This window comes from Ammospiza caudacuta, chromosome 12 (genome assembly GCF_027887145.1).
Source record: "Ammospiza caudacuta isolate bAmmCau1 chromosome 12, bAmmCau1.pri, whole genome shotgun sequence".
NCBI lineage: Eukaryota > Metazoa > Chordata > Aves > Passeriformes > Passerellidae > Ammospiza > Ammospiza caudacuta.
The window spans coordinates 682,753-740,382 of NC_080604.1; the positions used below are offsets into that span (position 1 = coordinate 682,753).

A 57,630-nucleotide genomic window follows, 5' to 3' on the forward strand; every position below is an offset into this window, starting at 1 on the left:
GCATAGCAGTGGCTCCAGTAAAGTATGCTACCTTCTGAATCATCTTTTCTTTGAACTGGTGGTCCCTAGAGAGCTGATGCAGAGACCAACAGATGTTTTAAGTAACTCAGCGATGTGCCTTCTACATGCACATCTTTGTCCTAAGAGAAAAATGTTCCATCTGAAGTATCACAGAGATTTGAAAAAAGTTATTGCTCAAGCAAGATGGTTCTTGTTGATATTTTGTGGAGATATCTAAACATGAAAAACCTCCTTCTATAAATGTTGTGTGATGGTGTATAGTTTAATTGCAGCAACATAAGAGACAAGAAAGGGATGTCACAGGTGGTAGCAAATACGATGATACAAAATCAGAGCAAGATTGCAATAAGTGACAGACTTTATCCCCAACACTTTTTTAAACCTCAACATTTTTTCTTCAATTTCTTTTATTTTCGCAACTTTTTTCGACTAAGTGACCAGCATGCCTAGAACTGTGAGTGCTGAAGTAGCAATGCAGAAAAGCACTTGCCCACAGGGTGAGCCCACGGCCACTTGTAGACCTGGCAGCGAGGTGAAGGCTGGGAGCTCTTCTACAGCAGCAAGAACAGGGAACTTCTGGGGCAGCATGTCCACAGCAAGATACATCAGGCTGAGAAAAGAGAAGAAATATTAAGGGAAATTACACTGAACAAGTGTTTCCCACGGATAACGTATGCATTTATTCCCCCCAGGCAGACGTACCTTTCAGGTCCCGCTGGCCAGTCTGTTCCACAGGCTGTGTCCATGTTCATCTTGCTGTGGGACTGACCTTCCTTAACAGAAGAACCACGACTAAACTGATAACATTCATCTCTGCTCTTGCTCTGACATGGTTATTCGTTAGTTCTTCCTAATTACTGTTCAGTTCCTTCCTTTGAGGGAGGCACTCCTAATTCACCTCTGTTCAGGTTGGATAATGAGTCACTGACTTTAATACCAACTGTTATTAACCCTTCCCTTACACAACCAACATCTGGGAACTGTGGAACACGTGTCTCAGTGCTGAAGTAGAAGATTGATGAATCCTGCAGGCTTTCTGCTGCTGGTTGATGAAAAAACCACTTTGTTTGCCTTGTGTCTTTGATTAATTGCTCTTTAAGTCTAGCTTAATCTACCTGCTTTCCAGAGTAATTTTGTTTTTCCATAAATTTAACTTACTTTCCATTGTCTTCTTGTCTGGCCAAACTTTTAGTTTATATTAAATAAGTTCTGGAAGCACCTTGTTCCCCTTATGCTTTTCCTCTCTCTTCTCATTGGGGAGAGAGGGCTGTGTGTGTGGCTGGGCACAAGCTGGCAGTGCTCAGTTCTGCTGTGCTGCCCTGACTCCAAGGATGCTGACAGCCAGGCTCCTGGTGGCACATGCTCTGGACTAGTTTCCTTCCTAAATAACAAAACAGAAAAAGACACAAGCAAATTTATAATTTATTTATAGATTATTTGCCATTCCTAAGACTATAGAAATTAAAGACCCTGTGAGACAATTCATGACAAGAAGTGAATTCTTCTTGACTCAGTTATTGCTCACAAGGCTATTTAGAGAATGGCTTGTTTGTGATCAAGTTTTGCACTGCTGGAGCATTGGATACATGCAGGGCTCTCTGAAAGTCTGATTTTTAGGTACCTCATGTATGGCAGTACTTGTTATTTTGACCAAATTTTGGTGATTTTTTAGGATGTTTGAAATTCTGAAGTTCTTTCTTGTTGATCCACTTTCCTTCTATTAGCACTACTAGCCTCCTACCATGTTTTGTGTGTTCCTCAAAGTTCCTTCCAAATGCTTTCATTATTTCAATGTTACTAGAGCATACCTATTCTTATAGGGTAATCTAAGAGTTCTAAGGGGAAAGTAGTTCAGAAAGAGATCAGAATATTTACTTAGGAAACCACACTCTCAGATTACTGCAAAAAGAGATTTCCGAGAAGAAACATGCACTTGTCATTGATTACTTCCGTAGCTTTTCCAGGATTCTTTATTCTATCATGCTGATGCTGCACCAGTTGGGCTCAGACACACATCCATGGCACTCACTGCCTGGGAGTGAGCTGGCCCACCCCAGCTGCAACAGCTATTCCCTGCTGGCAGTATTTACTGTGGGTGTCAATCCAGCATGACTGAAATCTCATTACCAATATGCTTTTCCTCATTAATAAAATATTAATGTGAACATACAGCATCAGCAGTTTGACACTTTCTGTAGTTTTCCAACACCTAAACAACAAAGAACTGCTCAGGTGCTGTGGTATTATTGCAATGATAAACTTGCAAGCAACCTCTGGAGCTTGGGCACTTTGGCCATTTAAAAATAATTTCTTCTGGTACAACCGGAGACAGTTAATTCCTCACTGCCTGTGCAGTGAAGAGCAGGTTTCTTCCAGTAATTGATAGTAATGCTCATTTATGGGTTTCTTCCCTGGTAGTTGATACTTATACTTGTTTACCAGTTATGGCAACAGTTTGGCTGCCCTGTGGATGGCAGATCTCAAGATGCAAGCAGTTGCCACTTTATGCATGTCTAAGGTGAAAAGGCTGCCAAAATCATTGAGGGAGGTGATTGCATATCCCTATTCTGCACTGCTGCGGCCTCACCTCAAGTCTTGTGTGCAGTTTCAGGTGCTACGATACAAGAAAGATCTTAAGCAATTACAGAATGTCCAAAGGAGGGCTAAGAAGATGGCAAACAGGCCACAGGGGCCCTCCAAAGAGTGTCTGAGGGCACTTGGTTTGCTCAGCTGGAGAAGGGAAGATTGAGGTCACAGCTCCAGGGGCTGCAGCCCCTCCTGAGGGGCAGCTCCAATCTCTGCTCTGGGACAGGGACAGCACCCAGGGAACAGCTGGAGCTGGGCCAGGGCAGCGTCAGGGTGGACATCAGGGAAAGGTTCTTCCCCCAGAGGCCGCTGGGGCCCTGAACAGACTCCCCTGGGTTTGGTCATGTCCCCAAGGCTGCCAGAGTTCCAGGAGCATTGGGACAACACTCTGAGGGACAGCCGGGGTGGGATTGTTGGGGTGTCTGTGCAGGGCCAGGGGCTGCACTCGATGGCCCTTGCAGATGCCTTCGAGCTCCGGGTATTCTACGATCTGGAAGCTTTACCAGCAGCAGCAAACGCTCAGCCGGGAGAGGCCAGGCCAGCCGGTCACCTTCACCGGAGGCGCTGTGGCCAGGCCGGGCGCGGCACCGGCCCGGGAGACCCCCGGCTCCCCGGGCGGAACCGAAGCGCTGTGGGACCTCTTCTGCCGCCCTTGCACGGCCCAACACCCCGAGCAACAGGTGCCCGGAGCGCCGCTCTCCCGAGCGGGGTCAGCCACGGCGGCCGCGGGGCTGATGGAGCGCCGCTGGCCAGCAGCGCGGGGCCAGGACCGGGCCGGGCCGATCCGGGAGACCCCTGCCCCGGTTCCCCCGCCGCTCCCCGCCTCCGGCCCCCTCCTCTTCCCCGCCACTCGCTTCCGCCGCGCTCCCGCGCATGCCCGGGTTATGCAACGGCCGCGGCGGGCGGGCCGGGCCGGGCCGGGCCAGAGCCGCAGGGCAGGGCAGGGGGCCGTGAGGGGCTCCGGGCTACGAGCACGGGCGGCGCCGAGGGCGCTCCGCTCTCCCCGCGCTCCCGCCGCGGCCCCGCGCGGTGTGTGAGTGGCAGCGGCGCCGCCGCCAAGTCCCGCCCGTTCCGCTCTCGCTGCCGCAGGCGGCGGCGGCGGCGGGTTGGTTTCCTGCGCGCCCGGCCGCTCCCCCGCCCCCCGGCAGTCGGAGCCGCAGCCGCCCGGATCCCCGAGCCATGGCTCTGTGAGCGCAGCACATGGCGGCCGCGGCAGCCATGAGCCCCCCACTAATCCATACAACTCCCCCCTGATCGGCCACTGACGGCAGCCAGCGCTCCCACCCGGCTCCACCGCTCCCACCGCCCGCCCGCCGCCGCCGCCGCGCCGCCCGGCCCGAGCCCAGACCCCGCTGCTGCCGCCGCCGCTGCCGGGCCCCCGCTCGCCCGCCCGCCCGCCGCCCGGTCCTCACCATGGGAGTGCAGGGATTCCAGGACTACATCGAGAAGCACTGCCCCAGCGCCGTAGTGCCCGTCGAGCTGCAGAAGCTGGCGCGGGGCAGCCTCGTGGGTGGGGGCCGCCAGCGGCCCCCCCAGACCCCGCTGCGCCTCCTCATCGACGCCGACAACTGCCTGCACCGGCTCTACGGCGGCTTCTACACGGACTGGGTGAGCGGCGGGCAGTGGAACCACATGCTGGGCTACCTGGCGGCCCTGGCCAAGGCCTGCTTCAACGGGAACATCGAGCTCTTCGTCTTCTTCAACGGCGCCCTGGAGAAGGCCCGGCTGCACGAGTGGGTGAAGCGCCAGGGCAACGAGCGCCAGACGGCGCAGCAGATCGTCAGCCACGTCCAGAACAAGGGCACCCCGCCGCCCAAGGTCTGGTTCCTGCCGCCCGTCTGCATGGCGCACTGCATCCGCCTGGCCCTCATCCGCTTCCACATCAAGGTGAGGAGGAGCCCGGAGTCCCCCCCGCCCGGGGGTCCCGGCGCCCCCTCCCCGCCGCTCCCTCCTGGCTCCAAGATGGCAGCGGGGGCTGCCCGCGGGGGGAGGGAGGGCACCCTCAGCCGCTACCCTCAGCGCCTCAAAATGTCGCCCAGACCCGCGGGGGCGGCACAACTTTCGGCGGCCTCAATCCCCGGGGGATTTTGGCTTATTTACATGGCGTTGCCCGCCGCCCCCCCAAGGCCGGAGGCCGGGAGGCCTTGGCGGGGCGACTGGCAGCGCCCATGGCCCGGCCCGGCAGCAGGGCGGCTTCTGCCTCCATGTTCTTTCGCTCCGTTGACTCAAAATGTCCCTTCTTGCCTTGTGGGCTGTGGTACCGCAGGGGAGAGCGGGTGGGCGAAAAGCATCTCTGTAATTAATTACTGAGGGAGGAAAAAAAAAATTAATCAGTTCTCGCACAGGATGGATCTGCAACAAGTTCCCGGCTGAGGCGAGGTGTTTTAAACTTGGGCTGAAGGGGAAATGGCTCGCTGCAAAAAACGCAGGGGTGCCACTTTTGGCTTTATGGAGGTTCTCGTGTTTGCTCAGCGTTTTCTCAATATCAACAAGCTTTTAAAAACAGTTGTAGACTAACTGGCTCCTTACTCCATAACAGCGTCACTTATAGTTTTGGGCAATCAGCAGTGCCAAGCTGGCAGTTCTTGTTTTAAACTCCTTATTTTAAGGGGCAACCTCAGTTTTCCAGCCCCACAAACAGCCCTTCATGTCGGAGCTGGGCTTCATGGCCGTCTTGCGCTCAAAGGCTACGATTTCAAAGGTTGCAGGATATGACCACGTCGCATCTCTCCACATGGCGTTCCTGATTTACGATGGTTTCTGTTCAGCTGAGTGATTGTGTATATTGAAACACAAGACGCTGGAATAGCAAGCCCGGGGATGAAGCTGCAGTTTTAGGAGTTGCCTACTCACCTTCCTGCTGGGGAGGGAAGAGCAGCAGGAGGGAAGCACATATTCATGCTTTATTATCTTAAATTACTTTTGTCGGTAGAAAAATATTATGTTATCTTGGGAATTGCTCGATCACTAGCAGCACCTTAATGTAATTTGGCCTTTCAGCGGATGAGAAACATTCTGGCTGGGCTGCAGGCCTGGGGTGCAGAGGCCTCTCTCCAAGGAGCTCACCCCACAGGTGGCTTTGGGTGAAGTTTCTCCTAGTTCTGCCAACAGGGCGGGAATGGTGCTGCTCCCTCGTAGTGCCCTGCTCGCTGGGCCAGGCCCATGTGTGGAGGAGCTCTGAGCTGGAGCGCAGCCATGCTGAGTTCACTCGGCAGTGGAGGTCCCACCCTGTGGGCCGTGGCCGGGATTGGGTCAGCAGGCCGGGGCCGCTGCGCCAGGCGAAGCGTGTGTGGAACAAACTGGAAGTGGAGGCGAAGCTCGTTCTTGCAGGGCACGTGTAGCTCTGCCGAACGTGATGCCTTGGGCTCGGCCTTGCTTAGAGTGAGGAGGTTGTGGCCGCCTCTGCTGCAGTCATTTTTCCTGGTCATCGTAGAAGCCAAATGGTGTTGCATTTTTTGGACGGTGGGAATTTGCACAATAAGTAAAACATCCTATCATTTGAATTTTTGGGGACCTTTTGTTGCTAGGAAATAGTTTTGTGCTTTCAGCAAAAAGTTTTAGGGCCCATAAAGTGAAGGTCCTTACCTTGACCTGTTTCTGGGTGCATTATAAATCTTCCTCATTTCGTATTGGGACCCAGAGATCATTAGTAAAAACAATGGATGGGGTAAAGGAAGGGATTTTTTTTTCTTTTAGTGTGTTAAAGTAGAGACGTGGTTTAATGCAACATAAAAATGCATAGTACCCAACAGGAAGGCAGCTATTTTGATATCAGTGGGAATTCAGTGCTTGCAATAGTTTTGTGGTGTGTTGAAGTGGCTGTTAGTTTGTTAGGCATTTTCTGTTACAGATCTGACTCAGGTACATTACATCTGAACCGAGTTGCTGCATTTGACAAAGGTATTACCCTGTAGGATTTTGTTTACTTTCCAGTGCTGCTGCTTTAGCTCCTTTATGGTTTCTTGGTGACAGCCCTTATTCCTAATCTCACACAGCAGTGTGAGCACACTCATACTGAGTCACTTTTCATTAAAGAAATTTAAAAAATACCCCAAACTTGCAAAATCTCAGTAAATACAGTATCCCCCCCAGTTTGATAGAGAAGGTTTATGAGGTGTATATTTATTCGTCTGTGTTGGGTTAGCCCCAGGAGTTGACAACTTCTTACCAGATACTGAGGGGTGTGGGAGGAGAGATATTGTTGCTGTCCACACCACTGAGCCACCACCATGCCTGTCCCAGCTGCACAGGTTCTCTGCATTGCTCAGATGTCCTGGGGATGGGAAGGATATCAGCAATTTCTGTTGGATGCCTCAGTTTTTTCAGTTGTCCAGAAACTCTGATGATAAATCTAGTTGTAATGGGTTAATTTTCAGGTTAGGAAGGATGTTTCATGCTTATAGTGGTCACATGCATAATACACATCAAAGATACTGCTGAGCTTAAAGCACTTTCCTTCTCTGCTGTTCTTCTTCTCTTACACGATTCATTATATTTCTAAATCTGCTTTGTTACATATATCTGTTTTTCTCTAAATCTTCCTTCAGTTTTATTCTCACACACTCTGCTGTAGCCCTCCTGATGCCACAGAGCAAAATGCATCTTGAAAGTGTGATTTTTATTTACTTGTATAGGTGATTTAAAAAATCTACATATGCATAAAACAGTTTTTAAATTGTAGTGTTTTCTTACTTTGTTTTGAGGAGTTGGGTTGAGAATACTGATTGACTTTAAATGTGAAACTGATTTTCATATTTTTATGAGCATTTGAGTCTGGAGTAGGTTTCTGTGTGAAGCTAGGAAGTGGCCATGAATTTAATCCATTTTGGTAATTAGGGAGGAGAAAAAGTAATGTCTTCTATCCAGAACAATTATAAATCACTCACAGATGGTTTCAGCAGGATGTAAAAATAACAGGTTCCTCCAGGTTATAACAAATATCCTGCGGGTTCTTAGTTTCATTGTGACCTGGTGGTTTTCAGTTTGGGGAGAATAATTCTTAAAAGAAACTTTTATGCTAAGTAGGTTTGCTAAAATTGAAATATTTAGGTAGTGGAGTTCTTAATAACTCTAATACTTGGGGGGATTGTTTTGTTCCCAGTACCTTAAGGTGCTCATGTGTATTTACTCAGGCAGGATTCTCTCTTTCTGAGGCAGCACCATTAATGTTTACACAAGATTTAGACTTGAGAATGGTTCCACATTCCTGACTGTGATTTCCACCACATCCCTCTCCTTTTGAAGCTGCTGTTCATTTTGAGAGCCATGAGATCTCTCTCTTACTTCCATCTTGTCAGAGCTTTGTGGGTTAACTGTACTTTGGTAAATGCCACTCTTTTCCTGGTGATGGTTCAGTTATTTGAACATGGATTCTGGTATTCCCTGAGCACACAGCAGGTTCCTGCTGGGTTAAAGAGCTCTATAAAATGGGGTGGGAACTACAGGCTGTGGAGATAGAGGAAATAGCTCATAAAAAATCAGAGGAGCTGCACACAGAGCTTCCTCTTGCGTTATCTGCACACCCATGTCACACCTAGTGCTGCAGAAGTTGTTCTCACTTGGTTTTTTATAGATCAGAGCTGCTTGTGCGTGCAGAGAGGTTGGGTTTAGAGATATGGACATAATTTAAATCTATCTACTCTTAATTAAAAAACATTGGAGGGATTTTTCTAATTTAAAACCTGTGAAGACTGGTGGGTGGGGGTGGGGTAAAGCCTAAGTTGCATTCCTTTAGTTAGGAGCTATGTAAATCTGATGTCTTTAAATTTTTTCCAAAAGTGTTTATGGTTTCTCCCACACCTTATGCTAGAGGGCAGCATCATTGTGAGAAAAATGAGTGTGTGTGTGTTCTTGTCACAAAGTAAATTTCAAAACCAGTCCATGGGGAGGTTTCTGAAGAAATAACATTTTCTGAGGACTATGGGATGGTAGGGTTAGTAGTAGGGAGAGCTTAGTGAGCTGGTCATTGTTTGCAGGAGCAGGTGAGGTGCTGACTGTTTCGCTGCTCAGGGTCTGGCTTGAAAGGGAGCATCTCACAGAGGTGCACAGGAGAAGTAACATTTGACATACCTCTCTGGAATATGGAGTTCAGCAGCAGCTTCAGCCAGTGCAAGACTTGGGTAGAAGAGGAAGGGTCACTGCAAACTTGCTGTGGGTGACTGCAGGGGCTGTGGACCTCGTCTCCTGTTCTGCAGAGGAAATAAATAGCCTTGCTGGCACTAAGGCTGTGCTTATTCATGTATGCTGTGGAGACTGAAGCTAATAGTTTTGTACTGGTCTGTTTTGGGATAACTTGCCATCTGTATTGTTGTTAAAGGGGATAACTCAGTGAGGATGGGTTATACCAACACCCAACTTGCAGAAGGATTTCTGTGTGGCTGAATGTGCATTGTGTCTGTGGGTGGCAGAAGCATTGGGGATCCAAAGGGATCCCTTCCCCTCTGCTTTCCTCAGCTGGCTGTGGTTGAGTGTGCTTTATGCATATTGTAATTGTACCAGTTCTGAAGGTATGGTGGAATGCAGGGCTGAGGGTCCTGGCATGTCCTCATGGGACTTCCAGTTTCAGTATAAGCTTCTTGATTGGAAAGGGTTCCTTTTATATATCCAACATTAGGCGTTGGCCCATGTCTCCCTGCACATGCCTATTCAAGTCATCTGGTTTCTGTAGCCTAAAATATGGGCTTTGTTAGGCAACAGGAGTGGAGAGGTGAAGTTTGGGCTAAAAACTCAAAGCAGTTTGCACCATCAGATTCAGTTGTGCATGAAGGGATTTGGCTGAAGGTGGAAATGAGAAAAAAAGTTGGCTTAATACAGCAAGGTTTGCATTTGAAGGGTCAACAAAGTTATCTCTGTTCATCTGTGGTTGTGTTTGGCCCGTTTAAAAGGCTCAAAAAACTTTAGAAGGTGCCATGAGTTTGTTTGATCATGGGGGACGTCTTTATGTGCTGAACTGCTGGAGTAGCCACATCCTCAAGGCTTTTCCCATGAGCTGGTACAGACACTGGAACAGTCATGTCTTCAGAGTTGAAATGTTTCTGGTAATAAGCAGTTTTTTCAGATGAGTTCACTAGTGCACAATGCCAGTGCAGCACGCAGGCTTGCAGAAGTGTGTGCTGTACTTCCAAGTGCTCCTTAGGTCCTGTCCGTATGTGCTGCATCACTGGATTTTTTTAATTACTTCAAAAATATCTTGAGTATTTTAAATTCATGTGTATCATTTCAGAACGACCCACTATATCATAATAGTTGTGATCAATCAGTGCTTCCATTTACGCTGAAGCTAATTGCTCTATCTTCTACTCTAGGTTGCACAGAGCATTGAAGATCATCATCAAGAAGTAATTGCTTTCTGCAGAGAAAAGGGTTTCCATGGTTTGGTTGCATATGACTCCGATTATGCATTGTGCAACATCCCTTACTATTTCAGTGCCCATGCCCTAAAACTGAGCCGGAATGGGAAAAGCCTCACAACAAGCCAATACCTAATGCATGAAGTTGCCAAGCAACTGGACCTGAATCCAAATCGCTTTCCTATTTTTGCTGCTCTTTTAGGTAAGTGAAGATGCTGCTAGTCAGCCTTATGATTTCAGTTGCTGTTAACGGGTTTAAAATAATGTGTGTGTAATTTGACAGAGTACCTGGGGAAAGGCATCCTTTTGTTCCAGACATTCCTGCTGTGTGAAGTGGACTGCATGTGTGTTTGAGGTCAGACATGCCCAGTTTATAGAAACCTTTGAGCAATGCAAATTGTGGCTGTCTAGAAAGAAGAGCTGAAAGCAAGGGTTTGACTGAGCTCTGCCTAGCCAGAATGTTCTCTGTGGGTGGGGGAAATCAGGACAGTTGTGGTTCTACTTTGGGTCCTGTATAGTGTATGAGGTCTAGTTTTAGTGGTACACTTTCCTGACGGGAAGTATGCTTTTGTCCTGAATTCTACCTAAAAATAACACCTATGGAGTGAAGGTGCTTGGTTTGCTGGGGCATTTTTTCCCCTCAGAAATGAGTATTGGACAAATATGGCAGCATGTCAGGTGCAACAGAAATATGCTGAGCTATTATTGAGTGGAACTCTGCATTTCTGAAAGCACCAGTGACTGACCTTGTACCATTCCATTGGTTTTGGCTGTATACTTTCTTAGCACTCCTGCTTCTCATGCCCATGAGCTCCTCATACTCAGTAGCATAGGTGGGAATGTCTCCAGTTTCACTTTTCTGCTTAAATGGGAGAGTTTTAAGACACTCTATTTCCATAGCAGTGGTAGAGAATAACTGTCATACTCTCTCAGACAGAAGAGTGAATTAAGTACTGACAAAGTTGACTCCAATGAAAAAGATTTATTTATAATAGCATTCTAAATGATTTTTGGGAACAGCCATGTTCTCAATCTTGTCATGCTATGCAAACAAATTAAGAATGGTAACAGGATAGAGGAATAAAACTTCTTTGAAAGCTCTCAGTGAGAGAGGCTTTGTGTCGCTGTTTTAAATGCTAATATTTTAGTGGTCCTTAACATTGTTCCCAGTCCGGGAAGGCACTTTCCATATTAAGAAGGAAAGACCCAATGGATCTTGCAGTAGACAGCCACTGGTATTTGGCTAGTTGGACTTGATTTTGTCGTTTGTTTCTCCTGTCTGCACAGGTGTAGGGGGGAGGCCATGGTAAGGATGGCTGAGCTGCCGTTGCAGGAATTGCATGACAGACGACTGTTGCTTGGCTTTTTTTTGGAGTCTATAAATAAGTAAGGGCATGCCAGTTCAGTGAGTAATAATTACTGCTGGAAAAGCAGTTTCCCAGATGCAGATATGCTTTATGGACTTCATGGGAAGTGTGGCTTTAAGTTGCCACACAATTCCAGCTGCATGGTCTGTGGGGCTTTGCTTGCTTATATCAAGTAGTAGGTGAGATAAGTTCTGATAGAGTTTCTGAAGGTTTTGCAGTTTTATGCAGGAAACTCTTGGTTGTTTTTTCTCTCTTGTCTTTCATGACCAAATAGTTTTCAGCATGTTCTTAGAAGAAAGAAATTTGAGGTAATTTCACATGATTACTCTAGAGAGATTTGGCTGCTTTCCTCCCTCCCTGTCAAATTGGTACAAAGGTTAAAAACCCCCAGGTCAGCTACAAGTTTAGTTCTGAGTATTCCTTTGCATTTCTTACCTGTATGTATTCAGTATGAGTAAGCAGAATAAAGTTCATGGAAATCAGGGTTAGAAGAGAAGATACTCTCAAGATCTTCCTGTGCTTGGAGTTTTTTTATTATTTTTATATGAGTGAATTTTAGGAACCTTAGATATTTGGATAGGAAGTGATTATATAAGCTGACAACAAAAAGATACAGTTTGGCTTGAAGTATGGGCAACATGTTTTAACTTTTGCAACCTTGGTAATACAGTAACTTTTTTTTTTTTTATAGAATACTGGGTTCCTATATGCATATAGGTGCGTGAAGCATGGAATGTGTTTAAATTAGGCTGGCTCATTTTCTAATCTAATTTTTTATATTTTTGTTGAATATCTGAGGACTTCTCTGGTTATTCCATCCTTATTCCTGTGGCCTCTTTGAATCTTTTTTGATTGTGTTAAATAGAATAAAGAGAAGCACAATGGGAGGGAATGAGTGAGCATTTGGTGACATGGGAAGGCGCAGGAATTTTTTTCTGGGTACAGCAGTATAATTCCCCATGCTAGTACTTTGTGTAGGAATAAAAGAATGTGTTCTGAAATAATTACAGTTAAGTTGCTGGTTTAATGTTTGCAATTCCAGCAGGCCCAAACTATCACTATAGCTGTGATATCCATATTCAGCTTTAGGGCTGCAGATGTATTTCCCTCTATCCAGAAAACTAAAGTTTTCTTTGTGTTCAGAATCTTTCTTATCATTAACTCCAAGAATTAATTTGAGAAATGCTGAAAAAGGAAAATCATCCTCCAAGTTTCAGTTTCACATTGAACAGTTGGAGATGCCTGAGGAATGATTGTAAACTGTGCAGTTAAAAAATTGTTCTCAGTGGCAAGTGATTTGGGATTGAGTTCTGTTCAGGGATAAAGTTTCTATTGAAATATCCCCTCACAATGTTTTTCTGACTGTATCAACAAGGCAAACTTGTAAAGATTGCTTTCAGATGGGGTTCTGTGTACACTGTGGTTGGTTGGCTTGGTTTACAGTTTGGTTTTTTTCCTTCTTACAGTTCTCATCTGGAAGGGGTTTATGGTTGTAGCATTGAAATATAAAGGGTATTCTTGGAATGGGAGGTTAAAATGTGATCTGGATACTGCATCCTCTGAGCATGCTCTTAAAAATTTCTGTTCTAGTTGCTGCTGATGTAAACAGGGAGTTGAATTGGGTTCTTTTGTAACTTTTGACTCAAATACTTCAGAATAATTTTTTAAAAGATAAGCACCCAAGCTTCAGCAAGTAGAAAAACAAATCCAGTGTGAGATATAGGCTCCAATTCAGTGAACTCTTTAGAAAGGACAGTGACTTCAATTAGTATCTAATTGCTTTAAAAAAAAACCTAAGGCATACACTAAAAGAAGCCATTAAATTGGGAAAAATCAATATATGTTGAGGTTGTTCAGCCAGGTCAAGAAATAGAGGTTGCTTATATAACACCAATCTCTTTCCCACTGTGACAGCACTTTGTAACATGTTTAGTTATGGAATCCTGTTCTGCTCCTCAGTAAAATTTTAGAACTACATAAGGTGAGTACAGGCATCACTTCTTAATTGGAGCACAGAAGACACTGCTGCATTTCAGTGTACATGGTGAGAATTGATTGAACACTGCCTGTATGTGTTCTGGGTCATGAATTAACTGCAATGACAGATGGAGACCAAACAAAATTGGAGTTTTGGTGGAATGGACAGAGACCCTGGCTGTTTTAAAAGGTAGTATTTGCAGGAGTGATTGTCAGTTAGCACAGAATTGTCCTGCTCTGGCTACAGTAGTTTTTTGCAGGCCTGTTCTAGAAAGACTATCTAATCTTACCTTGACCAGATTAGTGAGTGTGGCTGTTATATGCAAACTTGTTGAATCTTTCTGATGTGAGATTAAAGTTTAGCTCCTAATGAAAAAAAAAAAAAATTATAACATCTCCTTGCTGGAGATCTCAGTAGTGGGTGAAGTATTGATTGGACACAAAGACTTCCCACTCTGCTTGTCACCAGGCAGCTTGCCTGGCTTTGCAGGTTAAGGAGCATTAAGAGCAAACTAGATGATTTTACAAACAACCTAACAAGAAAGAAAACAATTGTTGTAATATTCAGAGAATCTTTTCATATTCTTTATGAAGAGTGCATTCACTAAGAAACTGCTGCTCCATAAAGCCAGGTGTTGAATAGATCCTGAAATTTTCTGCCAGAATTGTGTTAACACATTCTGTTTAGCTCTTTGTAAAGTTTGGGTACACAGCCACTGAACTCCATCAGAGGTCGATTAATACAAATGTTTTAAATGCTTCCTAGTAATATTTTTTTTTAGTGTGATGTGCTTTGGGAAAAAACCAAACAACAATATAGGTGATCTTCCATTAGGCATGAGCAGTGTGGTAAATACAGTCTCTATCTCTGTCCACGGAAAGAACAGAATAATTTCCCAATTCCTTCCCTGTTGACAGCACAAGGTCCCATCTGACCTGGTCAGATCATGAAAAGAACCTTCAGGAGCTGGGGATCTGCTAAGTGTGGCTGGAGCTGCTGGTGTTCCTGAGGGTTGGATAAACCTGGCTGCTGCCTTGCTGCTTGACCCATGCTTGCACAGTGGAGCAGAGTGCAGGTTGCAGGGGCAGCTCCCGTGTGGATCACTAATGGCACGTGCTGGGCTGCAGAAAGGCCTTACCAGCCTGTGTCAGGGAGCAAGAGAACAGGCTCTTACTCTCTTGCACCTGCAGTGTGAAATCTGTTGAGGATTTCCTAACAGGACACACTGGCTTGAGGTGGACTCTGGTTGTGCCTGGCCCTGTTGCTGGTGTCAGTGAGCTGGTTTCATGGAAGAGTGGTCCTCACACACACCAAGGAGCTGTTGCTGCTGCAGCAGTAGCATGCTAATTAGGTTTTTCTGGAGTAACAGAATGCTATCTGCAAGTTTAATCTGTTAATCCTCTTGATCAGGAGTTGAGGACTGACTGCGGATTTGTTTGCTGTACATAGAAGCTGTGTAATGTTTTACAGTGCACTTAAATGAGTTCTGCATTATGTTCCAGGTAACCACATTCTACCTGATGAAGATTTGGCTTCCTTTCATTGGAGTTTACTTGGTCCAGAACATCCACTAGCTTCACTTAAGGTACAAATTTAATATAACTAGGAGAAATTAAGCCAAAATCAATACTACTGGTTAACAAGAGCAATTTGATAGCTTAATTGAAAGCAGCTCTGCAAGGCCCTTGTGCTCAGTCACCCTCAAGTGTCCCAGTGCCTGGCTGCAGGGGATACCTGGGGTCATTGGCCTTACAAGGCTAAACTTATCCTGTGTGATCCCCCTCAGTGCCCTTCAGCCACACAAGTCAGAGCTCCAGTGTGATTTGGCTTGCAGAATGCAGCTTCTTGTTCTCCTCTTTCTTGAAAAGGAGAGTTTTTTGTTTGGTCATGTTCTTCAGCTATCAAAAATAATGAGCTGTATAGCTTCCTACCATCTTGTTTTATTTTCTGCTGCTCTGAGTTTGTGTGTAATAATCTGTTTTTGGTATTTAAAGTGTAAATATACTGGAAAACAGATTGCATGAGAAAGCTAAAGTGGCCTTTGGTAGGTTTGGAGGGGGGGAGTTGAGACAAGTAAATTGCCTGATGCTCTTAGTTTACAGCATGTGTGTTCTGCTGCTTCATCACACTTGCCTCGTGCATCTGCCAAGTAGAGGGCTATAAAAGGGAAACTGGACACATCAGAGAATGGGATCATAGTGACCTTTCTCTCTGCCACAACAGATACATATATTTGCCTTTCTCCTAAGGTGTACCATGTAGCAAATAATCTGCTTTTTGTAAATTCTGTCAGACTGCTTAGTTATCTCTACAGCAAAAATAGACAGGTTTTTCCCCTTCTGTTCTGGAAGTTTATGAAGCCTTGAAAACTTGTTTTGCCAAAGGTAGAATTTAAAACAAGATTCCAGATTTTCAGCAGAATTTTCAAGGCTTGCACATGCATTGCTTAGTGGACAGCTGTGACATTTGATGTTACACTCATCCTCTATTTTGCTGCTGCTCTGGTGTTTAGAAAGGTAAGTGTCAGCACATTCTAGTGGCAAAACAAAGCCTGCTTGCATGTTTGCTCCTTCCTCTTAAAATTCGAGGTGAAAAAATGAGTGAGTGTGCCTGTGTTTTCATTTTTTATTAAACAGGTTAAAATGTAACAACTTTTGCCAAGTGTTGGTGAACTTTCTGGTGATTCTTTCCTGATGTCTAGCCTGAGTAGACTTGGCAGTCAGGTCAGATTATGACTTCAGACACCTAGACCTTCTGGAAAGCCCTCAAAATTGATACCGAATTACTTAAGTGAAAATTAGATATGTCATCTTTGCATCTGTTCAGTGGAAATGCCAACTGGGCTTTGTGGCTGGCATCCCAAGGAAGTGAAATGTGTACCCTCAGAGCATCCTGGCCTGCCACAGGCACTCCTCCCTGCTGGGTTTTATCTGTGGCCAATGTGATCAGATTTGAGAGCAGTTCCCGTTTGGCTGTTAAGGGTTCTGTGAAAACTGCTGCACTGAAAGCAATGCAGAGCCCCAGATGAGTGCCCTGACTGAGGAGAGACTATCACAACACAGGATTTGTTGAATTTCATGGCAGCTTGCTGGCCATTTGCTCAGTGCACAGCACCTCTGTCTCCTGCCTGGCAGGGCTGTCAGGTGGAAGAACATACCTGCAGCAAACTAGTCTGCTTTAGTTACTGGAAATGGAACAACTGCCTGTTTGCTTCAGCTTTAATTTTACAGCACTCATGGTTTGAAATGATGGCTTGTTTCAGGAGCTCATGAATTGAGTTTCATTTCCTTGACATGCTGGTGTATCAGTGATGTCACCACAGCTCTCTGTAGGGATATCTTCAGTGGAGCTGTGTGCAAAGTGATATTACTTGTAAATTTTATGAATGCTTAAAAAAGCCTAAAAAACATTTCTATTAACCACAAGGCTGATAGTAAGGAGTAGTTTCAGAACATGCCCAAAAAGCACAAGCCTTCATGAGACCTCAAAATGGGGGGGGGAAGTTGTTGTGTTTCCCCAGGATGTCCTTCTTGGGCTGTGCTTACAAACTTTGTTTTGTTGTGTCTATTTAGAGTCACAACTGAGTGTTCTTCATGTTCAGGAACCAAGGGCTTTAATCCCACTTTATTCAGCTCAGGATTTAGAAAGCTTTTTCTCATTGTGTAAAGATTTTAATCTTTTGTCTTTAGAGCAGTATGGTCTTGAGCATCAAAGCTGACAGATTCTGTTCCAGTGGCCGGATTTGTTGCTTCTCAGGGAGAACTGTGACAGTTAATAAAATACAGTTTATTTCCTGCATTCTCTTTCAATCTTTTATTATGCTGTAGCAAAAGAGGTACTTTTCCTGCAAGAGAAGCTTTGCCAGTTCACCAGTGAAAAAGGGTAACTTAAAAAAGAAACTACCAGCTTTGCTGGTAGAAATTGCTGGGTCTCCCCTGGAGTCACCTTGGGGAGGGGAAAAAAACAAACCAAAGGAACCCCTACCTCTGTTTTTATTGGAGGGGTGTTCATGCAGGAACAGCTGACTAGAAATGGGAAGATGGGAGGAAAATTAAAAGCCTGACTGAAGACTCCATACATTAACATCTGGAAGGAAATGAACCCAAGAGTAAGGACAAGGTCTCTATGTGCTGGATGGAAAGCCTTTCAACAGACACCAACAATTGCTGTCAGCTTAACAGAACTGGGAAGATTCCATGACCAAATATAAAAGAAGAGATAGGAATTGTTGTTGCTGCAACAGGGAGAAGGAATCAAAAGTTGGCTCTGTGACCTGATCTGAGTCAGGATCTCATCTGTCCAAATGTCCCTGTGGAAAAATCTCATAAGAGTGCAGACCTGCACTTGAGTCCTGTCACCTCCCTGAGGTCAGAGTTCACTAAAATGACCACCCAAATCAGGGGTTTGAAACAAGGAGAGTTGATAGATTTTCTGAGGAATCATCTGATTGTTAGACCTTGTTTGTAAACCAGCATTATCTTACCCTGCTTTTCATTTGTGTGCTTTGAGATTTATCTTTAAGACAAAGACAATTTGGTTCTTATTCTGGAAAAACTGGTTACAGTATGAAGCTTCAAGATCAATGTGTAATACTGTCAGAATGAATTTGGGAGGGCAGTTTCTTACTCTGGAAGGAATTGGTGCCTATTTGGGAGCACAGACCACAGAAGAAGTGCTGACTCTTCATTCACAAGGTAACCTTAGAAACAAAGCTTAATGCAGCCTCCCTTTATAAATAAGAGGAGTGTGCAGGGAAACTCCATTTCCTTCATTGTTCCATTTCAGTGGAGAGGCAAAGATGCTTCTAGAAAGCAATCCAGATTATGCAGGTTAGGCTTCTTCTCTGAATCTCTCTAGGAAATTCCTGTCTTGCTGTTTGTTGACTTCTGAGGGTGTTTGCCAGAGGGAGACCAATATTTGAAGTAGGTGCTTAGGTAATTTGCTGCTGCTCAGATGACAAAGGTGACACTATTAGGATATACTTCAGGTCAGTGTCTTGTTTGTGGGGTTTTTGATGCTAAGGGTCATCATAATGCAGGTCAAAAAGGATCTCAGGAAGTCATCTAGTGATGAGCAGCCTCCTGTGAAAAGTGTGGTGAGCTTGAGGTCAGAGCAGATTGCTCAGGGCACTGCCTAGACTAGTCTTGAAAATCTGCAAGGTTGGAGACTGCACAGCCTGTGGGCAACCTGCCCTGTGGTTTCATGGCCCCACCAGTGAAGATGCTTTGCCTTGTGTGCTGAGCCCTTCTTGTTTCAGGGTATGTCTGGTGTCTTGTCTCTCTGTGCTCAGTTACCTTTCTGTGGGTAGTGGAAGGCTGTATTTACAAAGCCTTGGTTTTGCCGCTCTGGATAAGCCCCATTCCCTCAGCCTTTCCAGGGCAATTGCTCCTCTCTGACAGTCTGGGTGGCCTGCAACCAGCTCAGCTGTTCTGACACAGGGCTGGAGCCCCAGACAGAGTGCAGTGCTCTGCAGTGCGTGTGCTGTGCACTGAGGGGGGATCCCTGGCTCTGCTGGCTGTGCTCCTGCTGCTCAGGGTGCCCCAACTCCTCTCCTGTCTGCTGCATCTTCCAGCTGTGGGTCCCTCTTGGCACAGCTGCAGCCTGCGGGGCAGCCAGGGGTCATTCCTGCCCAGGTGCAAGGTTCATTCTCTAGCTGTAGAATTCCTCTAGGTTCCTGTTGGCTCATCCCTACGGCTTGTCAGGGAGTTCTGGATAGCAGCCCAGCCCTCAGGTTGGGAGTGTGCTGGGCTGTCCACAGGTCTCCTGAAGTCTGTATCACATCTTTGGCTTGTGGTTCTGCTCTCTCCTTTGCTTTCTGGCATAATTCATGTTCCTCTTCATATCTTCAGCCTTTTCACTCGCCAATGGTAAAAAGATGTTCCCTGTGTGTTGCCTCACAGCAACCGAATGTTCAAGGTCTCTTTTCTAATGTTTTGAAAATGAAACTGAACCAATTATCTGTTTCCAGCAGGCACAGTAGTAAATGCTGAGGTGTTCCCAGAGCCAGGGAGCTTTTCCCAAGTGTAGCTTAGGTACTTCTACACTGTCCTGATCATCCCATGGAGTTGTGCTTATGTGAGTCTGTTCTCTTCCAAAAAAGCATTTTTGCAAATTTATTTTGTCTAACACAAGACATTTTTATCTTGCTGCTTCTATGTTTGTAATGCTACTCATTTTGACAAACATCCCTATAGAATTCATTGCCTTTCCCCTCTTAGTCTTTTCAGAGTGACTTGTGATTTTTGTCAGTGCTGTCACAAACTGAAGGAGTCCTTTTACAACTAGCAAAGAAACTGGGCTCCTCTCAGGTGTAAGCTCTCCAACCTGATTGCCTGCAGGTGTGGGACCCACCCCCATGTTTGCCTTCCAGAATTGATTTTCTGTGTTGTTGCTTGTCTGAAACGTTTCTCTAGAGGATAAGGGAAAAAAGTAACTTCTAATAAGAAATTGGTAAAACATGCTGCTGCTTTTGCTCTAAAATGCTTTGTGTGACACTGAAGGTAAGTTTGAACCACCAACAAACGCATGCTCTGTAACTTCTGCTGCAAGTCTGAATTTTTCCTAGTCCTAGCAGGCAGTAAGACTTAGCTTGTATTTTAATGCACACAGGATTAGAAATATTTGTTATGTTTCAGTAGAAGATCTACAATTTTGGATTTCTGGAGAGTTCTGAAATTAATAGCATGATATTTTATTCTTTAATATCAGGAAAGTACTTTTTATTTCACAATTTTCATTTCAGAATTTTGTGTAGCATTGGTCATGATATTCTTAGTTCTGAGGATGTTCTCACATCTGCACTGGATGTCTTTGTAATAAAAGAAAGTCCAAATATGTGAGATGTCTCTAGGTCTATAAAACATACTTCCGGAAGATCTCACTTCAGCATTTAAGACTGCTCTGGTGAGATCTTGAGGCTGTTTCCAGGCAGCTCAATGGGAGCAGTATGCCAGGTGAGCCCTTGATAGGCCTCACTTGGGCTTCAAACTTGCAGGGCCTTTAGTGCCACAGTGATGTGATGGCAGCTTTGTGTGGTTTATTCAATATTGCCATCATGGAGAACACATAAATTAACGGGAGATTGCTTACTTCTGTCATCCACTGGATTTCCAAGCAGAGATTGCAGGAACACTCAGGGAGCAGTGCAGGCTTTCTGCAAGGGCTCTGCAGAGAGCACATCCAGCATGACACAGCCATGGAATGATTCAGCTGTTTCAGAGATGGGTAATTGTTACACATAGGAGGAAAATGGGAGGTGTTCAGCAGCTGACTTGGATTACCAGGGAGAAGAAAATCTATTCCTCCTTCTGGCAAAATGTGGGCAAAAGTTCATCACCAATATTTGTGACTCTAAACTTACATGTGAGTGTGATCTATATTTAGTATTGTTGTCTATATTCACTAGTGTAAGCTTAGATTTTAGTATCTGAGTTAGAAATAATTAGCCTGCCACTGACTACACTAAAAAAACCTGTTCTTAACTGTCCACTTTTCACAAGGGCATGGACTAATAAAACATGAGGGAATGGCCTTAACCTGAGGGGGAGGGCAGGTTTAGGTTTGTTATTGGAAAGAAATTCTTGGCTGTGAGGGTGGGCAGGCCCTGGCACAGGGTGCCCAGAGCAGCTGGGGCTGCCCCTGGATCCCTGGCGGTGCCCAAGGCCAGGCTGGACAGGGCTGGGAGCAGCCTGGGACAGTGGGAGGTGTCCCTGCCATGGCAGGGGTGGAACTGGATGACTAGGGTCCCTTAACCATTCTGTTTCTTGGTTTAATTTAGGCTTCTTAAAGATAGAGCTCATTTCTGGTAGAGAATGGCCAGATATAGAATGTGTATCCTGACATTTGTAAAGAGTAGACATTAGGAGAAGGAAATTAATAAAAATGGGTATCTGGCAAGAATTCCATGGTCTAAATATGAAGAGAGCAGTGTAAGAAATCACATCATAAGTAGATCAGATAAGGGCAGGGAAGAAAATAATCACATATGTTAGACCCCATATAAAATGAAAAGGAGTTGTGGTAAGGGTTTTAAATTTGCAGAGATAAAACTAACAAATTATTAGTCAGAATTTTGCATAAATGTTTCTGACAAGTCTGAATTGCACTATTTTCTAGTAAAGTGTGATCTCTCTGTGTAGAATGCAGTAAAGACTCATAAAGGTTGTTTAAATTTCTTTTGTATCTTAAAAATAGAACTGTTAGTTACCTCTAATAGTAATAGTCACCTCTCACGTTCTGAATCCCTGAATTTTGCAAACAGATTGAAAGATGTTAAAAGCAAAAACCTAGCTGCTCCTATAGGCCCAAGAAGAGTGCTTCAGAATTGTGCAAAGCTTCCAGCCAGAATTTTTAGAAATTGCTCAGGCTTCCTCTAGAATGTAGGACACATGTTTGGAGACCTCATTCCTGTCTGTGTGAGCCTGTGCAGCGCTTGGGGTGGGAGCAGAAGCTGCTGATAGTCGAGGAGTTCAGATCCATCTGGCAGCCCTGCTCCCTGCCTGGAATTCTGCAGAGGGTCAGGATGGCTCCTTGGCCTGAAGCTTCTGTTCCCCACAGAGGATTACACAGGGCACATAGGAGCAGCCATTCCCATAATCATAAGCCAAGTCATCATTTATTTTCAGGAGTAACCAATTGAATGCTGAGGTGTAAGTCCAGGGTTTCCAATGGGTCTTTTTTATCAATTCTGCTATCACTTTACACTAGGAAAATAAACTGTGTCAAAATATTTCCTGGCATATATATGTGAATGTATGGTGAAGATTATAATGTATGATGAATTAGGTGAAGCATTTTGTGCTGGGGGAAATGTGCAAGTAGAGAGCAGTAAAGGAATCAGCATTGTGGACATTTGTTGTCGGAGCCGGTACTTAACCAGCAGGTTTACATAGAGGTGAGTTGGAATTGTGTGAGTCCCTGTTGAAGGTGACATTTTGAAAGCAGAGTGGAAGGCCCAGAAGTAGCTGGTACGTGTGGGCACAGGGCATTGCTGCAGTGCTGCCAGTAGGGCTCAGCTGTGCCCGTTCCCGCTCACGCCGCGTTTGCCCACAGGTACGTGCTCACCAGTTGGTTCTGCCGCCGTGTGACGTGGTGATCAAAGCCGTGGCCGACTACGTCCGCAACATTCAGGACACCTCTGATCTGGATGCCATAGCAAAAGATGTTTTTCAGCATTCGCAGGTAAAGCATGAAGCCAAATGTTGTCTTGTTTTCTTTTTTTAATCAATTTTGCTGTACATTTGTCTTGAAAAATTGCACTTGATAAAATAGTGATTTGATCAGTTGATAATAGGAATCTCTTGATATTTGCAGTGGCTCAGCTGTCCTCATTTCATGTTTCGTGCTTTCTGAGGGTGAAAATACTGCATTCACCCTGTGCTTTAAATTCTTGATAACCAGAGGGGTTTTTAGCCTAGCTGTGTGCACTGCCTTTGAGAATCAGTTGTACATGAAGACTAAATGTTTAAACTTTACCCTTACATGGGTTGATATAAGATTTCTTGTACTGGAGCAGTGCTGCTGCAGCCCTGGAGGGTCCATAGGCATTAATTCTGAGATATGGTACATTATCTACTGTACAGCCCTGTGCTGACCTGCAGGTGACAAACCTGAATGTGCTTGTGACAGATTTTTGTTTTTTTTTTTTTTTAGTCTAGAACAGATGACAAAGTTACTCGGTTTAAGAGAGCAGTTGCTTATTACTCAGCAACTAATAAACCTATGCCATTTCATCCACCACATTACCTAGGTAAGTAATGACAGCAGCCATGCCTTTTGTTTTAACTAAAACCTGGGATAACCCTAAATCAGAAATTATATTGTTGGCAGCATCTTACAAAAACGTTTCTGGCAATTCCCATTGACCTGCAAACATGAGGTTTCAGAAGAAGGTTTTCATAGAATATGTTGTGTTCATGTTCCAGAAGAGAACAACCTGGATTACTTTTCTTCTTGGCTGTTGCAGCGTCCATTCTGGCATTGGGGCTCTTGAGAGAATGGTGAACAGCTGAAGTCTGGTGTCCACTCCCATTCATGAGTTGCCATTTCTAGTTATTAAAATATATTTACTATTTCTCGCTGGCCTTGCTGGCATGTTTTAGAAATTCCTTTATAGTTTTTTGGTTTTTTTGGTGTAATAACAAACCCGCTCAAATTGCAGCCACACATTGTTGCAGTGTTTCAGATTATTGTCAGGGCTTAAAAATTAAAATGTGTGATCACAGGATTTCCTACTCATGCCCCAGTCTTAACACTAAAATGTCATTTTAGCTGAAATTTTCTAAAAATCTTCAGTTACTATACTAGTAGAGTGACACAGATTTTTCCTGCTCTTGTGGAAGGTGTTGGGGTGTCTTGATTTACTTCCAAAGACATGTATCAAAGGGTTAAGAGGCTACTCTAGGTCAGATATTCAAATGACAAAATGTCAGCATTCTGTATTTGTGTGATGTTGGCAGTGTCTCCATTATGACATGTCTTGGAGTTTATTTTCTTGTAAGCTCCCTTTGATTCCCAGACAAAATAGGAATGTGCAGCAATGAGGGATACAAAGATCTGAAAGAAGGCGAGACACATAAAATACACTTCACAAGCTACAAAGTATTTCTGTTGAAAGGTAGAAATGAATAAAACTGACTTAAAGGCATAGGAGAAAACAGTAGTGCTAACAGAACAAGAATAAATAAACCATAGAAGCAGAAGGACAAACAAGGTAACATTTGTGTCAAATACTGAGTGTTTTCATGAGTGCTTGGGTTTTTTTCTTTTTTTTTTCCTTCTCTTTTCCCCTCCTCCCCTGCAATACAGCAGCCAGACCGAATCAGTTTGGTATGCCTGGGATAGTGCCACCATATGTTCCTTCTCAGATGCTTAACATTCCACAGACCTCACTACAAGCAAAACCTGTGGTGAGTACAGCTTCTGCCCTGCTCCTTGGGGAGAGGTCTGCAGTGCTCAGCAAACTGGAATCCAGGTGGGAAAGGTGGAACCAGCTTTTTCAGTGTGGGCAGTCACTGACTGAATTTTAAACCTGAAACTAAAGTGATGCTACAGCCTCTGGTGGAACAGTTTTTGTGGATGCTCAAGATGGCTGAGTTTTAATGCATACGTTTGGAAAAGGCCACTTGATTAAAGAATGTATTTTGTTTTCAAAGCAAAGCCTTAGCTGCCTTCACTCAAGAGAGATCCCTTTGTTTTAGGCCCAGCAGATGTCCAGTCAGGGTGGGGCCCAAGGCCAGGGTCCATACCCATACAGCCTCTCTGAGCCAGCCATCACCTTGGAAACAGGTGGGAAAAGTCTGTCTGAGCAGAACAATTACAGTAACATTCCTCACGAAGGAAAACACACACCATTGTATGAACGGTCTTCTCCAATAAATCCAGCCCAGAGTGGGAGCCCCAATCATGTGGATTCAACCTATTTTCCTGCCTCTTCTACATCTTCGTCCTCTGACAATGATGAAGGCAATGGAGGTGCAGTGAAGTAAGTTTCTCATGAGGATATTCACTTACTCAGCTTCTGTTAAAATGAATTTACTTTCAAAATAGTTTACCTGTGTCCTGAAAGTAAGAATCATAGAATTAATCATTGAATACCCTGAGCTGAAAGGAGCCCACAAGTGTCATTGCAGAAATCTGCAAATCAGTGATGTGACAGACCTTAAAAAGATAGTTTTGGGTCACTGTGACTGCGGACTGTGCATTGTTCAATCTCATCGCTTTGTTCCTTAAGCAGGAAGCCAAAACCAAAAAGTGTTGGGTGTTTTTCCTCTTCTGCCCTTAGGTTTTATTGAGAGAGCGAGGTTTTGGTAAATGTCGTAAACCCTTCCAGTCCTTTCCTTTACTTTGTATAAAAATATTCCATCTTCACAGCAGAAGTCATTAAAATTTCAGAAGCTATAATCTACAGAACTTCACTGAACTTGTACTGTTTACACATCCTAAATTTGAGCATAAAATGAAAAGGAGTTGTGGTAAGGGTTTTAAATTTGCAAAGATAAAACTAACAAAGTATTAGTCAGAATTTTGCATAAATGTTTCTGACAAGTCTGAAGTTCCAAGACTCCTGCAAATGGACATTTTTAATAGAAAGCATCCCTTAAAATCAGAATATCTTGCCCAAAATTCCAGTCACAGACACCAAGAATTTACTTCACTATCTCTCAAACTGCATTTTAGCATGATGTTTTTCTTTCTGTTGTCCTTCAGCCATGTCAGTGGGAACAAAATAGGCTGGGAAAAGCCAGGAACCCAGTCAGAAGGTCAAACACGTGGAGAGCTGGGAGACCAAACAAAGGTATTTCCTTAAATTCACATTTTATTACTTTGTGTTAAAACTTTCCGGCAGACTTGGAGGAGGATTTTCAGTATTGATCCACAGTATTTAGTGCAAACCTTTATGCTTTGTTAGTTACAGAACAACAGCTTTGGAATACAGGAGGAAGTTTTCCAAGGACACTGTAGCATATGCATAAATACAAACATGAAATAGGATGTTTTAGAAAATGCTAGATACAAATCAGGAACAAATCAATAACTTTGTTTGGCCCTTAGCCAACAATCTCACCCTCAGATGTTGCTTTCTGGGCTTCCAGTAGTGCATGTTGGAATTTTAGGAAGGAGTGTGGCAGTCTGAGTGTCCATGGAGTCAGAGTCCATGTCTGTAAGCCACAGTGGAGCAAGCACAGCTCTGACACAGTCAGTGCTAGCCACAGGCACTGCAGGTGCATTAGCACTCAGCTGAGGAATTAAAGGTCCTTTATAATTGCATGGTAGGAATTTCACATAATACTTGTAAAGTAGCTCCATGGGGCCAGTTAGTGTTGCTGTTTAACTCAGTAAAGATGGGCTAGATAGCCCTTGATAAAGATTTATCATTATTAAATTGGAGATTTCAAACCACGTTCAAATCAAGAACATGATGATCTCTATTCCAAGTTTGATCAGTGTTTGGAAAGAACATTCAGAGCATTTGCACTTAATATCTGTGTCTTAATGGTAGAGCTGTACACCAACTTAACTCTGTCAAAAAACCCTGATCTTGAGTTAGTTACACTGTGAGCAAGCAGAACATTTTCCCTGTACTTTGGGCACAGGAATTCCAGTAAACTTGGGCTTTTGTGCTTAAAATATCAAGTGGATGATTTCATCCATCAGCAGTTATTATTTCTGCAGACCGTAGCTGTGTCTGCCTGGGATTAGTCACTGTATGCAAATGCTAATTTGACCTATTACATTCCTTTCTCCTCTGCTGGGCTGGGCCCTGTGTGCAGCCCTGTGGCTCTCCCAGCCCCAAGCATCCTTTCACAGAGACAGTCCCTACACTGAGCCAGAGATGAACCAGCACTCACTGAACTTTCCAGGAGATGTATGAACAGGCTGACTTAAATGTATACAGTTTAATGTAGTAATGCTCCTGAGCTTTATGCCTGTTTGTTTTTGATTATCAAACCACTTTGTCAGCCCTCAGTAGCTGGAGAAGGCAGAAGTGTCTTTTGAGCACAAAAGGAAGGATTGTGAGTACATTTTGTAAATGAACTCATTTCCTGGAGAGGTGAAACAATAATGATAGAGAAAAGAGGTAGTACTTCCTTAAGAAGTTGCCCAGAGAAGCTGCCCCATCCCTGGAAGTGTCCAAGGCCAGGTTGGACAGGGCCCAGAGCAGCCTGAGATAGTGGAAGGTGTTCCTGGCCATGGCAGGGGTGGAACAAGATGGTCTCAAAGGTCCCTTCCAGTCTGTGATTCTATGAAGATTTCAAGTGAGTGAGCTATGTGATTTTCTGAAGTGCTGAAAATCCAGCATGGGTCAGGCAGGTAGCAGCAGTGTTGACACTCCTTTCACTTAACTTAAATGTCAAAATTAAATGTCAAAAACCAGTTATCTCACAGTGTGAATTCTACATGACAAAGATAAGCTCCTCTCATTTGGCTGGAGGCATATTTCTAAAGAAAAGAATCACCCTTTAACTGTGGTGTTTCTTCAGCTTAGGTGTTGGAATATTGCTGGAGCAGATGCAGAAGGAGCCTGGGTACTGTAGTCAGGGAAAGCATTGCTGTCATGTGAGGGTTTTGTTTTCTTCCCTGTGTGCCCCCAGTAATTGATAGTTCTGTAAACTTCTCGTGGTTCAGAATTGCTGACTTAGACTTGTTGGGGTAGTAGAAGACGGGAAAATTCTTTAACCTGACATGGATATAGTTAATACTATAACACAGATTTAATAAAACTGTTATAAAAGCATTTGTTATTAAGCATATTGTTTTGGAAACGTTCTGGTTTACAGGTTTTAACCAATTCATCTCTATATTTTCATTTTTATAACTCAAATGAAGTCTATATTACCAACTAAAATACAATCTTTCAGTAACATCCTCTTTGATTGTGTGATTAAAACATCATCTGAAAAGAAGGTTGCCCTTTGATATTTTACTAGAGCCTGTTTTTACTACCTACAGTTTTCTGTAGAAGACTTTTGAAAGTTGTGTGGGGTTTTTTATTGTTTGATTTAGGTTTGAATTTTTTGTGGGTCTGAGGAGAACCACCTGAGTTTGTTTGGGCCTATTTTTTATGTTACATGTTCTGTGGGATTTCATGCTTTGGCCATTTCCATTTCAGCCTTGCTTTTCAAGTCTTAGGAAGCATGTGAACTTCTTTACTGATACCATGAAAATACTCATACATGATGTATCATCAAGTGGTGAAATTTTGCTCTCAAAAGTTTTTACTGTCACTATGATAATTGATAATGCATGAAGCTAACAGGAACTCTTAAGCTAAAACCAGCTTTTGGTTTTGAAGACCAGGATTTTCAGGAATGAACTGCAAATTTTTTTTGTTGTATCTGTGAGAAATCAACATAAAGGTTGGAAGGTTTACAGTATATTTTTGTGCATTGTATTTTTCCCATAAGTTTATAAACTGCATTTCTAGAACTGGAATAGAATGCCACTTTAGTTTTCCAGTCAGAAAACTTCAGCATTTTCTCTTACAATCTTCTCAAAGAGCTTTTATGTTAACAAAAACCCTAACAGCCAAAAAACTCAACAGCATTTACCAGGTTTTGAGTTTGGACACTATGTATTTTACATGTTATTTAATTGAACCATGAAATTTCCCCTGTTTTGAGTGGAATTGCAAGCTGAGAAGGCCTATGTTTATGGAAATCTAGATAAATTACAGACTATGTGACTCTCAATTAACACATGGAGTTGGGAGTCCATTAGTTCACTTCTGCATTAGGCAGTTAAAATTTTTAGAAAACAGTAATTTTTGCTGCTGTTAATGAATTAAAAGCTTTATCATAATATTTATTTTCTTAGTAATTTGGTTCTACTAGCAAACAATGGCGGAAGGTTTCCTGAAAACCTTGCAGCCAGCTTTGGATAATACATTCTGCACGCTGCCACAGTGTGATGTGAGGATGTACTGTTTTCATTAGGGGTGAGGGAGGAAGTTTGCTGTTTCTCTTGGTTGATCTCCTGTTGTGTTTCTGGACACATCCAAAGCACTTTATTTTGTGTGTTCTGTTACAGGCAGAAGGTTCCTCTAGTGCTTCTTCAGGAAGTCAGGCAGCTGATGTCAAAGGGAATCAAAGCAGTAATCCACAAATCCCATGCCTGCTGTCTATGCCCACCAGAAACCACATGGATATTACCACCCCTCCATTACCTCCGGTAGCACCTGAAGTATTACGAGTGGCAGAGCACAGGCACAAGAAGGGGTTAATGTATCCCTACATCTTTCATGTCCTAACCAAGGTATGACATTTTAAAATGAGCTACTGTGAGAAAATGATTCTGTGAAGATAATTGCCCTGGCATTTCTGGCTAGAGTATCAGATTTTAACCTCCTTTTAATGCTCTAACTTCTGGTCACTTTTTAGTTGTTTGAACCTGTTTCCCCCCTGTTTTCTAAGCACTGATATGGTACATTGTACCAGTAAATATGAGATGGCTATAATTAGAAGTGTTTATTTAGAAAATTATTTTTCCCAACTATTTGCAGTTATTTGTATGTCTCTCTATGCATGGGTGTATATGTCTACGTGCGTGTGTTTATGCAGAGTCCATTTCCATCTAAAAATTCCTGCATATGTGCTTTGGTGTCTGTGCCAAGTCTTCTCTATTTTCAGTATTCAGAAGTACTGAGATTGTTTTCTCTCCCAGTCTGATCCCTTCCATTACTGGTAGCTGGCCCCTAGAGACCCACAACGGTTCTAAGAAATCCCTTTTGTATCAGCAGCTAGCAAAATGCCACTGTCCCCATGCCTGTTAACTTTTATTCACCTTAAAAATCCTCTTCAGGACAATGAGGACCACAGGCAGATCTGAAATCCATCAAACTAAAAGTTACTGCATCAGGGTTGAGGTTTGGATTTCCTGTTTCCCATTTGTTGATACCATAGCTCGTTTTGCTGTCGTGTTCTTACACTTTTTGGTCAAAGACAAGTGAAGAAGAATCAGAAGGTCTGTGAGGACCATTGATGCCAGTTCTGTTTCACACTTTGCATAGCCAAATATTCTTAGCATGTTTAAATGCTACTTGATGTTTAATCACCGAATCATTTAGGTTAGAAAAGATCTTCAAGACCATTGAGTAAGATTATCTTGATCTTCAAGATAAACTGTTAACCCAGCACTGCCAAGGCCACCACTGAGCCATGCCCCCACGTGCTGCATCTGCGTGGCTTTTAAATCCTCCATGGATGGGGACTCCCCTGCTGCCTGAAGCCACTTCCTTTGTCCTGGAAACAGAGCCTGCCCCTGCTGGCTGTGCTCTCCTGTCAGGGAGCTGTGCAGAGCAAGCAGGTCCCTCCTGAGGCTGAGCCCCTTCCCAGCTCCGTTCCCTTCTCTGGACACACTCCAGCCCCTGCAGCTCTTTCTTGTTGTGAGGGGCTCAAAACTGACCCCAGCATGTCCAGCACAGGGGATGGACACTGCCCTGGCCCTGCTGCCACACCAGTGCTGAGCAGCCCAAGGTGCCCTGGTCCTTCTAACCCACCTGGGCTCCTGTTCAGCCACTGCCACAGCACCCCCAGGGCCTTTCCTGCCCCTCTGGCTCAGCCTGGAGCTGCTGGAGGTCTCTGTGACTCTAGTGCAGAACTCTTGAACCTTGTGGTGGGAGAGACCTTTGACACATAACCTTACATCTAAGGTAATGTTGTCCAGTTAAACCTGACAATATCCTAATGTAACCACTTCAAGGTGTCACCTTCAGAATTCATTACTGGGATAGTTTAAATAGGGTTTTTTTAAGAGAAAGTAGCACAACGGAGTGTTTTCTTGTCATTGTTAAAAATAAAGGTTGATTTTTGGGGACAGTGCAGTCAGTCATTTTCCAAGAATATCTTAACATGTTTGGATGTGCAGTTATAGAAAACAGTGTTGCTGTTTTGAGGGAAAATGTTGGAAGGTTCTTTCATGCTTTTTTTTTCTTAAAAGGTATAAATGTTAAATTTTTACATACATGTAGAAACCTAGCCTTATTGTAGTAATTCAAACCTAGCCTTATTGTAGCAATTCCCAGGTAGGTGGTTTTTGTCCACGTGTGCTCATGCATTTTTTTCTTACAGTGAGTCCCCAATAGTGTTTCAAATCCTGCAGCAAAAAGTCAGACTGGTGCTTTTAGACCGCATGAGTATTTTTTAAGATAACTGCCTGAAATCTAGATCAGCTTCAAATGTGCTTTGGCTGTCTAAAAGCACTTTGCTCTATTTCCATGTGTGCTGTTTTTCCAAGTGCCTGTATTAAAAGAGCAATATTTAGTTAATCCTCACATGTCTAGACCAATATATGTGTGGTGGAGAAGGAAAAGAGGAAAGCAACAGAACCTGGAGGAAATGAAGCAGGCTGGGCTAATCCTTCCCTGAGATCCACATTTGTCTTGACTAGCTGGACGTGTATTAGGGTTGGATTGGGTTGCTGTGCATACCTGAATGCTTCTTGTTCACTGTAACATGTCATCTTTCTCTGCTTTCTTTCATGCCAAAGGGTGAAATCAAAATCGCCGTTTCTATAGAAGATGAAGCCAACAAAGACTTGCCTCCTGCTGCTCTCCTGTATAGGCCAGTGCGTCAGTATGTTTACGGAGTCCTGTTTAGTTTGGCAGAAAGCAGAAAGAAAACTGAAAGGCTTGCTTTTAGAAAGAACAGACTTCCACCAGAGTGTACGTACTGCACAACCCATGCTTTATTCCTCTTCCCTTTGCTGTGGTTTCAGAGCCACTTGTACCATGGTGTGAATGGAAATTGTTGCTAAGATCCCCTCAAGGTAGCTGAAGCCAGAGGAATTTCATGCCTGTTGGATGCTGTGGATAAGAGAAAAAGATGTTGCTACTTTGAAATTTTATTTCCTATCATAGTTTAAGAGTTATAAATGTTGCTATTTCTAAGCAAGCTCTGAAGCTTTGTTTTGAACCTTTGCTTAAGCTGCTGCCAGACCTGCAATGAGTGATGTCAGCTTGTGATGTCATTTCTGTGTATGGCAGAACTGGATTTTAGGAAACTTCTATTCTCTGCACATGTACAAATCTGCCTGCTTTTTTCAAAAATCAGAGGTGCACAGGTTAACTTGCCCTGGCTTCCCAAATGTGTCCCTGAAGGTACCTCAGGGAACTTTGCAAGTATCATGTGTCCTTCAGGTATTGGCATACAAAAACCTAGTTTAATTAAATGCCACAGAAATCAGGGTGTAATGTAACCAAAGGTAGCCCTGGGTGAGGACAGACTAGACTTCTGCAAACAGCCTTGTCAAAAGATCCTTTGATTTGTTCAGAGATACAGATGTTAATCTTCTCATTAATCTGAAAGTTGTCTTTTAAGTCTTCAGTTTCCAGGAATTACTGTCATTTCAGTCCTCGTTCTAGAGTGTTTTTGTTATAATGAATGCATACAAGGAAATGACTGAACTTTGCAGCAGCAGCTTATAAAGGTTACAGGAATGCTGAAGCATTCAGTGCAAGGCAGCAGCAGCACAAGTATTTAAATGTGGGAGTCTCCTGTCACTATGGTAAATTTAAGAATCAGATATTCAGAATGTATGAAATCATCATTCACAGGCTTCATGTGTAAAAGGATAAAAATAACTGTCAGTTGTAAACTTTATGTTCATTCCCTGCCCTCTGCGCTTTCCATTTGTGATTGAGAATGTTTTTGTACATTTGTAGTGACGATGGTAATCTCCCAATGATGTTTGAAAAGCTGTTTATCTTTGCCAGTTACTTTGTGGGAATCAGTATTTACTATTACAGTATTTAGTATTACTGCTTGAATAATACCTCAGCACACCTACTCACAAACTTTACTTCTTAAGACTCACACAACTTGGTGATATTTTGGGTTACAAGGTCATTTCAGGATTAAAACACTGATTTTATTTGCAGTCATTGTGTATCCTCATGAGAATTCTGTCCTGAAAAGCGTACCAGAGCTGTCTTTTGGTGAAGTGGCTGAGTGCTGGAGGTGTGCTGGAGGCCTGCTTCAGGTTAATCTCATAAACCTAGAATGTTCTCTGTAGGCTACTGGGGAAGCCTATATAATCTCTATTTTCTCTCCATTTATCCTGCTTTCCAGAGTTTACCTCTGGAGGGTAAGCACACTGCTGCTGACTTAGTTTAGTTACAAGAGCTCTGGCAAATCTTGCTGCAGGATGCATTCAGCTACTGACCTACTTCTAGCTTAGGACTGACCAAGCTCTTAAAAAAGCAGAAGCCGATTTGAGCATATGCCCAAAAGTTCCTTGCTTGGCTGCAAAGCTGGCAGTGCCAGTAAAGATGGATTTGGGCTGCTGTGCAGGTGTGGGGTGTGAAGGGGCTCTGGTGCAGGAGTGCCTTTATTTTGGTTGGCTCTCTTACAAGGCTTGGGCGGTCTGTGCGAGACATAAGGAGAGAACAGTGTCTGAAGCACTGATTAGCCTTCTCTAACTTTTTTGAGCACCCAGACTATAATGAACTGGTGATGCTCATTCACCTCCAGTGTCTACATTATTTTGCTGCTCTCAGAAATGAGTATGTTATGAAATGCTGTAATGAAGACAATTAAAAGAAAATCTAGGTACTAAGATATGTTAAGAGAATCAATAAATTAGTTTCTGAAGAAATGGAAATGATCCTTAAGATTTATGTAGAGAGGTAATGAATATTAATATCTAAAATCTTGTCATCTTTGTTGTACTAACCAAACACTGGCAACTTAATAATAGTTCCTGAATAATTGGCAAGGATATTGTACATGAGGGTTATGGGAAGCTGGGAAAAATGCATAATAAACTGACACATCAGGATTACTACTAAATATGTAGATGGCAAGATAATGGATCTATCATGAAATGGATGGCTTCTTGACTTTTAAATCATTATTTTTTGTATGAAGTTTAAAAGCCAATAAGAAACAACAGTCAGTGGGGTTCTTCAGTGATCAGTGTCTGTGTACATGGCCTCATCTGTGCTCTCAGAGGACAGGAGCTGCTGGGTCACAGAGTGCCTCATTGTGTTTGGCTGCCAAGGGCACGGTGCTGTCCGTGCTGCCCTTCCCTCCAGGGGGTGGAAACCAAGGCTCTCCCTTGCTCTGCTTGTCAAGCCCTGCACCAGGTTATTGCCGTGTCCTGATAAATCCATGTGTGTAGTGAAACCATCTGCTCTCTCTGCTCGGTGCAAGGCATGCTTGCACAAGCTGGCAGAGCTCCTGCTTGGATCCCAGGGTTTGTTACTTTGAGCCCAGCCCCAGGTGACCTGCTGTTCCCATCACGCATGTACTCAGCCAAGAGGAAAGCCGTGTCTCTTGGGCAGTAGCCCTCGTGCAAAATCAAGTGTGCTGAGCTCAAGCTGTGCTGTCAGGAAGGATTGTAAGGTTAAAAATCACAGTAAATGAATAAGACCAGACCCTGGAGCTGTGCTTGGCAACCAGAGCTCTGCTGAGGTGCTATGGCTGGTGCCTTCAGAGTCTGTAATGGCACTCAGGTGTTCATTAAGCAGGTTACTGTTGTGCAGGTTGATGCTGACCCTCTGCTTGGATTAGCCTCAGCATGTCATGAGGACACTGTTGAAAGCAGAGGTCCATAGATTGTGTGGTGCCTTAGGCCTCAGTGAGCATTCAAACGTGCTGATGAGCAGTAGGATGAGGTTTGGTATGCAAACAGTGTAATGTACACCATGGTAATGGGGCTGAACATGCTGATCAAGTAGTAGTCTATGTAGCTTTCAGGGTAGGCACTGCCCATGTCTCAGTGGAAGTCTCCATACGTGATTCTGTCAGCTGAGGATGCAGGGGGTTTGGCAGCAGTCTCAGTGGAGATTTTTCAAAGGTTTAAGGAACGCCCTGGAAAAATTAGTGGATATGGACAACTACTGGATCCATCTGTTAGGTTAAGTGCTAATTTTTGGTGGACAGTGCTAGAGTTGCTTGTTAGTGGATTCAGCTGCAGTTCCTCATCCCCATCACTCAGAGAGGAAACTCTATTCCAGCCCACTAGATTGACCTTTGTGTTAAACCTTTCCACAAGAAGCATGGTTACCTGCACCCAGCTGTGGGTCCTCAGCACAGGGCATGCATCTGCAGGAGCAAGTCCAGAGAAGGCTATGAAGGTGTTCTGAGGGCTGGAACACTGCTGCTGTGGAGACACTCTGGGAGGACTCTTTAGCCTGGAGAAGACAAGGCTTCAGGGAGAATTGGAGCCCTTTCCAGTACCTAAAGGGACTCCAAGAGAGCTGCAGGTGGACTTGGGACAAGGGCTTGGAGTGACAGGACAAGGGGAATTGCTTCCTGAGGGCAATTATGGAATATTGGGAAGAAATTCTTCCTTGTGAGAGTGGTGAGGCCCCAGCACAGGTCATCCTGCCACAGTGGGGGATGGAACAAGGTGGGCTTTAAGGTCTGTTCCCACTCTAGCCATTCTAGTGATCTTGTATATTATTATTTTACACAACATAGAAAGCAGTGTGCATCTCTAGTGTAACCTTTGTAGCATGTGGCTGAATGAAAGGCTGAGGTATTCTTCCTGTGACCTTCTTGTCACAGGGCTGTGGAAGTTTTCATCCACAGATTAAAAACTTTGAACCGTATTTGAATGTTGAAACGTAAGGTAGAAAACATAGACATAAAACATTCTGTTCTTATAAGCTTAAGAAGTGTGTTCAGTATAAGTGAAAGAAACACTGGGAAAACACTGGTGGTGTGTACAGCTTTGCTTCTGATATCTAAAGCAATTACAGAACAGTTTGAAAGCAGACATAAAAGACATACTTTTATTTGTATTTGCTGTTCTGGGCCTAAGCAAGCAGAGAAACCCAGAGAGATGAGCTGTGCACTAGGGCAGGGTAGCTCGGCTGGCTGTTAGAGCCCATCTTTAGAGTGTGGGGGTGCATAAAACCTGGAAGCAACCAAAATAGAACATGATTTTATAGTGAGGTGACCAACTAAATATGTCAGTGTTTATTTGCGTTGCTGTGCGTGGTTTTGTAAAACTGCCCTGAGCTCTGTGAAGAGTAACTGTAATGCTAGGCTGGGTTTGTTCATGAAAAGCAGGAGAGCTCTTTGGGGTGTTCTGGAGCTTTGCTCTGTAATCCTGACCATCACCTCTGCTGTGGTTTGCCTGCCCTTGGCTATAGAATCACATATTAGGTTGCTGCCCCATTGCTTTGTAGCCGTCAGGCCTGTGCTGGCACCAGTGGGATGTATTCCCCAGGCTGTATCCAGTGGATTTCCAGCAGAGTGAACAGGTCTGGGCTCCCTCAGGGAATCCCCCTGGGCTGTAACCTGAACCTGCACTAACAAGTTCCTTGAACCTTTCCACACTGCATAACTGGCTCAGAGTTGGCAGGGTGCAGGCACACTGTGAACTGTGTCAGGCTCGGGTTGCTTCAAGGCCAAAGGTATAGTGTCTCAGCCTTGACTTGAACTTGTCTTCTGTTCTGGTTGTCTTCAAATAGAGGAATGGAGATGATTTAGTAGCAATGTAGAGTGAACTATCTTCGTGCTGATGCAGATGAGAGGGAGATTAGGCACAAAACCACTAACCTCTTCATAGAAAGCAGTGCAATAAATGGGAAGGCTTAATATAAAGTAGTGTTTTGTAAAATGTTTAGGGAGAACTCCGCACTTGCCTATATTTGAGATCTCATTCCATTGCGGTAGCTGAACAGCTGCAGACAAGTATAATAATACCAGGTTTAAATATGATTCAAATAGAATCACTATGATCGTATTGTTCTTAAAAGACCACCTCTGGAATAGGTTTGTGATCGTACACAAGTGTTGTCAAATGTGACAGTATGATCACAGACAGATATGACACAGATATTTAAGGAGAAAATTGCACTTTTAAGTTAAAATCATAGAATGGTTAAGATTGGAAGGGACCTTAAGCACCATCCATTTCCAATCCTGCTATGGGCAGAAGCACATTCCAGTAGACCAGGTTTCTTTCAAGCCCTGTCCACCCTGGCATCGAACACTTCCAGGGGAAGTTGTGCTGTTTGTTTTAGAAAAATGTGTGTATTCCCTCTATGTTGTATATTCATTTGAAAATATTAGCATGACATTCCTAGTGTATGCATGTCTGTATACACCTCATTTGTAAGTGATCACAATTAAAAGTATTTCATGCAGGGTTTAAATTACCTGTTTGGCAGTGTAATCCAGCACACTACTGCAGTCTTGAAGTGATGCTTTTTCAATCAAAATCTCTTGCATGTGAAGGTTGAAATAAATGCCGGAATATGAAATACTAAGTCAGGCTGATTTCTTTCTGTCGTTGCCATCCTGCAGTTTCACCGGTGATAATTAAGGAATGGGCTGCTTACAAAGGCAAATCTCCTCAGACCCCTGAGCTGGTGGAAGCCCTCGCCTTCAGGGAGTGGACCTGCCCAAACCTGAAGAAGCTGTGGCTGGGCAAAGCTGTGGAAGACAAGAACCGACGTATGAGGGCGTTCCTGGCCTGTATGCGATCAGACACACCAGCAATGCTCAACCCAACTAATGTGCCCACTCATCTTATGGTGCTCTGCTGTGTGCTGAGGTTAGTGTCACCTCCAGGGCCATCAGAACTGGAGTAAGGTTTTACTCTGGGATCTCTAGAAAGTGCTAATTCATATTTGCAGCCTCACTGGGGGAGGGAGTTTGGTTGTAGAAAAGCATGTGTGTAGTTCTTTATCAGTCTCTAAAGGATTGAGGGGAAGATAAAAAAGGTCTTGTGTTGCAAAGAGGTTTTATCATTTGAATTAGTTTTACCTTAGTGTACTCAAGACTTCAGCTTGGTAAAAATAAACAACTTTTGGGGCCTCAGAGGGTTCTGTGGGTAAAGTTGCACAACAAAAGCTTCCAGATTTCCGAAGAAAAAGTCATAAGTTCCAAAATCCTGAACTATTAAATTTTCACATTGAAAATTGACAGAGGAATTGGGAGATGCTTACATTTGGGGTAATTATTTAAGACAATTAGCTTATAGTTCTTTCAGAATCCAAGGTAAGCATCTTAAACATGGTAAAATTTAAGCCATTTTTGAGAATGATAAATGTAAATTTGTCTTTGGTTCTATTGAACCTCATCATGCCTTTTGAGCACTGTTTCTCCTTATAGGCTACTTGGTATGCAAAATCAGTGGTATCTTAGAGCTGCTCTTTTCCGTGCCCAGCATGTTTCTGTGCTGTGCCATGTCCCTGTGTGTGTACCCTGTGTGTGTGCCCTGGTGGTTTGTGCCGTGGCCGCCCCGGCCGGGGCACTGACGGGGCCGTGCTTCCCTCCAGGTACATGGTACAGTGGCCGGGGGTGCGCATTCTGCGCCGCCAGGAACTCGATGCTTTCCTTGCCCAAGCGTTGTCTCCAAAGCTCTATGAACCTGACCAGCTTCAGGAACTCAAGGTAATTCTTAACTAGGACTTAGATAATTGAGGAGATTTGTTTGCAGCTGATGCAGGAATTAACTGTAGTGGCTGATCTGTAGGTGCCTCACTAAAAGCCTGTACTTTCCAAAATATTAGTCATAGCAGCTTAAAGTGTTGCAGAGATGGCTGCAATGGTCTGCAATGTCCATTTTCCAAACACAACACAATGCATCAAAATCACAGTGTGGGTTGGGTTGGGAGAGACCTTAAATAAGGCCCATCTCATTCCACTCCCTGACATGGGCAGGGACACCTTCCACTATCCCAAGTTGCTCCAAGCCCCATCTAACCTGGCGTGGAACACTTCCAGAGATGTTGAGCCCATAGCCTAAATGACATCTAGGTGTATAGATTTTGGCAAAGGTATCTATTGTAGAGTCACCAAGTCTCACTTCTCTCTTAAGATCTGATGCATAGGGAAAGAAACTCCAGTGTGAAAATCACTGTTCTTAGAGACCTAAGAAAGGAATTCCCAGAGAAAATATTCTTGCCATTCCAACACAAACCAAAAGGCCACTAATAGCAGATAATGTTTTGATTTAGTAGTGTTTTTTAAAATTTTTCAATCATACATAAAGTAATGTGGATTATTTCCATAAGATATATTGGTTAGCTGGAAGATGCAGTAATTCCCTCAGGGTTGTTACTGTCCTCACAGGAAGCAGTTTGTGAAGTCAGACGTAAAGAGCAGTTGAAATTGATTGAACCCAGCCATGTATCTGCAAAATGAGCAGTAGAGTCTTTGGGCTCTTAAAGGTTGCTTATGCATAAGGAAGGTGGTAATGGAGTTTAATTTTAAAATTTAATACCAAGGTCTTGAAAATGTTCCCAAGCAAAGGCTGATATTTTGGGAAGTATTTCAGAGAACACCAGGAGTGATATTTTCTTATGCTAGAGCTAAAAATACACTTGCTGCAAGCAAATCCTTTTTGCTTTGACCACTGCCTATTATTCACTGTTTAGTTCTACCTTAGTGTCCCTATCCTACATCCTAAATAAAGCTGTTGTGTGCATACACACTACTTTTTTATTAAGATATCTTAAAGTGTTCTTAAAGCAAAATCTTGAATCAAACTAATAGAAAAACCATTATAAAGGAGTTGAGAAAGAAATGTGTTACATGGGAAGAAAAATGGAATTTTGCGTTGAGCTCATCCCTGAGATGTTCTGCCACACGTCTAAGAAGCACTTAATTATTTGGAATAAAATTTTCAATTAAGTTTTCTAATGCTAATTTCCTGTAAGTGTCTTTAGAAATAGTTTCCTGCACTTTGTGTTGAGAAAATAGGGGTTTGTGTTTATCTCTGGTCTCCAGAGCAGGTGGATGGGACAACAGCTTTTCTGAAGATGGCAGCTCTGCATGCACAGGTGTGAGGTTCTGGTGCATTCTTCTGCTCAAACCTGTGAAAGTCTGGATGACCTTTTAAAATCCCTCCGTTTGCAAGAGTTTTGAAAAGAATGTAACTATTGGAATAACTTTGAATTATATCTCACTGCGATCTTACCGTATTTACTCTGGTTTTAAACAGATTGAGAATCTGGATCCCCGTGGAATCCAGCTGTCTGCTCTCTTTATGAGCGGTGTGGACATGGCTCTTTTTGCCAACGACGCCTGCGGACAGCCCATTCCATGGGAGCACTGCTGTCCCTGGATGTATTTTGATGGGAAATTATTCCAGACCAAGCTCATCAAAGCAAGCCGGGAGAAAGTTCCGCTCATCGACCTCTGTGATGGTCAGGTGTGTAGTTGGCAGGGTGATGGAGTGTCCCATGTGTGCACAAGGGTTCCATGGCCTGGCTTGTCATTTACCACATGTGTCACCTCTGCTTTGAAAGGCAAATATGAGGGGAATGGCTAATGGGTGGGTTTTGCTGTTTAGTTCCTTATTTCTTGATGAGTAGGATGGCTTTTGGGTAGATTTGGAAGAAGAGGCATCAAGTTGAATTTGATTTTTTTTTTCTCTCTGAAAACGGAAACACTGATGTGATGAATGGCCAAGTTGGAAACTCTGCTCATTTGTTCAAGTCCCACCTTTTTGGGTCAGACTGTCCAAAATACTAAACTGCACTGGGTTTGTAGTAAAGAAAATTGGTGTTTTCTAACTGACTTGACAGATTGTAAAGTCATTCCTGGGGTCCTCAGCTCAAAATCTTTTCACATTTCTTACAATCATCTTAAAATACAATCATCTTAAAATTACAGTCATCTTAAAATCTTAAAAAAGGCCTTTTTTGTGTTATCCAAATCATGCGAAGTTACTATCTACCTGTAAAACCAGGAAACTGATAAAACAGTTTACTGAATAACCCAAACTTTTTTGTTTTTAACTTTTTGAAAGATATGAAATTGTATCCCTTCTTTTTTTGTGAATTGAGGGAAGCTGATCCCAAGTTTGCTTTTGATGGTGGCTGTGGTCCCTTCTCAGGGTTATAATCCTCCAGGCATGCTTCAGCCTTTATGCACAGACTCTGGGTTGCAGTCCAGGTCTAGGATGATGATTCTCTCTCTACTTCTGTATTATTTTGGGTTTTCCTTTGAATTTGTTATGTAAATGTAGCTTTATACAATTGAAATGAGAATTTTAATGTCCCTCTGTGACCTTCTCTTTATTCCTAGGCTGAGCAGGCAGCCAAGGTTGAAAAGATGCGTCAGAGCATCCTAGAAGGATTAAATTTCTCCAGGCAGAACCATCCTCTCCCTTTCCCACCTCCACCTGCCATGCCTTTCTATCCAGCTTCTATGTATCCTCGACACTTTGGGCCAGTCCCACCACCTCAGGGCAGGGGGAGAGGCTTTGCTGGTAAGTGATGGGACAGCGGTGCCACACGTCACCATACCTTGCACATTCCCAAAACTGCCAGGTCTGCTCAATTTCATAGGGAAAATACAGAAAAGGAAGTGGTGGGCTTGTGTTGGCATGTGCCTGCCACTGTGTTTTGGGGTTGCTTTTATTAGCCCAGTGATATGGAATGTGCTGTATTGCTGCATATTTTCATCAGGATTTTAGTAACTGTGCCAGATCAAAATATTTTTACTGTTTTTGTAGAATTAGAAAAAAGAGGAATAGATTGACACTGGGCAGTATGAAAAAACTTTTATTTGCACAGTAAATTGGTTCAAAACATTTATAAATTATCAGACACAGTTTAACTGTCAGGGCTAAAGACAACCTTTCCCCCTCCCCACTCCTCTGTGTTTTGCTGCAGTCATATAGCCACTGGCACCCTCAAGTGTAAATACTGACATAAACATTGCAGGCTGTTCCTAGGATTGCTCACTTCCTCAAAATCTCTCCGTTCCAAGGCCCAGAGGTGTAGAGATACTGGCCACAGGCACTTCAGGGGTGCCCTGACTGTAGCTACCAATGCTCACTGCCAAAAAGTTGTCACAAGCCTTTACCATGCCACAGAAGTTGGGATTCCATTCCAAGCCCCAGGGCCTGCCCTTTGGGTCAGAGGCTCCCTGCTGGCTGGGACAGCAGGATGCCTTTGGCCAGGGCTCCCTCGGCGGTGCTGCAGTATTGCCTGCGGGAGTGCAGCCCTCCCGCCTGCCTCTGCAAGGGTGGAAGGAGGCAGCAACCTCTCTGCTGGGGCTTTCCCAGTTGCCTGGCCCCCTCACAGCTTTTCCCCTGTCTTTCTTTACCCTGGGTCTAACAGGAGTCTATGGCTTTGGAGGCCCTTATGGGGAAACCGTAGCCACAGGCACTTACCGGGCCTTCCGGGTGGCGGCAGCGGCAGGACACTCCGGAGCCTTCTCTGGCAATGACAGCAACAGGACTAGCAAGTTTCAGGGCGGTAATTATACCCAAACCCCTTTTCTTAGAGCTTCTGGCAACGGCTTCCTCCACTGTACGGGTTGGTCTGAGGCTTTCCTTCTGACTCCCTGTCTCCTTAACTGTCTCAGCTTCCCTCTCTAGAGCCTGCCCGGCTGCTGTCCGCTCTGCTCCCATCCCTGCCGCAAGCCCCCAGGCTCCTCGTGCCAGAAACCTCTTCCAAACACAGGAGAGCCCAAACCCAGCAGGCAGCCTGTCTCCCACTGGCCAAGAGGGCATGTGTAACCCACTGGCCTCTGTATTAACAGGGATTTTCCAAAATCTGGGGACAGTTGAGCTTTTTGCAAAGACCTAGCATAGAAATGACTGTCTTTGGTATTACTGCTGAGCCCTTCTTTGCTGGCATTAGTGCTGGTGTGGACACAGGAGTGGGATTTACTTCCCTACCTGTGTGCCCATTGCTTACTTCCTGTATGTGAGATGATGGAAGCTTGTTGAGGGTAAATTTTTCCCACATATTTAGCTGTTGTTTCTGGCCTCTGAGCTTTTATTCTAAGAGCAAACATACCTCTAGTGCTTCATGTGTGGATAACTCTGGCCCTGCAAACCATCTGCATTTGGAGATGAAGGACTTGCACAGAGAAGTAGGAACCTTCTGGATGTAAGCAGTAGTATAGTTCTCAGCCTATAACATTTGGAGACTAATTATGGCTGCATAAATGCTGTGGTTTGTAACCCTTTTGGTGCTGATGGTCTTACCAGTAACATCTTGCTCAATTCACATACCTGGATTTCTTGAAATACGTGTTATGCCCCAGAGCTGATTTAGTATAAAGACATGAGCAACTTGAACAGAAGATGTAGTTGCATCTTAGACAACTGTAACTTCAGCTGCCTTCTTTGAGGGGAAATGATAAACACACCTTTTAAACCAGATCTGTTTGAATGGTACATTTTTATAGCAACTTAGTGTTAGTACAGCTTGTCCAGCCTAGTAAATTCTTTATTGCCAATATAATCTGTGTGATCTATGCTGATACTTGCTGTTGGCTAAAAAGTGCCTTGAACCTGCAAGAATTCCTTCTTCAAGAATTCAGGAAAAAAAAACAGTCTTCAGCCAACTTGTAAAACTCCCCTGGTTTCTTGAGGCCTATCTCAAGTATATTTTCAATTACTGAAAGTGAAGCATTCATGTCAGACAATTTTTCTTTTCAGAATTCATATCTATTTTTTAAAAAGGGTGGGGGAAACAGGCTCTTGGAGTTCTAACACTTCTGGAATACTGCAAAATGAGCAATAACCTCACAGTATCCCTAGAGGAAATGGGGTGGTGAAATCTGGGCAAGCCAGCTTTCCATTCATTTGGAACTTTACTGTGATGATTGTGAAGATCAAAGTTTGGTTTTGCTTTTATGTGCAGGAGTCCAACCTATTCCTTCTCAGGGAGGGAAACTTGAAATTGCCGGCACTGTAGTCGGCCACTGGGCTGGAAGCAGACGTGGACGAGGGGGTAGAGGGCCATTTCCTCTGCAGGTGGTGTCCGTGGGAGGACCAGCCCGAGGGTAAGTGCCAGCCTGGGGATGTGCTGCTCACCTGGGGTTTAATGTCTGAGGAAGCAAGGAAAACAGAAGCTCGAAGCAGTAGAGATTGCATATGACACACTTTAGGGCACATAGGGTGAATTATACCCACTGAATATTCAAGAATTCCTTTTAAGATGCTTTTCACCAGTTACAGGTATAAGCATTTTTATGTGCAAATAAAATTCATACTGAATCTGAAATATATATATATATATATATATATATATATATATACACACACACAAACACAGAGCTTGCTTTTGAGTGAGGAAATGACTTTGGGACTTTTCCATGAAACCAGTAGATGCATTACATTAAACACCTTTTTGTGGAAGGACATTTATCAAGAAGCATGATAACAGTTTTAATAACTACATTATGTAATCCTGTGAAGCAGAAAACTCTTGAAGGACATTTCTGAGTTTAGTAGTTCTCTGTTACAGTCATGATGGAAGTGTGCTTAAAAGAATATTAATTTCTGTAGCTCTTCCACTTCATTTCACTACAGCTGAAGTTATAGGTGCACAACATGTCTGAAAAGCAAGTACTTTGTTACAAAAATACCTAGTTTGTTACTTTTAAGATGGTATTTTTTCCCTAGGCTTGCTGGTTCTGTGTCTTACAGAACTCTCTTTATCTTTCATTAAGGTTGTGTCTATTACAGGAGACAATCCTAAAGGACTGTGTATTGTGTCCGTCTGTATTAGTGCAGTAAAGCTGATGGACTTATTGCCACCTTGAACCAGGGAGCAGCAGTGTGAAAGACTGCACTGCATGAATTTCATCTCTCTGTTCATTTACTCCAGTGTGCACTATGGAGCTTCCTGCTGGAGTCAGCCAGAGCTGTTGGAATGCATGTTGTGTTGGGCTGAGTGAGGAGCTGGGTTAATCTGAAGCTCTGGGAGAACTGGAGCTGCTGTGGGGCCAGGGAGAGGCAGGAGCTCTGGGAACAAATGTGAGCAGGTTCAGTGGCTGCAGAGCTGATCTTTTGAGGGGACCTCATTTAGCTAGGACTGCCCAGCTCTCAAGAATGAGATCCAGCTGCCAAAACAGAAGCATTGAGTGTTGTTTTAGGTGTTTCAGACAGCTGTCAGGTGCCTGGGTGGGTGTGGGGGCAGGTTTGGGAGCCCTGCACTGGTCCAGAGCAGCATCTGGAGAGATGGGGAGTGAATAAAGGTGGGGGGAGGAATGAGGTTTGCTTGGGTACCAGGGGACAAAATAACCTTTTTTAGCACTGAAATGAGGTTCTTGGATGATCATTTGTTCTGTTCTTCATGAGGATATATGAACAGAAGCTGGTGGCTTCTCCCAGTGATGTGCACTGTGTGTCCTCCCAAAACCAGCGTGTGTGGGCAGCCTGGGGCTCAGAGCTCACTTACATCCATACAGGACAGCAATTCCTCCATCTCCTGAAGGGGGAAATACCTGGATTCACACAGAGCATCAGTAGCCAGGAACTGAGAACCATCCTTATCTGGGAAGTGAACAGATCACTGAAAGGGTGTTGCTGCTCCTGCCAGTACCTTTATGACAGAGAAATATGATTTTTCAGTAGTAGATTTCAATTTGAGATAAAATGCCTGAAGTTTCTTTTTGTTGGAGGTACTGTCTTAAGGCAGTGTGGTTTGGTGCAGATTGTCACCCCAAAGAGACAGGAAAATTGTCAATGCCAGATCTTCCTCTCTCCATCAGATCAGCACTGATAGGGTGCTGGTCACATGTAGAGTTACTAGAATAGGCCAGAGGTAGAATGACTGCAGGCAGCTTTCCTGTTTGGTCAGTTGGTGCTAAAGTAGAACCAATAGGAAAACATGATCATGTTAAGGGTTCTACCTAAAGACAGAACCACAGAAATACTTTGAGTTAGAAAGGAGCCACAAGGATCATGTAATCCAACCCCTGGCCCTTCACAGACCCCCCAACAATCCCACCCTGGGCATCCCTGGCAGTGCTGCCCAAAGGCTCCTGCAGCTCTGGCAGCCTCGGGGGTGTGCCCGTTCCCTGGGGAGCCTGGGCAGGGCCAGCACCCTCTGGGGGAAGAGCCTTGCCCTGAGATCCAGTGCTTTAACAGCAGGTTCATGTTGGCAGAGGTTATTTCCTACAAAGGTCACAACTAGGAAACAGCACAGCAGGTTGTCTTAGTTCATGGCCCAGTTTTGCACACTTGTATTCCATTTTTATCTCTTTCAGCAGAGGGGATTGAGTCAGGCTTGTTCACCCCATTGCCTCATGTCTCTGCAATGCTGAGTTCAGATGTTGTTCTTCTTGTGTAAAATTGTACCAGCTGCTTTGCATTAGCCTCGATCCAGCAGTGGATTTAGTGTGATTTTCTGGGCAGGAGAAGTTTTACAGCTCCTTCAAGGACGCGCTTTGACCTTGTAAAAAGAGAGCCAGTGGGGTTGGCAAGGAGGGAACACAGTGAGAGGGACTCATGTGCAAACCACAGCTCCTCTGTTCATTCTCTGCTGTCACTTCTAAACCCCAGAATTTGATCTCTTAGTGCCCAGTGTGGGAATTCACAGCATATGAGAGGAGACTGGGGGGCACAGTGCAGTTCCGCTCAGGGGCCTGAGCAGCACACAGCCAGCCCCAGTGGAGTCAGGGGTCACACCACCACCTCCTACTATCAGGCAGCACATCCAGAGCAAACATAGGGCATTCCCAGGCTTCTAGAGCAATCCAGGATCTCTGGTAGGGAAAATAAGGAATTTTTAGGAGAACATTTACGTAAGAGTTCTTAACATAATGATTGGGAAATTCAGTTTCTGCAGCTGATGGAGTTAAAGCAATTGTAGCTGAATCCTGGAATTGCTGTGGTTGGAAAAGACCTCTGAGATCATCAAGTCCAGCTGTCAACCCAGTACCCACCACCATGTTCACCCCTAAGCCATGTCCCCAAGTGCCACGTCCATGTGTTTTGTGAACAGTTCCAAAATTATGACTCCACCAGTGCCCTGGGCAGCCTGTACCAGGGCTTGACAACCCTTTCTGTGAACAAATTTTTCCAAATATATCTAATCTAAACCACCTTCCCTGGCACAGCCTGAGACCAAGGTGGGAAAGTTTGGTTTCATCTGATGTAATTGTACTGAATCACACCAAAAACCACTGCCTAATGTGTCTTACTTGGGAGTCTTCATTGGAAGGCATCCCAACTTACCAATTGCCACATGCCAGATAAAGGTGAAGCTCATTTATTCCCTCAGTTTCTTAGATAATTTTGTACCTACACAACTTTTTAATTCTGCCTTACTTTCTTTTATCAGAGCCTGTCTCGTGTTTACGTTGGAAGCTGTTACTTAATGGGGGAAATGTCTTTCTATGTGGTTCAAATTGCTATTTTTGTATGGTGAAAGTATTTTGAGCTCTGGTTTTAAAGTGCCATGAGGATAATTTGACACTTGGAAGATGTTTCTGCAGAGCTTGAAAATATAATTTATTGTTTCTTTTGAAAGGAAGTCTAGAAAGAGACATTTTATTGCTCCGGACCCAAAAGGTTTTGTCGGGTTTGATACAATTGCAAGCAGCAGAACCCTACAATTCCGAATTAGGTATCTTTCCTCTTTCAAAATGTGTTGATGATAGGCACTAGACAGTAAAGCTAGGGAAATAATAGTCTGGCAAAACTAAATGCAAAGCAGTTGTAAAGAAAACTGATCAGTGTTTTATTTTCTCCCCTTGCCCCACCCCTGCAGGCGACCTAGAGGAGTTATCTCCACTCCGGTGATAAGAACTTTTGGAAGAGGTGGAAGGTACTATGGGCGAGGTTATAAAAGCCAGGGAGCAATTCAGGTAATGAAGCCATGTGCCTGACTGCAGCACGCTCTGGGACGGGCTGGGCTGGGCTGCACCCCAGACCAGCAGCACTTTCACAGCTCCAAGTGCTTCTGGCGACCCGTGGAGGCTGTGAGCCGCACAGCGGTGACAGGACAGGCTGTGTCACAGCTCACTTAAAGCAAACTTTGCTTCTACAGACAGATGTGGAAGAATGTATTTTGACATGAATCTTGTGCCTACACAGCTCTAACCAGCCATGGGAGTAGAAGAAAATTTAGAAAATGGGAGAAATACAAAGCTGAAACAAATTAGCAGTTCTGTTCCTGCCCCCACTCTTCCCCAATTTTTTTTCTGGGACCACGGTCCAGACTCATGAAGCAGTGAAGGATCTTTGCTGCTGCCATGCTCCAGATCTAAAAGGTCACTCTAAACTTGGGAATAGCAGAGCAGCCTTTCCCCCTGAGCATGCAGGTTCCTTCCTGGTGATACCCTGCAAAACGTCCATGGATCATGACTTCGGTCTGTTCCATGGATCCTTCAAATACAGCTGAGGCACACTGCTGACCTGTATGAGATGTCAGTTGCTTTCAGAGTTCTGTTTTTCTTCCTTTTCCATGGTTCTGGCTGCTATGCAGTTTAGATGAATGAGTAGTAAATAGTTGGAAAAACTTCCACAATAAATATGTCATATGGACATGCCATTTGTCAGAGAGACCTGAGAGTAGGGGGAAGTTTTCAGGTGTCAGACAGTAAAAGAATGTTCTGCAGTAGATAATGAAGGAACTATTAACTTCCAGTAAAACTGACTGTTTTACAGGTGTAAAAATTCAAATACTTCTCTTCCTTGTTAAATTGCTGTGTACGCAGACTATATGTCTACAAATGTACCTGTGGATCTGAAACTTTACATTTTAAGTAGAAGAGAAACCACTGTGTTAATAATAGAGCATCTAATTTCTGATTTAAGCTTTGAAATAAAGGAAATCCTGAAAACGAGCTCCCAAATACTCCAGGCTTACTACAGGTGTACATATGGGAGTACAGTTCAGGTAATAGCTGCAGGTGTCTTGACAAGTGCCATCAAGGTTGGGTATTTGCATTTTTAATAATGATCTGTAATTTGGATGGTAAATACTTGTGATCACAAGGACCTGTGTGTAAAATTGTGCCTGGAGAAGATAAGTGGCATTCTCAATGGACCTGAGCTCATTGCATTTTGTGGTCATCATGGCCATATAGGATGTTTCTTGTATAGGAAGATAAAAAAGATTATTTAAAATGCATATGGCAGGGAGAACTTGGGAAAGTTTCCATGCAGTGAGTGGACTGTGAGAGCCAGGTGAGGCTGGGAGGTGCCAGTGGCCCCTCTGCCTCACTGAGGCAGTGCTTGTGCAGGACCAGGCTCAGCCAGAGGCACTTCCTCCCCTCAGCTTGGGAATCTGACCAAAACAATCTCTTTGGATTTATCCAACACGCCAGACTGCTCTGGTTTGTCCCAAGATGAAACTTATCACTCTTGTTCTGGAAAGAAACTAAAGCATGTCTTGAAAGCTGAATTTAAAGATGTCTGTAAAGAGGCACGGTGACAGTGATCACCCATACCTGTGCAATGGGACTGAGAATTGTGATTATCTGGATAATGAGAATGCTGGAGAACAGCAGTTCTGACTCGCCTGCAAAGTTCTTCTGTAAAACCCTTCAGCAGCTTACTGCAGGTGTTCCAGTAGGTGACAGTGGAGGTTTTTATACTGCAGAGCTGTTTGCTGCTGTTTGAGGCATCCCTGTCATAAGCCATTTCTTAGCACTTGACTTTGTGAACAATGTGACAGACCAGTGTGCTGCTTCTTAGCAGCCTAACCTGCTTATTTTGGTTTGTTTAAAGGCTATTATGTTTCTGGAACACTAAGATTAATTGCAAATACATAACTAATTGTATGCTGCATCAGTCTAGTTTTTTTGGCTGTACTCAGTCTTGTACAATCTTACTATATGCTTTTTTATGAAAGCCTTTCCTAATCTTGCAAGCATATAGCTTGGTGCAGGGAATAGTGCATGGTGCTTCTGCACTCCTCCAAACACTGGCTGGAAACAGTCGTGTTTGTGTTTGAGTAACACAGAGTCCTGCCACTGAACCACAGCACACATGAACTGAGGAGCAAAGTGCAGCTGGACATTGATTCTCAGTTTTGGTGTTTCAGACATTTATGTAGCTCTGATGTTGTAAAGGAGGGCAACAGCAAAGTTAAAACTAAAGCATTGCCCCAGGGGCATCAGAAGGCTCTGGGGAACACCGAAAAACCTCTCCATGTATTTTGTGGGCCACTTCTTTCAGCAATGCCTAATATTTGGTGTTCACTCATGACCCTGTGCCCTGCATGCTGCCTGTTGTAGTGTCCTTATATCAGACTGTACATTTATATACATTTTTAGCACTGGTTCTTCAGTAATTCTCTTCTTTTTTTAACAACTAGGGCAAACCTCCTTACGCTGCTTCAGCAGAAGAAGTAGCCAAAGAACTTAAGTCAAAATCCGAGGAATCTAAATCCTCACTTGTGTCTTCAGATGGATCCCTGGCTGAAAATGGAGTTGTGACTGAGGAAAAACCAGCTTCCCAGATGAATGGGAATACAGGAGACATCAGGGCTTCCAATCAGTCTGAAAGTGCCTTGAGTAATGACTCTAAAATGTGCAATACGAATCCTCATTTAAATGCACTAAATGCAGACAGTGTTTGCCATAAAGATGATGCTCTTGAGGCCACTGTCTTAAAAAAAGAAGAGTAAACTTATTTTTTATAGAGGGTGAAGGATGTTGGGAAGGGTCAGGATTAGGAATATCTGGAAAGAAAGAGAGCCTACAGTTACGTACATTTTTTCCTTTCCGTAAGAGAAAAATGAGGACTTTGGAAATTCGGATCCCTCTTTGATGTCAGAGATTTAAACAACACATTTTTTAGTTTTAACCAGTTGTAGTCAAAATGCTACAATAAAACAAAAAAAAAAAAAAAAGAATGAAGAGCATTTGACTCCCGCACTTAAAATGAAGTATACATAAAGTTTAAACTGGTTATGACAAAAGCTTGTAGTTTTGTTTTTTGAAATATAAAGAAAACAAATTTTGGCAGTCTTTAAGTATATATAGCTTAAAACTATAATTTTTAGTACTTGGCACCATATGTATGCCATTATATTTGATTTTGCATTACTGTGTCACAATAAAGCTTTCTTTAAGGCTTTGATTTCATGATTATGGGGGGAAAAAGGCACAACCACAGTTTTTTCTTTCTGAAATCTCATCACCGTTGCCGTGGTTCTTTTGTGTTAAAAATGTGCAAACTCTCGAAACTACCAATTCTCAGTAACACTGCAGTTCTGCTGAGTTCAATAGACATCATACATACGTTACGAGCGAGTTAAACGGAGATAAACTTGAAATCATAGAAGATGCAAACGACCTTTCAAAACAAACACAATGTGTTAGGAAACTTTTTGTGACTAATACCATGCATCCGTGATCAATGAACTATGTGGTTTTGAATCAGACGTAGACCATTAGTACTACTATTTGAGCTAAACTTCTGCATGGTTCATGATTTTTAAAGTGTGTAGTTAATATTATGCATGTTATTGTCCTCTTTCTTCCATTCTTACAAGTACTGTGCCCATTTGCAAAACAAAAAAAGCTAATAATCAGTAATAGTCCTATAAAAGATGTTAACTATGTTTAGTCATTGACTGATCTTGCTCTAACCTTAAAATTTTGTGATTATTGACCTCTGTTGCATTTATTCTAAAACTTAAAAAAAAATTATCTAGCCGTTTTGAATATCAACGTTACCCTGGTGTACTCATTGCTGTATGCATTATTGTTCTCTGTTGCTGTTTTATGCCTTCATATTAGCAAATATGAAATTCTGTGAAAAACAAAAAAAAAAACGCTTTGATCTTCAAAAAAAAAAAAAGTACCCCCCTTCTGTAGCAGGAAACAAATGGCTTGTTCTTGAGAACTTTCCCATCAAGAATTTAGTATAAGCAAATATACCTGTATCATTTTGATGTTTTTGTTAGTGTTTCCAAACTTAATGTACTTCAAAATCAGAATCATTTCTTTATATTCGTTTTCATATAATTCTCCTGATGCTCTTCATCACACATTAGTGATCAGAAATGAGGTGTAATTCCCCATTCCCTGCCCGCCAGAGCTAAGTAGGTATCTTAATGTAAGTTGAAGGGAGTTCTGCCCCAACTCATGGATTGTGCAAGAATGAACTACTGTTGGGTTTGGCTGGTTGTAGATGGATTGTGGTGTGGTGTCTTTGAAGGCTATTGAATGCAACTTACAGTGCTTAATAAAAATCTTTATTCTTTTAGTATAAAATACTGTATGCCTTTTTTGTCAAGTATTTTTTTAATTAACATGTAAATAAAAGTTTTTCCTATGCCCAAGTCAAGTGGTTGAGTTGCCAGGATCTGTGGTGTCCTCCTAAAAGGCAGAGAAGGGAAGCATGGCCTTTGGTTGTGGCTGCCCCTGGATCCCTGGCAGTGCCCAAGGCCAGGTTGGACAGGGCTTGGAGCACCCTGGGACAGTGGGAGGTGTCCCTGCCCTTGGAAGGGGTGGCACTGGATGGGCATTAAGGTCCTTCCAACCCAAACCATTCTGGGATTCTGTGATTCACTCGCTGCTGGGGGACACCACACCTGGTTGGAATCATGCCCGGGCTTGCTGGTGTGTGCAGCTCCTTTAGATGTCACCTTTAAATGTCAGATGGGTGAAGAGATGCAAATGAACCAGAAATAATGGGGCAGTTGTTTAAAGAAAAAGAACGGCAGGTGCTCACAGAGGTTGTTGGGGGTGGGCAGTGAGAGAGTGGTGGGCAATGCCTCTACAGAGCTGGGATCTAATGAGTCTGTTACACAAGATCCAAGTGACAGAACACGAGGAGCTGCAGATCTACACCTTTTGTAAGCTGAGGGGCTTTCTCCCCTGCCGTGCCTGTCAGCTCGCTGTGTTAGCTACACACAGCCTGGGGTGAGCAGTGGGCACAGCTCCCCCTGCGCTGCCCCGAAGCACAGCTGTGTTTTCCACAAGGGACAGCAGTCAGTCTCTCCTTCCCGAGACAGATCCCCCTGCAGCAGCCGGAGGGGTGGCATCCCTGCCCTCCCTGCTCCGTGCAGTGTGGCTCGCCCCCTGCCAGCCCTTCTCTGCTCTGACAGCATTCCCACTTCTGGTTCTCGTGCAGCTGCAGGACAAGCCCTGTCCCATTGCCCAGCAGGTTTCCTTTTCAAGTCCAGACTGGGAGCTGGCATGGAATAGCCAGCACCAGCAAAGCCAAGGTGCATGGCCGTGGTGTGTGTGGCAGTGCCAGTCCCGGTGTGGGTGCCCTGGGAACGGGCTGGGCTGTGAGTGCCCAGCGATGTTCTGTGACCCCGCAGCCCTCGGGACCAGCACGGCGCTCCTGCCCGCTGTCCCGGGCAGCTCCTGCAGGACAGATGCATTTAGCACTGCCGCAGTCCTCTCACAGAGAGCTGAACTGACTCCAGCATCGGTGAGCCCATGGAATGACTGGCCACTGCCTGGGCTTGCTCCTGAAAAACATCTTTGACACCTGAATTTATGAATAGAAATAGAATAGAATTAGAATAGAATATGGGATATTTCAGTTGAAAGTGATCCACAAGGATCATTGAGTCGAACTGCATGATCCCTTCAAGGCTGATCAAAAATTTAAGCCAATTTTTAAGGACATAATCCAACTGCCCCTTGAACACTGACAATTTGGGACACTGACCCATTCTGCAGGACCATAATTCAGGGTCTGACCACCTTCTCGGTAAGGAAAGCCCCGGTGTGACCAGTATCTCATTAGCCAGCTCCAACACAAGAGTGTAACTGGGAGAATCCACTCTTTGGGTGGGAAGTGGGGCCACTGTCCGTTCTGTGCCATCAGCGACAGCACCGGGGCTCTTCCCTCACAACCCGTCTGTGTTAACGAGCGGCGATGCTCGGCGTGTGCCGCAGCCGGTCCCCGGCAGTGCGGGCTGTCCCCCGGCCTGCCCCGGTCCCCGCAGGGCAGGGCAGGGCAGGGCAGGGCAGGGCAGGGCAGCGGGGAAGGGCTCGGCTCGGGGCATTCCTAACGCAGCGTCCCGGCCCACTTTTGTTCCGGGCTCCCGCCTGCGAGGCGTGTCCGGGCAGCGGGGAGGGCAGCAGGGCGGCCCCGGGCCAGGAAGGCCTCGTCACCGCCACTGCCACGGCCATCGCCATGGCTATCGCCACGGCCACTGCCACCGCCACGGCCATGGCTATCGCCACCGCCACGGCCATGGCTATCGCCACCGTCACGGCCACCGCCACCGCCACCGCCATCGCTATCGCCGCCGCCATCGCTATCGCCGCCGCCATGGCCGCTCCGCCTCTTCCTGCCCGGGCCGGCGGGGGCGGGCCCGGGGAGCGCCGCTGCCGCCCGGGCTGTTCCCGGTCCGAGCCGCCGAGGGGTGCGGGGTTACGGGAGCTGGGACAAGCCCTGCCCGCGGCTGGAGCCGCTCTCCCTCTCATTGAGCGGCTCTGGGGACCGCCGGACGGAGCCCCCGTGCCTGGTGCAGCCAGCAGGGGAAATGGGGAATGGGGATGGGAATGGGGAATGGGGAATGAGAAATGGGGAATGGAGAATGGGAATGGGGATGGGGAATGGGGATGGGGAATGGGGAATGGGGAATGGGCCGTGCAGCCATCGCTCCTGCGCTGGGACGAGATGAGGATGAGGCCATGCACGTCTTTCAGTGCTGCCGGTGCCCAGGAGCACCGTGACCCAGCCCCGCAGTGATCCAGCCCCGCACTGATCCAGCCCCGCAGTGATCCAGCCCCGCACTGATCCAACCCCGCACTGATCCAGCCCCGCGGTGATCCAGCCCCGCACTGATCCAGCCCCACAGTGATCCAGCCCCGCGGTGATCCAACCCCACACTGATCCAGCCCCGCGGTGATCCAACCCCGCACTGATCCAGCCCCACAGTGATCCAGCCCCGCGGTGATCCAACCCCGCACTGATCCAGCCCCACACTGATCCAGCCCCGCGGTGATCCAGCCCTGCACTGATCCAGCCCCGCACTGATCCAGCCCCACACTGATCCAGCCCCACACTGATCCAACCCCGCACTGATCCAGCCCCATAGCAGTGATCCAGCCCCACACTGATCCAACCCCGTGGTGATCCAGCCCCATAGCAGTGACCCAGCCCCATAGCAGTGACCCAGCCCCACAGCAGATCCAGCCCCACGGCAGATGGCGGTACCAGCGGCGGTGAGAGTCTGTGTGATCCTTCAGATTGCGCCCAAAGCCGTTGAAGTGAATCCAGCCTGGTCGCACTGACCCACCAAGTACAGGCGGGTCTCACCCATTGGACAGAGATGGGATGAAGTGTAGCATCCCAGAAGATAACGGGCTAGTAATGCGTGTGTCTCAAGCACTGATAGCTGGAATAGCTGTGGAGCCAACCAAGGATTGTTGGTAATAACACCCCATTGGAAAAGAACAAGATGTGTCTGGAGAAGGGGTGATGCAGAGGGAGGGCAGCGCATTCCTGAGACAAACATCCTTGTTCCAGTCCCTGGAGATAAGCACAACGCAGTCCAGTGCAGGCACAGGACCGAGGCTGAGGAGTGAGCATTGGCTGTAGGAAGTGATCAAAACCACCCATGTCCCTCAAAACCCTCTGAACCATTTCCAGAAAGATCTGAAAGAATGGACTGCATGGGATGGGATGGGATGGGATGGGATGGGATGGGATGGGATGGGATGGGATGGGATGGGATGGGATGGGATGGGATGGGATAAGAGGACTCATCTAACAGTGATTTATTTCTCTGTTATCTTACTCCAGTTTCTTGTTCTTAACAGCTCTGAGCAAATAGAAAAGGTTCTAAACACTTGAAAGTCTCTTTTACCTGGGAAATTCCTGGGTGCTTTGAATTTGGGAAACATGAACGTTCTGATGCCTCAGGAAGTGTCCTGATCCCTAGCGAGAGATGAAATAAGTGGGGATCAGCCTGAGGCAGTGATGGACTTGTGTGTCTCCCTCTTTTGTGGAGTTTTGGGCTGGAGAATGCTCATGGCCCTGCACAGCAACACTGTGAGGGTCACTGCCCTCTGTTTGGTCCTGTGCCACTTTTTTCCAGTCAGTTTAAAAATACATATTAAAATGCACTTCAAGATTTCAAACAGTGAACTCTGATCAAATGGTGTTTGAGGCACCTGGGTACAGCTCCATGGCTCACCCTCCCTCCCAAGGGCAGCTAGGCACCCTCTGGGTTGAAATGCTCATGCAGAGCTCAGGACAGTGGGACAACAGCACCCATAAGTCTCTTAATTCACTAATCCCTGTTAAAACAATTAGTAAGATGCCTGAGCTGCCAGAACAGAGCTTCTGCATTTCCATGCAGTGTCAGCTCCAGCATCCTCCAGCACAATTACACATGGCCCAACTGACTGTGGCACTTGGCAGTATCCACAAAAACATGGGCACTATAAAAACAGGAGTAAAACCACAGACACACCACTCTGCTGCTAGGCATGGCATCACCTGAGGGCCAGCAATGGACAATGGAGAGCTGGATGTGATTCCAGCCCCTAGGAGCACCTGGCTGCACTCAGGCATGGCCCTGCTGCCCTCTGTAGGGAGCACCAAACCCCCCGGGCATCCAGGGGTTTGGCTCACCCACTGCAGCAGCTGGGACACGATAACACTGGAATTCGGGTGGTGCCTTGGAAATAAAGCTGTTTGCATGGAGATGCTCGTGGGACTAAGGAAAATGAATGAGAAAAATTCTTCACAGCTGATATGGGCTGGGTGAGCAAAGCCCATAAACAGCTGAGAGGGGGAACATGGGCACAGAAAGTGGTGTGGAGGAGCTGCTTCAGGGAATAGTCATTTCGTTTGGAAGAGGCCTCAAAGATCATGGATCTGCCCTGTGCTTCCATGCTCTGTAACGTGACAACACTGGTTCCAGGAAGGGAGGGAGGCCCCTCAGGCTGCAGCTGCTGCTGTGCGGGGTGTGCAGAGGCACAAAGCCCATCCTGTACCAAAGGACATGCCAGTCTCTAAGGCTCGTTTACACCCTGAGTGGTTTGGGGAGATGTCCTTGGCATTGAGGGTCAGTGTAAAGGTGTCTGAAGCTCTGTGATGGCTCCCAAGCCATCCTGCTGTACTCCCAGGACTTGATCTTCTACTTTCTGGACCATTAAAGCCATGACCAATAGATTTAAACTTAAAAGAGGGGTGGTTTTAGGGGGCAGGTTCTTACATGGTGCATGGTGATGAAGGAAACAGGTCCCTTGGTACACTTTGAGACACTCAAAAGCACCAAGTGACACTGTAGGATGCACACCTGGGGCCTCCCACTGTGTCACTGCACTTCCACCTGTGTCAGAGGTCATCTGTGGCAGGGCTAAGTGTGGCAGTCACACACAGCCCTGTGTGTGACAGTCCTGCCCGTGGCATATGCCTGCAGTGGGCACGGGCAATGGCCTGACAGCCCCTCTTCAGCCATTCAACAACAGCTGCCTCTCTGCAGACAAACTTGAAACTGAAGTTTTTTGGTTTCATGAATCACTCTTTTCCTCCACAGGTGATTCTGAGGGTTTTTGTAGAGAGATGAAGAAAGTCTGAGATATGTCAGTTTTAGTTTTTTGCTCAAAGACAAATGCCCTGCCACACCACCAAATGTAATGGATTCAAAATGCTGAATCCACTGTAAGAGAGTTAAAATCCCACCTTGGCTGGAAGGCCCTTTGTGAGCACTCTGTAGGAAGATCTTGCTCCTCAGGGAAAAGTGACACTGGCCTTTGAACACTCTGGGAAGAGAAGTTATTCCAAAAGCCCCCGGCCTGTTTGTTTAACCCCTGTCAGAGCCTTGGCATGGCAGAGCAGCAAGGTTCGGCATCCTCAGCCCCAGCTCACACTCTTTGTGTGTTCCTCTTTGGCCTCTGCACAGGAGGAGGTCCCTGGGGCTGTGCAGTGCTGGGGTTCATGGTCATTCGGGGCCTCAGTGTGCCCCCACAGCCCACATGCTGCTGTGATCTGGTTCTTGGTGGGCACAAGGTGTTCATTACCATCCCCTGGGAGTCACAGCAGGGAAAGGGCTGCTGTGAGCAGAGGTGGTGACTTTAAAAGCAGAAATTATACAAATTTCATAGAATTCACAGGGTGCTTTGAGCTGGAGGCGACCTTTAAGATCACCTCGTTCCACCCCTCAGTAAACCCCCAGGTGGTTAAAGCCCCACTAAGATCATGTTACTGAAGAGAAAGAAGCTCGTTCTTTTGGGTGCTTTAG

The 57,630-nt window shown here is 44.8% G+C and overlaps 1 protein-coding gene and 1 long non-coding RNA gene across 5 annotated transcripts; one reads left to right on the plus strand and one right to left on the minus strand.

Annotated features, from left to right (window-relative positions):
• Positions 1–437: 437 nt before the first annotated feature.
• On the minus strand, positions 438–4,225 carry LOC131563271 (uncharacterized). The gene is made up of 3 exons (XR_009275283.1): positions 4,020–4,225; positions 724–1,402; positions 438–631 (listed from the first exon to the last, which is right to left on the minus strand). It is a non-coding gene; the product is annotated as an uncharacterized LOC131563271 (long non-coding RNA).
• FAM120A (family with sequence similarity 120 member A) lies at positions 3,909–50,360 on the plus strand. Of its 4 annotated transcripts, none has more exons than XM_058813240.1 (18): positions 3,909–4,494; positions 9,912–10,158; positions 14,804–14,886; positions 22,353–22,481; positions 22,953–23,049; positions 24,111–24,208; positions 24,500–24,783; positions 25,509–25,596; positions 28,830–29,054; positions 31,287–31,461; positions 37,058–37,307; positions 38,035–38,149; positions 39,702–39,911; positions 40,790–40,973; positions 41,830–41,967; positions 43,366–43,507; positions 47,224–47,320; positions 49,777–50,360. In XM_058813240.1, the coding sequence occupies exons 1-18, from the start codon at positions 4,021–4,023 to the stop codon at positions 50,086–50,088; spliced, it is 3,348 nt and encodes a 1,115-aa protein (XP_058669223.1). In that variant the 5' UTR covers positions 3,909–4,020; the 3' UTR covers positions 50,089–50,360. The 4 variants fall into 4 exon arrangements, with proteins under 4 accessions (XP_058669223.1, XP_058669224.1, XP_058669222.1 ...); XM_058813241.1 differs by having other exon boundaries at positions 3,909–4,425; positions 24,108–24,208; XM_058813239.1 differs by having other exon boundaries at positions 3,910–4,494; positions 24,108–24,208.
• The last annotated feature ends 7,270 nt before the right edge of the window (positions 50,361–57,630 follow it).

What these genes read in the sequence shown, in the direction of transcription:
- FAM120A (XM_058813239.1), top strand. Translation starts at nt 4,021, where the DNA reads ATGGGAGTGCAGGGATTCCAGGACTACATCGAGAAGCACTGCCCCAGC. An exon ending in GAACAGACTTCCACCAGAGT is followed by an intron (nt 31,462 to 37,057) that starts GTACGTACTGCA and finishes GCCATCCTGCAG; the next exon opens with TTTCACCGGTGATAATTAAG. An exon ending in GTGGGAGGACCAGCCCGAGG is followed by an intron (nt 43,508 to 47,223) that starts GTAAGTGCCAGC and finishes CCACCCCTGCAG; the next exon opens with GCGACCTAGAGGAGTTATCT.